This window comes from Microcaecilia unicolor, chromosome 1 (genome assembly GCF_901765095.1).
Source record: "Microcaecilia unicolor chromosome 1, aMicUni1.1, whole genome shotgun sequence".
In the NCBI taxonomy this organism is placed as follows: Eukaryota; Metazoa; Chordata; class Amphibia; order Gymnophiona; family Siphonopidae; genus Microcaecilia; species Microcaecilia unicolor.
Genome location: NC_044031.1, coordinates 665756075 through 665828163, shown reverse-complemented (window position 1 = coordinate 665828163; position 72089 = coordinate 665756075). Strand labels below are relative to the sequence as shown.

General features: G+C 43.7%; 1 protein-coding gene across 1 annotated transcript; it reads left to right on the top strand.

Moving 5' to 3' along the window:
* The first annotated feature begins 24815 nt into the window (after nucleotides 1-24815).
* STOML1 (stomatin like 1) lies at nucleotides 24816-51306 on the top strand. The gene is made up of 7 exons (XM_030187098.1): nucleotides 24816-25289; nucleotides 26974-27083; nucleotides 33242-33391; nucleotides 38572-38775; nucleotides 41424-41661; nucleotides 43674-43880; nucleotides 49855-51306. The coding sequence occupies exons 1-7, from the start codon at nucleotides 25130-25132 to the stop codon at nucleotides 50052-50054; spliced, it is 1269 nt and encodes a 422-aa protein (XP_030042958.1). The 5' UTR covers nucleotides 24816-25129; the 3' UTR covers nucleotides 50055-51306.
* The last annotated feature ends 20783 nt before the right edge of the window (nucleotides 51307-72089 follow it).

The window sequence follows — 72089 nt, the reverse complement described above, 5'->3', positions numbered from 1 at the left end:
GCGACACACAGATAACCTATTTTGTATCCATCCCTTCCTTAGAGTTATAGACAGAAAGATAGACACTGACCGCTTTGTATAATTGCTTTACAACATTCCATTGATTGGAAAGCACAAAAAAAAAACAGCCTGTGCCACCTAGTTTATAGCTACAATCCAGCTGTTAATGTTGTGTATCCTTTTACGATGTCTTTACAGTGATTGCTCCTGTGTACCCGACAGCTGGTGCAGACACATAGCACCAATTAATGGAAAAAGTTCTTAGCGGCAGGGTCACTGAGCAGCACTGTTTTAATTAAATGGGAAAAGTGAACAGAATGGAAGACTCTCATGTACATAGAAAATATGATCACAGTAGCTATCTATGTGTCCCTCTGTATGCCATTGCTCGTACTGTGATTCATCAAGAATAAAGCATCTCAAAGATTTTTCCCAGCTCTTTGTGAAAAACACTAAACGCTGATAGAGGATCCTCTGTGGCATGAAAGGAAAAGGGTTCCTGACTCATTTCAGGCCACAAATTGTCCATCAGGGAGATTTCTGGCAGCAGGTATGGTCTGGGGGTTGGTCGGAGAAGATATGGAATATGAGAATGGAATATGCATCTCTGGGAAAGTCCCTTGGTTTTCCTATTCCAGTTTACCCTAGTGGAATTAGGTTCTTATAACCAGGGCCGGTCTTAGCAAGTGCGGGGCCCTGTGCAGACCAATTTGATGGGGCCCCATCTTATCCCTGCCCCCACCCTAGCTCCACCCCATTGATAAGATTATTCCATTTTTAGAAATTTTTTTTATTTATGAAATTTCAAATAAAGACAAATGAAGCTAAACTTGTACAAAAAAACTGATTGAAATAATAAGCACAACGCTATCATGAAACCTCCCCTCCCCAGAAATTATTCAGTTCAAGTCCACTACAATTAGTAGTTCCAATTCTCATAACAAAGGAGAATAAAGGAAAAATATTAAGAAAAGATCCAGTACTTTCAAATTCCCCTATTACAAGGGGTGCAAGGGAATAGGACACAAAAGGGAAACAGTGAACATGGAGAGGAAAAGAGAGATGGGTGATACTGGACATAGAGGGATAGGGTAGGGAGAGATGCTGGAGGGAGGTGAAGAGGGGAGAGTCACTGGATGTGGAGAGTAGAAGGGAGATACCTGGCGAAGCAGTGGAGAAATTAAGTGACTAACAATAGGGGAAACACTGGGGAGGCAGGATGAGTGAGAGCGGAAGGATGTATGAAGTTAGGGGAGCACTGCAGCAAGGATGACTAAGGCTGACTAATACAGGCTACTGGGGAGATGAGAGGCTTGGACATAAATATTGGGAAAGGGAAAGGATAACAGGATCTGGAGTGGGAGAACAGCACTAAGGGAGGAAAAGATGGATGGGGATGTGTGGCAGCACTAGTGAGAGAATGAATGATACTGGGAGGGTGGAGGGTGACTGAGGTGTAGTGTGGAGTACAGGTGAGAGTGAGACTTGGGGTGAACCCTGGGGAAGGATGAGGCATATGGGACCACTTAGGCGAGGATGAGTAAGGCTCAGAAGGAAGAATTAATAAAATGAAGGTGCATTGAAGAAGTGAGGTAAAAGATGATTAAAAGGATATCTATGGGTAAAGGTGGGCAGGGACTGAAAGGGGAAGAAGGGGACTACTGTGGCTCACCGTCACTGGACGCAAGGGTCCCAGGCAAAACCTTTGACAAAATGGTGGACATAGCTGAAACATTTCAAACCACCACAGAGACAGACAGTACTTTAATTTTAAAAAGTTCTTCCTAATTTAGAAAAAAGTTATCATCATACCTGGCTTGCTGCCTGCCTGCCTGCCTGCCTGTCTGTTGCTTAGTTTGCTCGCCTCGCTCGGCTCCACAAGTCTGCACGGCCGCGCTCTCGCTCGCACCACAGTCAGTGATGAAGGCTCACCACCTCGGACCAGGCTCCAGCTTTTCCCGCTCAGTGACTCCCGCCCTCGCAGAAACAGGAAATACCTCATCAGAAGGCGGGACACTGAGTGGGAAGTGAAAAGCTACTACTACTACTACTACTATTTAGCATTTCTATAGCGCTACAAGGCGTACGCAGCGCTGCACAAACATAGAAGAAAGACAGTCCCTGCTCAAAGAGCTTACAATCTAATAGACAAAAAGCTGGAGCCTGGAGGTGAGCCGTCGCGCTGCAACTTTCTGTCGCCATTGGGGGCAGGGCCGTCGCTGCCTCCTGGCTCGCTGCAAGCCTGCAAAGCTACTGTCGCCGCCTCGCCGGGGTCTGGGGATTCGGGAGCTGACGGCGGGCTCAGCGGGCCCAAGCCGGGGGTGGGCGCCACGCCGGTGGTGGCGGAAGCAGAGCGGCTGAGCCGTGGGATCATCATGAATGATGCGGATGGTCGTCTGAGGCGAGCGGAGGCAGAGTTGAGGCGCACTGCGCGGGGCCCCCCTTAGGCGCAGGGCCCTATGCGGCCGCCTTGGTCGCCTCTGCCTAAGACCGGCCCTGCTTATAACACTTATTCCAGTATTCAGTCAGTATGGCACAGGCTTAAATCAGGGATGTAGCCAGACACCCAATTTTGAGCAGGCCTGACACCAAAAACAAGAACCCACCTGACATCTCTCCCTCCTCCCTCCCCCAGGTGATCAAGAGTCTCTTAACTCCATTCCACCATCACCCCCCCCCCCCCCCCGATAGCTTTTAAGTCCTTTAGTTCTTTGCCAGTAGCAGTCAGCAACTCATACCTGCTGCTCATGCCGGCCCCAAGCCTTCCTTCTGACACAACATCTTGGTCCTGCTGTGAACAGGAAGTTGCATCAGAGGGAGGGCTCAGGGCCAGCACAAGCAGCAGGTATGAGTCACTGCTCACTGCCAGTGAAGACCTGAAGGATTTAAAAGGTACTGGACATTGGGGGAATGAAGTTGAGAATTCTAATTGCTTGGAAGGGAGAGATGCTGGAGTCTTCAGCTGGCAGGGCTTGGGAATCCCCACCAGCCACATCATAGCTGTGCCATTACTGGGTGGGTCTGAGTTGAAAGCAGGGCCGCCGAGAGACTGGGCCGGGCCTGGGGCAAGGCTGCCCCCGGGGCTCCACCGTCCCCTTGAGGCTGCCGTGCTGCAGTCCCCAGTCTCCACCCGCCCACCCCCGGCCCCGTCGACAGCCCCCCTCCATCCGCCACCAGGCCAGGCCCCCTGCATTCAAATCACAGCGCCTCACCTCCATGTGAAAGCGCAGCAGTGGCAGATCGCCTCCCTTTGGGCCTTCTCGGGATACAGGGAGGGAAGGCCCAAAGGGAGGCGATCTGCCACTGCTGCGCTTTCACTCGGAGATGAGGCACTGTGATTTGAATGCAAGGGACCCGGCCCGGTGGTGGACAGTTGACGGAGCCGAGGGCGGGCGGGTGATACCGGGGACTGCAGCGCTGGGCCCCCCTTGGAGGCCCGGGCTTGGGGAATTTTGTCCCCCCTGCCCCCCCTCTCGGCGGCCCTGGTTCAAAGTGGGTGGGCTTGAGCACACCTGAGCCCACCCGTTGCTACACCACTATAAGCACTGTGCTTAATTTAATCTGTATATCCAGCTTCGCTAACCATGTACTGAAGATAGTGGTACTGAATATATGAATCAGCACCATCCATTTCATTTAAACCTACCTTTCAGGAGACCTGAACAAATCCCTTGAGATTTAAACACTGCAGTCAGTGTTGTCTTCATATGGCTCCAGAAAAAGGAGGACGGATTGAGCCAGCAATGGAAGTAAAACCCTCATAGTGTTTAAAATTATACCCAGATATTCAGCACCGGGCAGTACCTGGATACCAGCTCTGAATACCTGGGTATTAAGCAGTCCCTGGAAATTGTCTGGGTGCTGCTGATATTCCTTGCAGTTACCTGGGTAAGTATCTGGACACGTTAAGACATCTATTTTGTTGTCCTAACTTGTGTGGATGGTTATCCAGATACAGCAGTGCCGGATTTAGGCATAAGCTAAACAGGCTACAGCTTAGGGCCTCACAATCCTGCAGAGTCTCACAAAATTTCAGATTTCTTTTTTTTTGGCTTTTAGAATTTATGTGGCTTTTTATGTGTACTGTATTTTTTTTTGTGTACTGTAGTTTTTAAAATCTTGTGTAGTAAATTTTTATGTGTAGTTTTAAAATGGCTTTATACGTAATTAATTTAAGTAATATTTTTTGAGGTGACCCAAGGTCCTGTTTTGGTACGTACCTTTGTGAGACGTTCTGGTGTAAATTTTTAACAAGGGGCCTCAAGCTTTATATAGTTTAAGGCCTCACCAAGTCTACATCCGGTTCTGAGATACAGTCATTGAATATTGGCAATATCCAAATAACATCTCCCCCCCCCCCCCCAGACTGCCCCTGCAGTATCCCAATGACGCCACTGAAAATCAGTGACCAGGACATATTCAGGTACGAGCTGCTCCTACCCAGATAAGTCCCACTGAATACTGGGTCCAAACTAGGTGCTAACATTTATGCAGTCACTGCCAACATACCATCTACACGATATTCTGCAAATACCTGCGTAACTTACTAAAGGGTCATTTTACCAAGCTGCAGCAAGCACTAATGTGTGTTTAGAAACATAGAAAAATGTAGGCAGATAAAGACTATATGGCCTATCTAGTCTTCACATCCATGTCATCTACTCTCCCTATCATTCCCTTAGAGATCCTTTGTACTTGTCTCAAGCTCTCTTGAATTCAGATACTTTTCTTGTCTCCACCACTTCCACCAGGAGGCTATTCCACAAATTTACTACCCTTTCTGTGAAGAAGTATTTCCTCAGGTTACTCCTGAGTCTGTCACCTCTCACCTTCATCCTATCTTGTTCCAGAGCTTTCTTTCAATTGAAAGAGACTGACCTTCTGTGCATTTATGCTGCATAGGTATTTAAATGTCTCTCCTATCTCCCTTCTCCCACCTTTCTTGTAAAGTATATATATTGAGATTTTTAAGTCTGTCCCCATATGCTTTATGATGAAAACCACTAACCATTTTAGTAGCTGCCCTCTGGACTGGCTCCATCCTGTTTATATCGTTTTGAAGGTGCAGTCTCCAGAATTGTACATAACATAATATTCTAAATGAGGTCTCACCTGAGTCTTATACAGGGGCATCATTACCTCCTTTTATCCTACTGGCTATTCCTCTCCCTATGCACCCAAGAATCCTTCTAGCTTTCGCTGTCACCTCTTCTACCTGTTTACCGCAGGCATGCTGAGGTGTCCTGTGGTAATAGTAACATAGTAGATGACGGCAGAAAAAGACCTGCACAGTCCATCCAGTCTGCCCAACAAGACAAACATATGTGTAAACCTTACCTTGATTTGTACCTGCCTTATTCAGGGCACAAACCGTACAAGTCTGCGCAGCAGTACTTCCCGCCTCCCAACCACCAGTTCCGCCTCCCATCACCGGCTCTGGCACAGACCGTATAAGTCTGCCCTCCACTATCCTCGCCTCCCAACCACCAACCCCTCTTCCCCCCACCTGCTCCGCCACCCAATTTCGGCTAAGTTTCTGAGGATCCCATGCATGTTTGAATTCCGTTACCGTTTTCATCTCCACCACCTCCCGCGGGAGGGCATTCTAAGCATCCACCACCCACTCTGTGAAAAAATACTTCCTGACATCTTTCCTGAGGCTGCCCCCCTTCAACCTCATTTCATGTCCTCTCATTCTACCGCCTTCCCATCTCCGGAAAAGATTTGTTTGCGGATTAATACCTTTCAAATATTTGAATGTCTGTATCATATCACCCCTGTTCCTCCTTTCCTCCAGGGTATACATGTTCAGGTCAGTAAGTCTCTCCTCATACGTCTTGGAATGCAAATCCCGTACCATTCTCGTAGCTTTTCTTTGCACCACTTCCATTTTTTTAACATCCTTCGCAAGGTACGGCCTACAAAACTGAACACAATACTCCAGGTGGGGCCTCTCCAACGACTTGTACAGGGGCATCAACACTTCCTTTCTTCTGCTGATCACACCTTTCTCTGTACAGCCTAGCAACCTTCTCGCTACAGCCACCGCCTTGTCACACTGTTTCGTCGCCTTCAGATCCTCGGATACTATCACACCAAGATCCCTCTCCTCCTCAGTACCTATCAGACTCTCACCGCCTAACAAATAAGTCACTCTTGGGTTTCTACTCCCTAAGTGCATCACTTTGCATTTCTTCGCATTGAATTTTAATTGCCAAACCTTAGACCATTCTTCTAGCTTCCTCAGATCCTTTTTCATGCTTTCCACTCCCTCCTGGGTGTCCACTCTGTTGCAAATCTTAGTATCATCCGTAAATAGGCAAACTTTACCTTCTAACCCTACAGCAATGTCACTCACAAATATATTGAACAGAATCGGCTCCAGCACCGATCCCTGAGGCACTCCACTACTCACCTTTCCCTCCTCCGAGCGAACTCCATTTACCACCACCCTCTGTCGTCTGTCCGTCAACCAGTTCCTAATCCAGTTCACCACTTCGGGACCTATCTTCAGCCCATCGAGTTTATTTAAGAGCCTCCTGTGGGGAACCGTGTGAAAAGCTTTGCTAAAATCTATCCTGATGTACACACACTATCCACATGCTAAAAAATAAATTTGGGTGAAGACTGTGTTTGTCTGTGTTAATCGGTTAGCGCAGCCACATTGCCGCATGCTAAATAGTGCGTGAGCCCTTACCACCTACAAAATGGGTGGTGGTAAAGGCCCATGCGCTAACGGCAACAGTAGCATGTGGTCATTAATGCCAAAAATAGAAAATCGGTCACTTTTTGTCGCAGCTTTGTAAAAGGGTCCCATGGAAGGGCATAATCGAACGGGGCGCCCAAGTTTTCCTGAGGGCGATCTCGCAGGACGTCCCGGCGAAGGGGCGGGGAAACCCGTATTATCGAAACAAGATGGGCGGCCATCTTTTGTTTTGATAATACGGTCGGGGATGCCCAAATCTCCACATTTAGGTCGGCCTTAGAGATGGTCATTCCCAATTTTCGCCGATAATGGAACCCGAGGACGTCCATCTCAGAAACAACCAAATCCAAGCCCTTTGGTCATGGGAGGAGCCAGCATTTGTAGTGCACTGGTCCCCCTCACATGCTAGGACACCAACCGGGCACCCTAGGGGGCACTGCAGTGGACTTTAGAAAAAGCTCCCAGGTGCATAGCTCCCTTACTTTGTGTGCTGAGCCCCCCAACCCCCCCCCCCCCAAACCCACTCCCCACAACTGTACACCACTACCGTAGTCCTGAGGGATGAAGGGGAGCACCTAGATGTGGGTACAGTGGGCTTCTGGTGGGTTTTGGAGGGCTCACATTTACCACCACAAGAACACAAGTGTAACAGGTAGGGGGGATGGGCCTGGGTCCGCCTGCCTGAAGTGCACTGCAGTACCCACTAAAACTGCTCCAGGGACCTGCATACTGCTGTCATGGAGCTGGGTATGATATTTGAGGCTGGCATAGTGGCTGGAAAAAATATTTTAACATTTTTTTTAGGGTGGGAGGGGGTTAATGACCACTGGGGGAGTAGGGGGAGGTCATCCCTGATTCCCTCCAGTGGTCATCTGGTCATTTACGGCACATTTTTGTGGCTTGGTTGTAAATAAAAAAGGACCAAGTAAAGTCAGCCAAGTGTTCGTCAGGGATTCCCTTCTTTTTTCCTTTATCGGCCGAGGACGCCCATGTGTTAAGCACGCCCCAGTCCCGCCTTCTCTATACTTCCAACACTCCCCCGGGAACTTTGGTCATCCCCGCAATGGAAAGCAGTTGAGGGCGCCCAAAATCGGCTTTCAATTATGCCGATTTGAGCAACCCTGGGAGAAGGACGCCCATCTCCCGATTTGTGTCGAACGATGGGCGCCCTTCTCTTTCGAAAATGAGCCCAATAGTTTGTATTTTCAAGGAGGGGGGACATGGGTGGGACATAGGCAGGGCTCCCTATTATGCACTAACTTTCAGAATAGTTTAAATTACGCATGTCCCTGCTGCCTTTAGGCACCCTGATACTAGGTTCTGCTAGTTTTTTTTTATATCAGAACCCAGGCACCAAGGTTCCATAATAGAACAGGCTCCTACTGCCTGACCTCGCTGCGCTTAAATGGAGGCACCCAGTTATGGGATTGCTCCCTGACCGGTTCAATGCTATTTAACCAACCAGGAACAGCTCCTGGCCGGATAAATAGCACTTAATCAGCTATCCATGAATATTCAGAGGGAGATAGCCGGTCATCTCCTGCTGAATATTCCCAACCAGCGATTAGCAGATAACCGGCTATATTGTGCATTGGCTATCCGTGAATATTGAGCGTATTGATGGCCAAGTGCCAACATAGCAGGTCTATCTGTTCAAATGTCCTGGCTAGTGCTGAATATTGACTTGGCTAGTTAAGTTTGAACCGGACAAAAATAAACCGGATATTCAATGTTGGTCACTGTAAACGGCCCGGCACTGAATATCCGGGCTCAGCACCGATTACGGGAGACAGCCCAGCTAACTCCTACAGCCTGAATATCAGCCCCTGAATGTATATATTATTGATTTGCCACCTGAACATAGTAATATAACATAGTAGATGACGGCAGAAAAAGACCTGCACGGTCCATCCAGTCAGCCCAACAAGATAAACTCATATGTGCTACTTTTTGTGTATACCTTACCTTGATTTATATCTGCCATTTTTAGGGCACAGACCATAGAAGTCTTGCCCAGCACTAGCCCCGCCTCCAGTGGTGTGCTGGTAAATTTTTAACAACAGGCTCTCTCCCTGGTCCACCTCTGCGCCCCCCCCCCCCCACCTCTATGCCCCCCCCCCCCCCCATCCACCTCTGTGCCCCCGCCAAAAAAAAACACATTTGCAGAGCTGGCTATACCCGGGGAGGGAGCGTGCTTTCAAACAATCCTTATATCCAAATTTACCTTCTTTTAATGTAAAAAACAATCCTTTATCCTCCATCTTTTAAGACACTGCTTACCTGCTGGATAGTGATGGCACAAGGAAAGCAAGTGAAGACTAACTCAAAATAACCTGGCTGTTCCTTAGATGGGCACTAGTATTACGATATTGAAGATGCGACCATACGATGACTCTGCGGTTATGCTCCACTAATAAGTTAAAAGATTAACTGGATTTCTTGAAATAATTATATAAACTTAGGATGCAGGACTAGGGACACACACATACAGGTATTTAGCCAATATCATAATTCTTCATGTACAGCCACAAAACAAACTTTTAGGGTGGATAGTGTTCACAATGAGCTCCTTTTATTATCGACCAGATAGAGACAAGAGTTTTCAGTTTTGACACTGTATAATTTATCACAAGAACAAAATATAAGAAAACCAATGGGCTGCTTTAGGGGCTTATGGCCTATTTATGTTTAAACAAAAGAAATCTGCAAGAAACAAAATATTTTTATTTTGACTAATAAAACCACTTGCCCCTGAAACATGTTCAAAACAGAATAATCAATTTGTGTATATAAAAGGTAAACTTCTACAAAACAGATTAAGATCTGATTCCATGAGCCCCAATGAAAGGAGAGTTTAATTCTACTTCCATTTAATTTCAATATATTCCATCATCATCTTTATAACACAAGGCTTCCCAAGGTAGATTACAACAACAGTTAAGATGAACCCATCAGGAAACAGGATATCCTCACTGAAATTTGGCCATCTGTATTGTATACAGACAGTGTATTTATTATTATTTTTTTTTTTTAGTGTAGAAAAATGAGCACAAAATACAAAGTTTAAGATTGCTATTTCTACCAGCTATAATAATTTTTTAAAGATGTTTTAGTGATATTCAATTGTTATTTCATGATATTTATATTATATGGAAAGCTTTCAAATAAAAAATCTGTCCAATAAGTTAAAAAAAAAAAAAAACTTTTGTCCTCCACCTTTTAAGGCACTGCCTATCCAATTGAAACAGCTTTAGACTTGTTACAGATGGACCAAGAATTAAAAAAAAGAAAAACGAGAATGTGGATGCAGCAGATGTAGGTTTGATTGCTTTGTTTGGTTCACTAGAGGTCAGCTGTGGGGGGGAGTGAAAACAAAGGTTAAACAAATTGGTTTCCTTTCTTACCCTGGAGTAGATCGGCTGCCTCCTTGGTCCGGACAGTGTCCTTTGCCTGCCTGCAAGTAAGTAACGATCCGGTCGAACTGCGGCGGGGGATGGGGGGGGGGTGAGGTTGAAGGAGGGGAGGCAGGGAGAGGGAGCAGATACGGAGGGAAGAAACAAAGTTCAATGCATGGGGCAGTGGGAAGGGCAGCAGCAGGGGAGAGAGAATCAGGAACTGGGAGGGACGATGCACACGAACCTCTTGCCTGCAGTGCAGCACGAGGAGGCAGGGTTGCCACACACCACGCATGCACCAATATCAGGTGACAGCTGGTGTGTTTGGGCATGCGTGCCTCCAGCTTCCTGCTGCAATTTGTGGGGAAAAAAAACCCCATTCAAGTCGCAGCTGAGAGCAGAACAACCGGCTCTCTAAATTGTTCAAAAATTAACAACCGGCTCTGCAGAACCGGGAGAGCCGGCTCCAGCACACCACTGCCCGCCTCCCACCACTGGCTCTGCCACCCAATCTCGGCTAAGCTTCTGAGGATCCATTCCTTCTGAACAGGATTCCTTTATGTTTATCCCATGCATTTTTGAATTCCGTTACCGTTTTCATCACCAGCTCCCGTGGGAGGGCATTCCAAGTATCCACCACTCTCTCCGTGAAAAAATACTTCCTGACATTTTTCTTGAGTCTGCCCCCCTTCAATCTCATTTCATGTCCTCTCATTCTACCTGATGAGAAAGGTTGTTTTTTTTAATACGAAGAATAGAGGATGTAGCTGAAGCTCTAAAATTATACTGCTGCACATGCATAGGGTAATTTTATAAGAGGGGTTTTACCCAATAGTGTTTACACATAAACCAGCTGATATTCAGCCAGTAGTGATCTGCAATTTTTTTTAATATGTGGGCACCGGATAATTCCTGGCATTGCCTCTGACCTGCCCCTAACCCGGTCTCTAGTTAAACAGATAATATTGGGCCATTTATGGGCCGTTTTACTAAAGCTTAGCTTGTGCTAATGGACACTAATTCACTAAGGGGCCATTTTACAAAGTGGTGGTAAGCAGTGACGTTCCTAGGGTGGCTGACACCTGGGGCGGATCACCGATGCGCCCCCCCCCCCCCCCGGGTGCAGCGCGACCCCCCCACCCCGGCGAAAGGACACCCCCCTCCCCCCTGGCAAAAGGACACCCCCCCCACGGGTGCATTTTTACCTGCTGGGGGGGTGCCGCGCGCCTGTCGGCTTCGCTCGTTCCATGCGCCCTCTGCCCCGGAACAGGAGTAACCTGTTCTGGGGCAGAGGGAGCACGGAACGAGCGGAGCCGACAGGCGCGCGGCACCCCCCCAGCGGCATGCACCCAGGGCGGACCGCCCCCACCGTCCCCCCTTGGTACGCCACTGGTGGTAAGCCTAACGAGGGATTACTGTGCGCCAATTTGGAGATACCACAGGCCCAACGTGGACACCAGCAGTATTTCCAGCCCCAGCATGCACCATTTCCCATGCTGGGGGAAATAGAGGCTCAATTTTATTTTTACATGGCGGTTACCTGGCGGTAATCGAGCAGCACCATGTGCTACCCGGTTACTGCCAGGTTAAAACAAGAGCCCTTACCCTCACCTCAATGGTTGGCAGTAAGTGCTCCCCCCACATGGCCATGTATTTTTGCAGCCTTTTTACTCGCTGCAGTAAAAAAAGACCTCAACACGTGGCAAAAGCAGCCACTGCTGCTACTGCAGGACCCTTTTTACCACAACCCTTTTTACCACAACCCTTTTTACCACAGCTTGGTAAAAAAAAAGGCCTCTAAATGCAGTGCATCAGGCCATGTGGCACTTAGCGCACACATGCAGGGGAATTCTATGAATGGCGCTTAAAATTGTGTGCCCAAATTTGGACACACGCTCAATTTGCACGTACAATTTAAGAGGTGGCCGGTTCAAATCCCACTGCTGCTCCTTGTGATCTTGGGCAAGTCACTTAACCCTCCATTGCCTCAGGTACAAACTTAGATTGTGAGCCCTCCTAGGACAGAGAAATATCCAGTGTACCTGAATGTAACTCACCTTGAGCTACTACTGAAAAAGGTGTAAGCAAAATCTAAATAAAAATCTAAATAAATAAATAAGTGCCAGTAATTGGGCACTAACAATTAATTATTGGCACTAATTGGCAACAATGTGGATTTATGCGTGCATCTTGCTAAGCGCTATTCTATAAAGTGCGCGTAAATTCTTTAGCACACAACTGAAAGTGGGTGTGGCCATGGGAGGGGCGTGGATGGGTCAGGGGCGTTCACTAGAGATGCACAGGCTATTACAGAATTCAGGGTTCAGTTGGTGTAAATCCTTGCACCTAAAAATTGGGCGTGGATCCAGGTCTATGCAGTGCCACCGAGAGGAAGGGGGAAGACTCCCCCAGGGCCAGCCTCCAAGGGAGGTCCAGCACCAGGGTCTGTCTCTGTTCTGCTCCTGATGGGACCCAGATGATTGCGTCCTGACAGGAGCAGGAGAGAGAAAACTCCGGCACCGGGCCCCCCTAGAGGCTGGGGAGGAGCAGACACAGGGCTTTGGGACCTCTAGTTTGGCTGGCATGGGTCGCATTCACGACATGAAGGGAAAAGCAGTCGCAGGGTAGGCAATGCAGCGGAGAACAGCGCTGGAGGAAGGTATGTGAAGTTGCGGCGGTGGGGCAAAATGTGCCCCCCACACTTAGGGCTCCGGACCCCCCCCCCCCCCCCCCCCCCCCCCCCCCCCGCCCCCAATTTTTGTGGTCTGGCTACATGGCGGTCCTGGTGGGGAGCGGCGGCCCTACCCTGGGCCTGGCTTAGTCTCTCGGCAGTCCTGGGTCTATATGCTATTCTATGTGCACTAAGCTTTAGTAAAAGACCCCTAAGTGAGTTGAACAGCCCATTATTATCCATGTAACTTCTCAGACCTCGACAGCCAGTGCATATGTCCCTTGAATATATGGCTATTGCTCCTTTTCCTTTTCACCCTTTAGGAATCATTATACAGGCCAGATGCCAGGAATGTGCTGATGAGTTACACACCACTGAGGGTTGCAAGACTGTTTCTCAAATACATTTGTTTACAATGGTTTTAATAAAATTACCCCGCAGGCTATATGCATAAATGTATGTGCCATGACAAAAAGGCACATACTTTTACATGACCTGTATGTTGGCATGTGCTGGGCAGATTTGGCTAGAGTCATAACTTACATAGGTAATTCACACCTGCTCCCAAATAAGCATAAATGTACGCAGCTGAAGTCTAGGTGTAATTTCTGCTGGTATATCCCCAGTGCCCCAGATTGAAAGGATTTATGCTCCTAACTTTGACAGTTATGCTCATATATTGCTGTCTCTGAAAATTTACTAGAGCTGAAGGCATAAATCTGTTTTCAAAAGGGTCCAATATTTAGCCAGTGGCCCTGTTGACCACCGCTGGTGCTACTCCTGGAAATTCAATGCCAGGCCATGTCCAAGTTTCGGCTTTAAATTTCTGGGTTTGCAGAGCCAGCTAAAACATAGCCAGTTAAGTGCGATATTCAGTACTTAACCAGATTGGGGCACAGCATAAAGGTAGGACTGACTTTTATGAGGTCCCCTTGGCCGGTTAAGTGCTGAATATCGGCACTTAATTGGCCAAGTGCTGACTCCGCCCCAAAACTAAAGTTCTGCTGAAAATGACCAGTTAGCCCCAAACAGGCAATGTAACTGGCCAGGAGCCGTTTCTGGCTAGTTAAATCACTTCGAAAGTCAACCCCAAATGTCACTAAACTCTTAAATTTAGAAAAGTGTTGCAATACTGGGACAGACCAAAGGTCAATCAAGCCCAGTAACCTAAATTTTCAGAAAGCACTAAAGACAGACCTGTTCAGAAGAGCATACCCCACCGACCCAACATAAAAATACCTGGTCACTTGTGACATAATGTAACCAAAAACCATAACGGACATTACCTGACTCTTCTTTCCTCTTTCCCTCTCTAAGTTCCCCCCAACTGTACCTACCATACATGTACCTCATTCCACCACAATACCACTTTGTATTCATTCATACCATGTATTTGTTCAGACCGTAATCTGCTAATGCCGTTAACGGTTATATGTAAGCCACATTGAGCCTGAAAAAGGTGGGAAAATATGGGATACAAATGTGGAGGAGTGGCCTAGTGGTTAGGGTGGTGGACTTTGGTCCTGAGGAACTGAGTTCAATTCCTGGCACAGGCAGCTCCTTGTGACTCTGGGCAAGTCACTTAACCCTCCATTGCCCCATGTAAGCTGCATTGAGCCTGCCATGAGTGGGAAAGTGTGGGGTACAAATGTAAATAAAATAATAAGAATAATAACCTGTTTCTAACTGTGGCCAATCCAGGTCACAAGTACCTGGCAAAATCCCAGAACAATAAAATAGATTTTATAATGCTTATCCTAGGAATAAGCAGTGTATTTTCCCAAGTCCTTCCTAATCGTGTCTTATGGACTTTTCTTTTAGGAAATTATCCAAACCTTTAAACCCTGCTAAGCTAACTGCTTTACACATTCTGTCGCATAAAATTCCAGAGTTTAATTACTCATTAAGTGAAGAAATATTTTCTCCAATTTGTTTTCAATGTACTACTTAGCAGTTTCATTGCGTGCCCACTAGTCCTGGTATTTTTGGAAAGAGTAGACAAGTGATTCACGTCTACCCGCTCCACTCCACTCATTATTTTATAGACCTCTATCATGTTTCCCCTCAAATGTCTCTTTTTCATGCTGAAGAGCCCTAGCTGCTTTAGCTTTTCCTCATAGGGAGGCCATCCCATCCCTTTTATCATTTTCGTCGCCCTTCTCTGTACCTTTTCTAATTCAGCTATAGCTTATTTGAGATGCGGTCGCACAATGGAGTGGTAAAAGTATAAAAGGTTTGTGGTAACAAGAGCAGATTTAGCACAGGGAAAAATATTTAGGAGCTTAGCACTGGTTTTTAGCACCAGGATTATAAATTAGGCACATAAACCTTGACAAATAAGTAGCAGGCCTAAATTTATAAGCATAATTTGTAAGCTCCTAAATTAAGGTGATTTATCAGCTGAAAAGTTATGTTCCTAAATTTGGCTGATAATAAAGCACAAATTCAGAAGCCCTAATTTACACAACAGGGCCAGCTCAAGGGACTGTAGTGCCGTGAACCAACATTGCCATCAGTGTCTCCACACCCACGATCCAGTATTTTTCTCTCTCCACTCCCTCCCCCCTACCCCCCCCCCCCCCCCCAACAATCCGGTAACTCCTCTTTTTTCTCAAATCTCCCTTCTCCCCATGTACCTTCACATTCTACAGCACTGGCTACAACATCAGCAGCAATCCAACTTAGGGTTACCATATTTCCCATGAGAAATATAGAGGACACAAAATAAAATTCAGCCCCACTCCTGCCCCCCCCCACCCCTGCGCCACACAGACACCTTGACCACTCCCCCCCCCCCCCCCCCCCCCCACAAGAAAGCCATATTCTAGTGGCAGTGAATATATATGTTTTTTTAATCACCAGAGTCAGAATTTACAAAAACCTGATACTGATGTGACTGAATATTGACTCATACAGTGGGGGAAATAAGTATTTGATCCCTTGCTGATTTTGTAAGTGTGCCCACTGACAAAGACATGAGCAGCCCATAATTGAAGGGTAGGTTATTGGTAACAGTGAGAGATAGCACATCACAAATTAAATCCGGAAAATCACATTGTGGAAAGTATATGAATTTATTTGCATTCTGCAGAGGGAAATAAGTATTTGATCCCCCACCAACCAGTAAGAGATCTGGCCCCTACAGACCAGGTAGATGCTCCAAATCAACTCGTTACCTGCATGACAGACAGCTGTCGGCAATGGTCACCTGTATGAAAGACACCTGTCCACAGACTCAGTGAATCAGTCAGACTCTAACCTCTACAAAATGGCCAAGAGCAAGGAGCTGTCTAAGGATGTCAGGGACAAGATCATACACCTGCACAAGGCTGGAATGGGCTACAAAACCATCAGTAAGACGCTGGGCGAGAAGGAGACAACTGTTGGTGCCATAGTAAGAAAATGGAAGAAGTACAAAATGACTGTCAATCGACAAAGATCTGGGGCTCCACGCAAAATCTCACCTCGTGGGGTATCCTTGATCATGAGGAAGGTTAGAAATCAGCCTACAACTACAAGGGGGGAACTTGTCAATGATCTCAAGGCAGCTGGGACCACTGTCACCACGAAAACCATTGGTAACACATTACGACATAACGGATTGCAATCCTGCAGTGCCCGCAAGGTCCCCCTGCTCCGGAAGGCACATGTGACGGCCCGTCTGAAGTTTGCCAGTGAACACCTGGATGATGCCGAGAGTGATTGGGAGAAGGTGCTGTGGTCAGATGAGACAAAAATTGAGCTCTTTGGCATGAACTCAACTCGCCGTGTTTGGAGGAAGAGAAATGCTGCCTATGACCCAAAGAACACCGTCCCCACTGTCAAGCATGGAGGTGGAAATGTTATGTTTTGGGGGTGTTTCTCTGCTAAGGGCACAGGACTACTTCACCGCATCAATGGGAGAATGGATGGGGCCATGTACCGTACAATTCTGAGTGACAACCTCCTTCCCTCCGCCAGGGCCTTAAAAATGGGTCGTGGCTGGGTCTTCCAGCACGACAATGACCCAAAACATACAGCCAAGGCAACAAAGGAGTGGCTCAGGAAGAAGCACATTAGGGTCATGGAGTGGCCTAGCCAGTCACCAGACCTTAATCCCATTGAAAACTTATGGAGGGAGCTGAAGCTGCGAGTTGCCAAGCGACAGCCCAGAACTCTTAATGATTTAGAGATGATCTGCAAAGAGAAGTGGACCAAAATTCCTCCTGACATGTGTGCAAACCTCATCATCAACTACAGAAGACGTCTGACCGCTGTGCTTGCCAACAAGGGTTTTGCCACCAAGTATTAGGTCTTGTTTGCCAGAGGGATCAAATACTTATTTCCCTCTGCAGAATGCAAATAAATTCATATACTTTCCACAATGTGATTTTCCGGATTTAATTTGTGATGTGCTATCTCTCACTGTTACCAATAACCTACCCTTCAATTATGGGCTGCTCATGTCTTTGTCAGTGGGCACACTTACAAAATCAGCAAGGGATCAAATACTTATTTCCCCCACTGTAAGTGTATTACATACACAGAAGTCTGGAAAAAGAAAGAAATTAATAAAAACAGAGCTAAAGATTAAATTATTTTGTGCTCTACTTTACTTGCTGTGACAACACACTCCAGATGCACTTAGGGCCTCTATTCTGGGAATGGTGTAGCATCTTGATTATGAAAGAAATCACTGAATCTTCAGTTCCTTTCTGCTTGTCTATTGCATAAGGCAATGGTGACATCCAGTGGGCAAGGGAGTTTAGTCTGGATGCAACCACAATAATGAGGTACAATGTAGTTTTTGTTTTTTATTCCTTCTCCACACTGCTATTACCAGTGTAAGACTCCTCCACCCTCTTCCTCTAATGTGCCTTAACCTAGGTAGTCAGGTGAGAGCAAAGTGGGGAGAGGGATAGCTCGATTTCTGTTTTCCATCATTTACTCACAGGTCAGCATTTGAACTCTGCAGTCAGTGATCTATTTTTCTAAAAATGAACCTAAACACTCCTCCCTCTGAAATTCATGAATTTTCACTCTTCAAAGAGGAAGTGACATCATCTCCAAAGAAGATGGCAGGCTATCTAGGGGCTCTGGCATAGGACAGTGTAATTACAGAGATGCCAAGGGTGGCCCATCCCAGTGCTGGAGATTGAAGGCCAAATGAGTGAGATTTTTCTCGCGGGCCTCAGCCATGTCTCAAACTAGTTCTGGCAGATCATGCACATTCCAAAAACTGACATATTCCAATCAATAAATAGAAAATAAAATTCTTTTTTTTCTACCTTTGTTGTCTGGTCATTTAATTTTCCTCATCATGGTGGTCCTAGTCTCTGGTTTCTGCTTTCCTCTGTCTTCTCTTAACTCTCTTGCCAGGGCCTCTTGGTCCATTTGGCATTTCTTCTGTCTACATGCCCACTATCCATCTTCCCTCTGTGTTGTTATCACTCTAGTATTTCTTATGTCCCTGTTTCTATCCTCCCACCATGTTAAGTATTCCTCTTCTCTGTTTCTGTAGTCTTGGCCTATCAGTATCACCCTTCTGTGTCCCCATCCTCCCTCATAAGTCATTATCCCTGTGTGTCCCTATCCCCCCACCCACCTGTCCAACATCTTTTCCCCCTTCCTTATGCCTTCCTCCCCAGGAATTCAGGAAAGGTCCCTCTCTTTCCTTCCCCCACTCCTCATGTGTCCACTATCTATTTCTCTTCCTCCTTCCCTCACAGATTCCAGACATATTTAATTTCCTTCTCTTTCTGTCTTCTACCCCCTTCCTGTATTTCCCTCCCCTTTCCTGCAGGTCCTGCATCCTCTAGCTCTCCCTCTCTTTCATGGTATCATAGCAGGTCTCATTCCCTTCCTTCCCTCCTTCTTCCTTCTCCCTTCTCATGGTCTGGCATCTCTCTTCTCCCCTCTCCACCTCACCTCACCCCACCCCACCCGACAGGCAGTCTGGCATCTCTCTTCCCTTCCCTTCCCTTCCATACCCCTGAGCTGCAAAGTAATGAGCAGCAGTGATCCCCCAGCTCTGCAGTGCTGCCTGCACCGGCTCTGCGCCACAGTTTAAAATGGTGGCTGTGATCTCTCGCAAGAGTTTGAGGCCACCATTTTAAACTGTGGAGCGGAGCCGGCGCGGGCAGCAGCAGCTGGGGATTACTGCCACGTGATTAGATGCCAAAGTCACCTCCTCGAGTCTCAATTCATGAGAGGAGGGTGCTTTGGTGTTTTGAGCTGGAGTCGGGAGCCCAATGCGGGTGTCACACACAAAATGCATGTGACTTGGTATGTCTGTAATTATCCCATGCAGTTGTGAATCCTGACCAATTCAAAGCAGCTGGTGTGTACAATAGTGCCCCTGAAGCAGAATAGTACCCCTCCAACCATATGCATCTTCTTCTCTCTCCTCCATCTATATTCAGCATTTTCCCTCTCCCCCCTACATCCATGTCCAGCATTTCTCCTCTCTCCCCTCCATCCAGGTGCATCTCCTCCTGTCTTCCCTCCCCTCCATGTCCAGCATTTCTCCTCTCCCCTCCACCCATCCATGTGCATCTCCTTCCTGTCTTCCCTCTCCTCCATCCATGTCCAGCATTTCTCCTGCCCTCCCCTCCATCTATGTTCAGCAACTCTCCTCTCTCCCCTGCCCTCTTCTCCATTCATATCCAGCAATTTTCCTCTCTCCTCTCCCCTCTATGACCAGCGATTTCTCCTCTCTCCCCTACCCTCCCATCCATGTCCAGCGATTCTCCTCTGCCCTACCCTCAAATCCATGCCAAGCGGTGCTCCTTTGCTCTCCCCTCCTATCCATGCCAAGCGATGCTCCTTTGCTCTCCCCTCCCATCCATGCCAAGCGATGCTCCTTTGCTCTCCCCTCCCATCCATGTCAAGCGATGCTCCTTTGTTCTCCCCTCCCATCCATGTCCAGTGACTCACCCCAACCCCCACTTGTCCCCCTTTTCAGCCCACGGGTTCCAGTTCTAACCCCAGCCCCACCTGCGCGCCCTCTTCTCCCACAACAGCTCTCCTTTCCTTGCTGCCGCCCTGTGTTTAAAACTTTTATTTTACCTCAAGTCGCGGCGGCGGCAGTGAAAGCAACAGGCTAGCCTCCATCCTTCCTTTCCCTCTCAGTGTCCTGCCCTCGTGGAAAGAGGAAATTATATCAGAGAAGGGCATGACATTGAGAGAGAAAGGAAGGCTGGAGGCAAGCCTGCTGCTTTCACTGCCACCGTCGCAACTTGAGGTAAAATAAAAATTTTAAACGCAGGGCAGGAGGAAGGACTGGAGGGCTGCTGTCGGGAAGCTGAGGGCGGGTAGGTGAGGACCGAGAGCTGCCTGCAGCTGGGGCTGGAACTGTGCTGCTGCCGTGCAGGTCCTGTGACTGAACTGGGAAACCCAGACAAATAATGAAAAGTAGGAAACCCATCCAGACACCCAACGGTGCCCTCAAAAAGAGGACATGTCCGGGGAAACCCGGACATATGGTAACCCTAGACATAGCAGATTTAGGAGGTCTTTTACAAAGGTGTGCTAGTGTTTTTAGTGGGCACTAAAAGTATAGACACCCATAATATTCCTATGGGTGTCCGTCCATACATTTAGTACACACTAAGTTTTACAGACATGCCAAGTCACACGCATTTTGCTTGTGACACCTGCATTGGGCCCCCAACTCCAGCTCACATGCCAAAGCCCCCTCCTCTCATGCACTGAGACTCGAAGAGGAGACTTTGGTGTCTGGTCAAGCGGCAGCGATCCCCAGCCGCTGCTGTCTGCGCCAGCTCCACTCCACAGTTTAAAATGGTGGCCGCAAACTCTTGTGAAATTACCGTGAGAGATCACAGCCGCAATTTTAACTGTGGAGCGGAGCCGGTGCAGGCAGCACTGCAGTGGCTGGGGATCGCTGCTGCTCAATACTTTGCAGCTCAGCAAGCAGCGGCAAGGAAGGTAGGAAGGACAAATCGGAGGGACACACTGGTCATGAGGAGGGTAGAAGGAGAGATCGGGGGACATGCTGGACATGGAGGAAGGTGGGAATGAAGATAGAGGGACACACTGGGCAAGGAGGAAAGTGGGAAAAGGAGATCAGGGTGACACTCTGGATATACGGAGGAAGGTGGGACTGGAGGAGAGATTGGATGATCCAGTCCTGGGTGTACCCAAGTGCATGCTGGGACTTGTAGTCTTGCTTTTCATAGGGAATGCAATGGGAAAATCATAACTACATGTCCTTGCATGCAAAGGAATAAACCCAGGACTGGATACAGTAGGCAGCCTTAGATTAAGTGCCACTGAATATGTCCAGTTAGCCCCAGACATTTGATTTAAATGGCCAGAAACCTCTTATGGGCATTTGAATCATTTTAAATATTGGGCCCTAAGTTTAAAGAATTAGGGGGATGCTGCAGTCATGCCATGCAGTGAAACAGAGGTATTATGATATTTCTTTGTTTTATTCTCTTTTCCTTCATAATAATTCCTAACATTCTGTTTGCTTTTTTGGCTGCCACTGCACACTGAGCAGAAGATTTCAATGTGTGGTCGATGATGACACCTAAATATTTTTTCCTGGGAGGTGTGACTCCTAATGGAACCTTGCATGATATAGCTATAACTTGGGTTACTCTGCCTGCAAATAAATTAATTTAAAATCTGAACCATCAGTTGTATGTTTTAATGCTTGCATACAGGGCATGGATAGAAGATTCTGCGTATTTCTGGCAAAGGGAATTCTGAATTCTAGACAAAGAACATCTGTGCTTTTTAATTAAAACCAGGAAAGCCACTATCTTATCACATTGTATGTCCAGAAAACATTCTTTATTCTATCTACCATTATTTTCTCACATTTTGTGGCCTTGAGCAGGCCAGCTCCTTGAACAAGACTGACTCCCTTCTTGGGACCAGAGCTATTTCTGCCTATTTTTGCAATACTTTTGGTTAACTAATTAACCCTTGCTTTACCTATGAAAACTGACCTTAAAATCACATTAAATCCAAACATGCCCAGCGCCTTCAATACTCATAATAATATGTAACATCTTCCCTTATATCCTTTCAAAAGCACTGCATACATACAACCAGTTTTTTCTTCATTTTTTTATTAGGATCTCAGTGCAGCGCGATTCATTTGTCTGGTCTTCAAATCATTAAATGGTTTAGCTTCAGTTTTTAAAAAAATATGATTTACTCTATCATTCTTCATCACAGTTGACTTTAAAACTAAAGAACAATATTCTTTTCCTTCTGATTCATCATCCTGTGTTTAAAAGAAACTACAAAAGATCTTAATCATATCAGGCTGCTCTTTAATGGAAATCTCTTCAAATTGATTTAAGACTTGAGAACTCATGCTTTATTTCATAAAAATCTTAAAACTGTTCTGTTTAATGAATACTTACTTGTTAATTTAAAGATTGTTTATTTTTCAGCTATTTTAAGCTTTTTGTTGTGCATTTTTATTTTATTATGCACCTGTCTTTATTGTGAACTGCTTTGGACTCTTTATGGGAAGTTAGCAGTCTAGAAGTGTCAGATTAGAATAGAAAGAGCCCTATTAGGAGGTGTGGACTGAAGAACAAAAGAACTCATAGAGCTAAATATCCTTATGCAGACACTCAGGGCTGGATCTAGTATGAATGGTGCCCTGTGCGGGGGGAGGGGCACCACCTCAGACAGAAGCATACCCCCATTGGTTGTGCCCCCCCCCCCCCAGATTGAGAGAGAGGGTTAGGTTCATTGGAGGCCATGGCACACTTCAGTTTTGCATGCACTCAAGACAAAGCAAATGGGTTGAATTGGAAGAGGGTTGTTGTGTGGTGAATCCAGCTTGAATATGCAGGAGGTTCCTGGTGGTGCCCCTTGTCATGCGCTGTGTGTCATCCCAGGTGGCTGTCATCATTGCCTTATCCTAGAGCTGGCCCTGAAGACACTGTGCTGTAGCAGGATCCATAATCCTTACCACATAGACAGACCTCACTAAGTAATCACAAATTAGAAATTAGTATTAAGCTTCAGTTAAGTGTGAGCATCAGATGGGCTACACAAATAAATTTAAGGACTGTTTTGAGGGCAGAGCTAGGACTAGTGATGCTAGGAGGCTGGCTGGCACTCAGCAGGTTTCTTACAGTCCATAAAGCAGTCTGCCTAGTTATGCTTGCTTTGAACTATGAAGGGTTTATTGAGAACTTGGATACTTCAACAGGGGAATCACGTCTTCCAATTATTTACATCGCCTAGTATATTCCAGTAAAATCTATAAAGATATTTTGTAAAAGAGACTCTCACAAGTTCTGTATATTCTTCTTCCTAATTCTCCTTCTCTTAAGGTAAAAGTATACCTTTTTAGTCCAGCTGGAGTTTGTAGTATCTGTTCTTCCATAACTCCTGTTCTGCTTCTCCCAGCAATGGTGGAAGGCAGGGTGCCGTACCTGATACTCCCACTCAACAGTTGTGCAGGCTCTGAGGCAGGTTCCAACTCCTGGCTGTTTTGGATCCTAGACTGTCCTGGTCATAAGACCTCTCCCTAGTAGATCAAAAGATACTGCAGCTTAGAGGTTAAAAGTTTAGTCCCTTTGCATAGATGCTGGGGTCTGGCCAAAGGCTCTCCCAAACCTTGGTCCCTTTGTGCTAAGGTACTTTGACCAGGGACCAGAATCCAAAGACAAACCTCTCACTCTTCAAAGCTATTTAACTGGCCAGACATGGCCGCTGACCGGTTAAATGGCATATCGGCACCTAACCGCAAATAGATGGTTAGGCGGGGATATTCAGTGCTTAACTACCTATATTTAGCACTACTCTATTTAGCAGTTAGAATAAGTTGCATAAATAACAGGCCTATCTTTAACTGTTAAAACGTTAACCGGTTAGCGTTGAATATCAGCTTAATCAGTTAACTTTTTAGCTGTTAAAAATATCTGGATATTCAATGCCGGTTGCCGGAAATGGCCTGGCATTGAATTTCAGGATTTAACACCAGCGGCGGACTACAAAAGCTCAGCTTATCGTCGGCTGAACATCAGGCCCAAAGATCTTTCCCCTGGACTGAATATTTATGTGAACCCAGTTTTCACTCCAAGAGATCTATCCTCCCTCCCTGCAAGGTTGCCGAGAGACAGAGCCGGGCCTTGGGCAAAGCTGCTGCTGCTGCCGTCCCCCCCCCCCCCCCCAAATTGGGCTACAAACAGCACCCCTGCCCCCTTACTTTCCTGCGTGTGCTCCTCCCTTGGTCTGTCACTCTCCTGTTCCTGTGTGTCAGGGGGCCCCCGACACATAGGAGCAGGAGAGAGATAGAATGAGGGAGCAGAACCTTCTGCCTGCCTCCAGAAGCCTTGCCAATGCCGGGCCTCCCTTGGAGGCTGGGCCCAGGGAATCTCCCCGTCGGCAGCACTGCCTGTCTGTCAGGAAGGAAGACAGAACCTCTGTTCTGGAAACTGCTGAGGGTTAGAAAAGGGTCAGAACTGCTTTATTCTGGCAGAGCACAGAAGGTTCTGGTACTGCTTAAGGGCTGTCCCTAAATGGCCTCTACATTAGAAACAAAAGGAGAACTGGAAAGCCAAGAAGCCAGACTTTGTATAAGTGCAATACCAGAGAAGTAGACAGACATGCATTTCCTTCTGTGCTGTGTGAAAAATCAAAAATAGAAAAAATGTGCTTTCTCAAAGAGAAAAGCAAAGACTTCTGGGGAAATTCTGGGCCAGAACATTTTAGCCCCTCTTCTGAGGCTTCAAATGAGACTAGTGGCTCATGCATGTCCAGGTTCCAGTCCTACAAACCATCTTGTAAGACCTGGTGTAGATTATCCATTTAAGGATCCAAGGTCTCTCTCTCTCTCTCTCTCACGCTTTCTTTCTCTTACTTTTCCTACATATTCTTGGTCTCTTGTGTCTTTTTCTTTCTGTCTCATCTCACCCTCTTCTTTGTATCTTCCCCCACTTTTCTTTCTCGCTCCCTGCTATGATCTTCCAACAGCTAGAGGGAGCAGTTTCCCAGTTCTTTAGTTATTTGCCATGCAAGGTGCTTCTCTTTTTCTCCTGGTCCCCCCGTCGCCCTTACTGATCTGTTCCCAGTACACCAGGAAGCTGAGGACGTGAGAAGCAGCTTTTGTAGTGAGGGATACTATAAAAGTGCTTGGAGATTGGGCTTTATTATCTTTATTGTGTGATACAGTGAGATAGAAATGACACTCCATATCCTCTACATTGTAATACAGTGAAATAGAAAGGAAGGAGGTGCAGGAGCTCTCTTGTTCACATGGAGATCAGAGTAATTGGGATTATTGACAGGGTTTGCCTCCGATGGGCAAGTGCAGGCTGATTGCAGTGTGCCACACAGGGAAACGCTTATTTTAAGTGTGTGGCTGTCCAGCTGTTGAACATGTTTAACCGGTCAGGCTATCAAGCCCTTCCTATGGGGGATTTTGATCGATTCCCCTGTGGCACCAGCCTCTATGGGTCTCAGAAGAGTTTCTGCAATGTTGGTTCTGTAAAAAATGACCTTGATCACTTCACAGTAACAGCTGGCCAGTATTTTCCTGGTAAGTTTAAATATTCAAACGTCATATGGTTTATTATATGGGTAACAACTGTACCTGGACTAGGTTACTGAGAGATCTGTGTGACAAACAGCCATAAACACAGCTCAGACTGGCTAAAATAATAACTGCAGATCCCAGATCTGTGGGTTTTAAGATCTCAAAGGTGATCTGTGGGTTTTAAGATCTCAAAGGTTATCTGTGGCATATGCATTAGTTGTGATTTATATATCTCCAAACTGTCACTGGCTTTCTCAGAATTACTTAAGTAGATACTTTCTGTCTGTAAATTGCGAGTCTCTTAATATTTCTCTTGGAAAGTTGATTTGTGGAACAATTAAAATAATCTTCATAAAATCATCTTTATTAGGATAAAGCAGTGACTCTCAAGACAAGTCACTGGGACACATCCAGCCAGTCTGGTTTTTCAAGATATCTGCAATCAAGGAGACAGATTAGTATACAATGGAGGCAGTACATTACTAATTTATTTCATATTAAATTATTGTGGACATTCCTAAAACCAAACTGGCTGTATGTGTTTTGTTAAAGATATTGAGAATGACTAGGATATAGGAATTGTGCACTGGATCTTGTCTATGTCAGTGAGTGTGTTAGTATATATCTCATATGCCAGGCCTTGACAATTTTTCTTTGGCTTTAGGAGCAGTGGCTCAGACTTCCCTCGACCCCCACTGTTTCCATTTAATATGAGTGGGAAAGGAGGGGGAAGTCTCTGAAGTCTACTACAGCTTCTTTAGAGCCTTATATACAAGGGTCTTTTCCCTTCTCATGTCCAAGGGAGAAGAAGGCTTAGTAAATCAGGCCCATGAAGCCCTGCAGGCCACTGGCAGAAACAGAGAGCCAGCAGCCCCCATCCCCACTCCCTACCCAGTCTCACCCTGTCATTACATAGAGTTGCTCTCTCACTCTTCCCCATCTACCTTGTTGTCACCCAGTCTAGCTCACTCTCTCTCCCCACCTCTGTTGTCTCCAGCCTGTTACTCCCACCAGTCTTCCTCTCCATCCCACCATCTCCATTCTCTCTTAAATTAGTCAACTCCAAGCTCCTGCTGCCCACTCCCTGACCAGACCAGCTCACCCTCACCATCCAGCAAGCCAACATCAGCCATCCCTTAGCCCCTGTTCCTGTCTCATCAAGCCAGTCAGCCTCCCCCCAACCCTATTCCAACCCTATCACAGCCAGTCAGCCTTTATTCCTGCAAGACAGCCTCATACTTCTCCTCTAGCTCCCCTACTAATCACGCTGCAATCTGTGGAGCAAGAACATCTCCTCTCTGTCACCACTGCCACTGGAACAGGAACTTCTCCCTACATCACTTGGCTCTGAGTGAGTCTGAGCCACATGGTGCGTGTCCTCTGTGTAGTTTCATCCCTAGCTTGATGGCCATATAAAGTGCTGGTCACCTTACTGCGGCAGGGAAGTGATCACACAAACTGCAAATATTTAATTGATTTGAGCAAGGTTTTAAGTAGGCAGTGCTCTACGTCTTACTGTTGGATATTGCAAATTTCATCACTATTTTATAGTTCTTGTATATTCATGTCTGTTAGCCTGCTGTAAAAACTCTATTTCTTTTCTCTCTATTTCTGTCACTTTCTGCTCTCAGCTGCTTGCATCTGCCAGCCTGCTCCTCATTTAACCCTTAATTTTCTGTTCCTTCAGGAGATAAGTCTCAAAGCTGTTTATCATGGATCTGCCACGGAGTTGTCACAGTGTTGGCCACCATACTGCTGTTCCTCACTTTTCCTATCTCTGGATGGTTTTCCATAAAAGTAAGATATGGCCCTTAAGCCTCAAAAGCGTACAATATTTAAATTGTAATTTATTTACAAGTTTATATTCTAGCAAAAAAAGGTGCTTAGTGTTAGTATTTGTACAGCTATGGAAACACAAATGATTTTTGCTTTAATGTTGCTTTCACCTTCCCCCCCCCCCCCCCCCCCCCCCCCCAAAAGTCTGTGGACAGCAGTGTTTAATTGTGGCCACGTGGGGTCAGCAACTGCATGGATGAGCTTAGCAGATATGCAGATCAATAAGAAATGAGGAAGAAGTTTAACCCAGCTTGCCTGGGAGCATAGCCTGCATTTAGTAACACAGTAAACGGTAACCGAATAAAGACCATCTAGTCTGCTCAGTTGTTTTGTCACAAGTGCCATCTACAGTGTTGAGCCATCTCTTAAGATTTCTCCTTATCCAAGACAGTCTTTTTTTTATCTTCCTCTTTGATACTTCAAGAGCATACAAGAACCTTATTTAGTTCTCTTCAGCATTCACCATTCCTGATGTCGCTGATGTTGTTGTTGCCTAAACATCTGACCTTCTTGTTCCCCTGCATAGCCTACCAGACAGACCTAGATACATGAGCACTTGCATTTCTGCTAGAATTTCTGCTTATAGAACTTGTGCTAGAGTGACCCAGCTATGACCCCCTAAAGTGTTGATCCTCAGGCTTTCCTTGAATGAATAAATTTGATACCTAGAGGGAGGGGCAGTAAGCTTTGTGCATCCCTTTGTACGCAACTTCAGGTGCTTCCGGGCATGGCTGCTTGGAGGAAGCACTTCCCAAAGATCTTGCTCTTTTTAGGATATTTTGTAAGTTCATGACGATATAAATTTGTTCCTAGAAATTTAATAATGTTAGTTCAAGCGAATGTGGTAAAATGGTTCTGTTGCTTACTGATTTGTGCTTTATTACTGGGCCCTCAAACCGTGGCTTTAGAAGCTCACTATAGTATCCCCAGTCCTGACCTCTCATCGAGTCAGAGCTAACTGAAATAGTCATAGATTTTACTAACAGCCAGTGCAGGCTTGAACCTCGGACAATATTATTCACTGTGTATCAGAACCACACTACTCTCAGGCTAAGGCGAGACTTAAGCCATATCTGGATTTTAAAAAGGTTTGAACACAATCCTGGAGGAAAAGTCCATAGGCTGCTATTGAGACAGACATGAGAAGTAACTGCTTGCCCTGGGATTTGTAGTATGGAGTGTTGGCACGATTTAGTTTTCTGCCAGGTACTTGTGACCTGGCTTGGCCACTGTTTGGAAAACAGAATACTGGGCTAGATGGACCATCGGTCTGACCCAGTATGGCTACTCTTGTGTTCTTATGTCACTTAGTTAATGTGCAAATCCGTTTCATTAACTGCTACATAGATGCTAGATCTGTTGTTAACAAGGTGGGATAAATAAAAGACTGGATTAAAGAAGAACAATTTGGATTTCTTCTGATCTCTGAGGCTTGGCTGCATTTGAAGGTGGATCCTGTCGTCAATGATTTATGTCCTTTTGGTTATAGTATATTTCCTGTTGCCAGAAATAAAAAACGAGGTGGTGGTATAGCAATAATATATAAATCATTCTTCAAACTAAAGCCAATTTCTGAATCACTCTCCCTGAAGCTTGAAATTGTTGCATATGACATCAGTGATGACATCTTTGTCTGGTTTTACTCTATTGTCCGCCAGGTAACTGGAGTAATGTAGAAAATAATATCTTTGAATTCATTTTTAATGCTTGTGTCCTTTCCGACAATGTTCTCTTGCTAAGAGATGTCAGTTTTCTGGTTAAACCTAGTGATTCCCATACTACGAATTTATCTCCCTTCTTAAATCATTTGCAATTTTCCCTTTGTGCTGGTAATCTCTCCCATATTAAGGGTCACCAGTTAGACCTTTTAGCTTATAGATTTACTGATCCTGTAAATTTTGGCATTTCAGAGCCATCTTGGACCCCTACTCCGTGGTCTGATTACAGTTAGCTGACTCTAACACTTTATTAGAATGCAATTGTTATTGCTGGTAGGTCGGCAAATAAATTAAACACCTTTGTAACAAAATTAATGCAACTGAATTCTGGTCTCGTATGCCATGTGATCAATTACTGTCAGCTTCTTCTTCGGATTTCTTAGAATATTGGGACACCACCTGTAGGAAGGTTTTGGACCTAATACGCCTGAGAAAACCAAAACTGAGACCTAGGGCCTTGTTTACTAAGGTGTGTTAGTGTTTGTAGCGCGCTAACTATGTAGGCGCCTATAGGGATATTGTAGGCATGTAAATGGTTAATGCGCGTACATGGCTAACACATGTTAGCAACGTTAACGCGCCTACAATGCTGCTTAGTAAACAGGGCCCCTAGTAAGAAATTATCTCCATGGTTCACAGAGGAGCTTTTGGAGGCAAAAAGGAATTGTAGGTGGCACAAAAGAGCTTGGTCAAAGTCCAGAACTGCCGAAAATTGGTCCATCTGGAAAACATTGTCTAAGGAATATAAACATAAAATCAAGATAGCCAAAACTTCTTACTTTGCAAAGCAGATAGATGGACCCTCGATAAGTATTAGGAAGCTTTATTTCTTGGTTAATTCATTGTTACATACTCAAATTGTATCAGCCATTACCGAATTCATCCCATCTGCAATTGAACTTGCAAATTACTTTGCACAGAAAATTGGTAAAATCCGTGCTGAGCTAAATCGTCCTAGCTCTATCTTGAATGATTATTTTGGTTTACCTATTAATTCCTTAGGGGTCCTTTTACTAAGCCACATAGGCGCCTATGCGTGTCCAACGTTCGTACATTTTGAACTACTGCCCAGCTATCGCATGGCCTAGGTGGTAATTTCATTTTTTATGTGCATCTACTAGGCGCGTCAGAAAATATTTTTTATTTTCCGGCGCGTGGCGCTAACCGGGCAGTAATCAGCATTGTACATGTATTGACCATTACCACCTGTTAACATGTGAGACCTTACTGCTAAGTGAATGGGTGTCAGTAAGGTCTCGGACCCAAAATGGATGCGCACCAATTTTTATTTTGCCGCACTTCCATTTCCAGCAAAAAAAAAAAGGCCTTTTTTTTTTTTTACAGGCGCACTGAAAAATGGATCTGCGCATGTCCAAAATACATGCCTACACTAGCGCAGGCCATTTTTCGTCACACCTTAGTAAAAGGACCCCTTAGAGTGCTCTCCTGCAGATAGGGTGTGGTCATTCTTTTCATTGCCAAAGATTCTGTACATTTTTTTTTCTTTTTTTCACATTGTTTATTGGATCTATGCCCAAGTTATTTACTGAGGACTGCTCTAGATTTATTTATTTGTTGTCTCCCATCAATTCTGTCCTGTATGCTATCTCAGGGTTTTTTCCCTAAAGGTAAAGTCAGTATAATTCTTACTCCTATTCCGAAGAACCCCTCGGCTAGCAGGAGTGAAGTTTCCAGTTATAGACCAGTGGCCTCCATACCGTTGTTAGTAAAGGTGATGAAAGGTTTGGTGTCATCTCAACTCATGGAACACCTTCACTTACTCTCTACTCTACATAGCTCTCAATCTTGGTTCAGACCTGCATATAGTACAGAAACTGTATTAACCACCTTGATAGCCAACTTTAGGAAAGAACTGAGCCTAGGTAGGAAATTTTTAATTTTGCAGTTTGATATGTCTAGTGCTTTTGATACAGATGACCACTGCATTTTACTGAGTTTGATGGATCATTTTGGTATCTGCGGTACAGCTTTGCAGTGGTTCAATGGATTTCTAAAATCTTGACATTATCAAGTAATCAGACTGGTGTTTTGTCTCCGTCTTAGCCCTCTGTTTGTGACTTTCCTCAGGTCTCCCCTCTTTCTCCTATTCTGTTCAATTTAATGATGGCCCCCACTAGGTAGCTAGAAATTCTGTGGTTTTAAGGCCTTTATATATACCATGACATTACCATTTTTATTCCATTTGTGGATAATTTAGTAGAAATATTGGCTACCATCAAATCTGGCTTGGATCTGATGGAATCCTGGGCCATTAATTTCAAACTTAAACTTTACAAAGATAAAACCAAATTCCTAATTCTGACTAACTCCTATCATCCTGTGGTCAGTAAGAACTTCATTATACCCATTAGCTACCACTAAGAAAATTCTGGGTATAACTATTGACCAGTATCTGGCCTTTGAACCTCAGGTTTCTAAGATGGTTTCCAGTGTTTTCAATACATTGTGAAGTGATTACACCTTTCTTTTCAAATTCTGTCTTTCGATCTTTGGTCCAAACATTAGTACTTTCCAGATTTGATTATTATAATGCTGTTTACTCAGGTTTGAAGTACTCCTTAGTCAAGAAATTAAAGTTGGCGTAGAATGTATGTGGAGCTCCCCGCTATTCCAAAGCAACTCTTCTCCTGGTTAAATTACACTGGCTTCCAATAAATTCTCGGATTACCTTTATGCGTTGTGTACTTGTTTATCAAATGTTGTATGGTCTGTTGCCTAGTTACATGCAAAACCCAATAGATTTGCCTTCAAGAAATGCTTTGCCTTCATCTAGGGACTCTCTGCTTCATTATCCAAGTTGTAAGAAAGTTCATTATAAATCTATTCATACTGCAGTCTTTACCTACCAAGCTACAAAGTTGTTGAGTTCTCTGCCAAACCCACTAAGATATGTCACTGATTACCTATTATTTTGTAAGCTTGTAATCCCTTACCTATGTTAGTGATTGTTAGTTCCTGGGCATGTTAGGTATCTTACCTTGGTTGTTGTATAGAAGCGATGTTTATGGATTGTACACTAGAATGCTCAAATTACTTGTATTATTGGAAATGTTTCCTGTTAGCCGCATTGAGCCTGAACTTGTTTGGGATAATGTGGGATGTAAATGTCACAAACAAATAAATAAGCTACGGTGAGTCCTTGAAATGGTGACTTTTGGTCCTCTCCCTAGCTGACAGGAAAGTATAGCATAGAGGTGGGGCTACTTCAGTCGTATGGGGCTGGGGTGGTGGCCCCCATTCACCCTATTCCCTAACCCCTAAGGAAGGTTCAGCCGATTCTGTCCCACATGATAGCATTGTTAAGTGCTGTTGGCAACGTGCCTATTCCCAGAAATACAGAGTATTTGTGAAAGAACAGTTTAAGAAATGTAATGAGTTAGCAGTAAAGTGTTCTGAGATGAAGATGCTGCCATGGTCTATATGTGCATTTGAACACACTGGATCTGCAATACCCCTGCATGAGGTTGCTAAGATTGTAAGCTCTGTCGAGCAGGGACTGTCTCTTCATTTTCAAATGTACAGCTCTGCGTACATCTAGTAGCGCTTTAGAAATGATAAGTAGTAGTAGTACTAAAGAAAATAAGGTTAACTTAAATTAGCTCCTCCTTGTACTGAAATCATTTAAAGGTTTGAGTGGAGCTGTTCTCAGACTGTCTGCACTGATTTCACTTCATGGAGCTGGAGGGAGAGATAGGGAGACTGGAATGGTTCCCTCTTTGCATTGCATGACTGGGCTACTCTGCGGTTCCAGGAAGTTGGCATGTAGCTGACAGTAATGCTGTGGTGAGCCTACAGCAGGATTGACCTGGAAAGGAAAGAGAAGGAATAACGCACAGGGCGGTGGATCAGGAGAGCACAGAAGAATGTGTTTTAAGGTGTGTCTATGCCCTTGATGCTCAGTGGAACCTTAGGCAAGTCACTTTATCTCTTTGTGTTTTCAGGCCCCAGTTAAAAACAAGCTGTCGATCTTCATCTGGCTTCAGGGCTGGTGTTAAACGTGCTGGGACCCCAAAATTCAACAGCAGGCTGCATCTTCTTCAGCTTTGTGCAAGCTTTGGACTATCTGTAGCATGGGGGCCCAGGGCAAGTGCCCTGTTTGCACCCCCCTCCCAATGCCAACCCTTTCTGGCTTTTCCATCACCAAACGTTATTAAAATTTATTTCAAACCAATGTTCCTCGGTGATAGCCACGCACAGTATTTGTATATGTGTCCAGTAGCTTTAAAATGACTCGCTACCTTCTGTTTTATAACCTGTGTTTGTATACCTGTTAATGCTTCTGCACATGGCCTTGTAAACACAAGGGATGTACAAATAATAGAAACAGAGAAGGCATGGGAAACTTTTTGAAAGTATTCTGCCTTTGCTTTTGCTCCACAGATAATCCCGAACTACGAGAAGGTTGTGGTGTTTCGCCTGGGCAGGATTAAGCACCCCAAGGGGCCCGGGGTGGTTCTGCTGCTGCCATTCATTGATCAGTGGCAACGGGTTGACCTCAGAATCAGAGCATTCAACGTGCCTCCCTGTAAGGTGAGATGGACTGCCAGTAGTCCAAAATGGTCAGCTCTTCTCTTTTTTTCCTGACTCTTCACTTTTACCTCTGTGTGACAGTTTTGACAACGTTCAAGGTCATAATCCTATGCCTGAGAAGTCATAGGACAGGGGTGGGCAATCACAGTCCTTGAGGGCCACAATCCATTTGGGTTTCCAAGATTTTCATAATGAATACGCATGAGATTGCTATACATGTATTGCTCCTATTGTATGGAAATCTTGAAAACCTAAATGGATTGTAGCCATTGGTGATCGTGGTTGCCCACCATTGTCATAGGGAGAAGCTGTCAGTTCTGGTTGAGAGAGAGAGGATAATCACTACACTGGGTAGTTGATCCGCACTGAGGGAATGAGGTTACCACAGAAGCAATCGGAACTGGGCCCGTTTTATAGGGCCAAACATCAATGATACCAGTGAGTTAAAACTAGTTCCAGTGGTCAAGATGTCTGTGGTAACTATGGGCCCTCTCTGGAAAGCCCTGCTTTGACAGCAGTCTTTAACACAGAAGTTATGGTTTAATATTTATTTTATTTAATAACTTGTATACTGCACAATCCAATCATTCTAGACAGTTAACAAAAAAATATATTCACTTAAATTAAACAAACCACATAAAACTACACATCAGAAAGACCATACTTACAAACATTAGTATATGTAAACTTTTCAGCCTATACAATACCTCAGTATATCCAGTTCTGTCCTTTTAATTGAACACTTCCACCTCTCCATATACCTGTATAAAAAGGTAGGTCTTCAGCTCTCTGTTAAATTGTTTTACATACTGGATTTTTCTCAACCTCAATCTAAGCCCATTTGGTCTTATCACATGGTACGATGGTACATCTTGTATGAAATGATCAGCAGATCTCAAAGATCTAGAGGGTTGATATAGATGTAACTTAGCAGGGAAAGAGATATAGATATAACGTAGCAGGTAAAGGGGATGGGATTTGATATACCGTCTTTCTGTAGTTGCAATCAAATGGTTAAGCCACATTGAACCTGCCATATGGTGGAAAAGTGTGAGATACAAATGCAATAAATAAAGAAATAAAATATAATTTGGAAAAGTACTTTTTAGACTATATTAATCCTCATGGAGTACAATAAATTTGAAAAGGAAAAAGCCACAGCTCCCTCGCCTCCACCCATATTGTAAATCTTTCAGGTTGAAAAGGACTTTATCAGGGTCAATTATCTTCATAGGCATAAAAGAAAACCCTTTTTAAAAGGAATAGTTAAAACTCAAGCTCAGTTTCAACTGGATCCACCCAGTAAATATGACAAAATCTGAAAATATTCAAAGACAAGATGCACTTTTGCTTCTGTGAATCAAGTCATATTGACTGTGGCCAGAGTTTTGCTATTTCAGCTGTCTCAAGGTGAGAACAGACAATCAGCATATTTCAGCACAAACCATCTTCATGTCACTTGATCTTTTCTCTTATACTCCATAAGGTTAGTCAGACAAATGATATACCAGCAGATAGACTTTGGAATGAATTTTCATCTGTTTCCTCTACTATGATTGGAAGAATTTGGGGAAGGGCAGCTAAGAGAGAAGGTTCCTTGGATATTTGTCCATCATTTTATTTAAATGCAGGTCCTTCTCAAAATACTGCATTTATAAATAATGTGCTGTTGGAGGGCATTTATCCTAATGAAATTGCTTCCGTTGCTCTCACTCCCATTCCTATAAAAATTAGAAGGGGATCTCACTCAGGTTGATAACTTCGACCTGTAGCGAGTATTCCCTGGATAGCAAAGCTATTAGAGTTTGTGGTGAATCACCAATTTTTACTCTTCTTAGAAGAATCTATGTATTTGCATTCTTCTCAGATTGGGTTCCACCCAATGCATATTACTGAAACAGTGCTAACAGTGCTTACAACAGAAATAAAGCGATACTTGGCTCTGGGCAAGGAAGCAGTTCTTTTACAGTTTGATATCTCGTCAGCATTTACTACTACTACTACTTGACATTTCTAAAGCGCTACTAGGGTTATGCAGCGCTGTACAATTTAACATAGAAATTTGATGCTGTAAATCACAATCGCTGCCTCCCTTTGGCGGTGCTATCCATTGCAGGGCAAGAAATCAAAATGATGTCCACGCTGAATTCAGTGTGGTCATGATTTTGTTCCCTTGCACTGTCTTGCCCTGCAATGGAGAGCGCTGCCGAAGAGAGGCAGTGACAGACAAAGGAAATTATTACAATGAGAACAGAAATGGATATTCTGCCTGAAAACCTTAGAACCATCTGGTTTGAACACTCGTATAGAACGGTGTTACCTCTTTTGAATACATCGAGGATTTAATTGACCCCTGAGTGTTCCTGAATTGTGATTGGATTGAGGTGATCTTGGCATCTGACGTCAGGATATAAAGAAGAGGAGCTATGCTTGTAGATTTTTGAGAGCCATGGTTGAGCAGAAAATGCGCGATTAAGAAGTATGAACTGTTTTGTTTTAGATTTTGTTTGGGATCAGAGTTATGCAAGTGAATCTGGGAGACTGCTCTATATCAGATCATTGTGCAAAGATAAGTACATTTTAAAAGAAAATTTGAAAAAAATTAAAGTAGTAGTATATTTTTATTGCACGATGGACATTGAGTGATTTTTAAGGAAGGATTTTGTGCCAATGATGAAAGTTTCTGCTCTGAAGGTATCACATGACTTGGGGCTCTTTGAGGCTTTTTTCTTTTTTCCATTAAATACTGCATATACCATTTGAAGCAGTACCACCAGTCAATAAGATATATTGGCCATTAGAAACATCTCCACATGTAAGTAGTAGCATTTACACGTTTATATCACATACACATGTATATATCGATTTCAGAAAGTTACTGATTTGGATTTATGTGATGATCTTAAGGTTGCTAAACAGGTACTAAAGGTGATGGCGAAAGCTAGAAGGATGCTTGAGTGCATAGGGAAAGGGAGGTGGTGATGCCCCTGTATAAGACTGGTGAGACCTCATTTAGAATATTTTGCTCAATTCTGAGGACCACACTTCCAAAAAGACATAAACAGGATAGAGTCGGTCCAGAGGGTGGCTACTAAAATGGTCAGCAGTCTTCGTCATAAAGTGTACGTGGACAGACTTAAAGATCTCGATATGTATACTTTGGAAGAAAGGCAGGAGAGGGGATATGATAGGACATTTAAATACTTATTCGGCAAAAATGCAAAGGAGGCGAGCCTGCTTCAATTGAAAGGAAGCTTTGGAACAAGGGGACATAGGATGAAGGTGAAAGGGGATAGACTTAGAAGTAACCTGAAGAAAATAGCTTTTCACGGAAAGAATGGTGAATTCGTGGAACAGCCTCCCGGTGGAAGTGGTGGAGATGAAAACAATATCTGAATTCAAGAGAGCTTGGGAGAAGTACATAGGATCTCTGAGGGAGTGATAGGGAGAACAGTTTGCATGGATTGGCAGACTGGATATGCTAAATGACCTTTATCTGCCTTCATTTTTCTGTTTCTTTTTACACGTGGAGATCACACAAAATAGAGATTTCAAATGATTGTTGTTTGGGAGTGACTTGGGCAGGAGTAAAAACTGTACAAGTATTTACCATTTTATTGAGGGAATACACTTATATGGAGAAAAAGGTACCTGTTGGGGTTGATACCAGCTCAAGGGCATGTATAGGATTTTAAAAAGTGCTCTATTCAGGGAAGGCCACAGCTTTAACTTGTTTTCATTTTGAAGGTGGGTATAAACAATGAGGGATTATACAGAATGACTCCCTCAACCCTCTATTCTCTTGTTGTTTATACCCACCTCCAAAATGAAAACAAGTATTCAGTTGGTAGCACTTACATGAGGTTTGTATAATGGAGCAGCTAGATGTGGACATTACAAAATCACCACTTCCACATGTAATTGGTCACAGTTCTGTTTGTTAACTGTCAAGTTTGTGCCATTTATTCTCTCATTTTTCAGCTTGTATCTTTGTGAAATGGTTGCTCCCACTGCATGTGCAGGCAAATATGTATGCGCTCTTGTAGGTATTTTTAAAAGTTTCTACGATGGCAGACCCTTTTCTAAACTACAACAGGAATTGAACACTTCACGACAAGGACATTTAAATTCCATTCTCTATATTCTATGTAAAATAGGGGGTTTTATCCACCAAGGAAGCAGCAGTGAGGAAAGAATGAGGTTTAGTTGGTGGCTCCGGTGGTGGTGATGAAGATTAAGGTGCAGACATTTAGCTGCAAAGAAGAAGGAGCCAAGGATGATATGACCTGGTCTGGAAGGAGGGTGTTAACAGCTTGTAGCAATGAAAACAACTGAAGTACTGGGGCTGTGTAACAGGGATATTGACTTACCACAGTCTGAGCATATTACGATGTATTTGAAGCATTTACGGTGGCTGCCTGTTGTTTATCATGTAAAGTTTAAACAACGAGGGATTATACAGAATGATTCCCTCAACCCTCTATTCCAGGATTACCAGGATTGTTCTTTTTATTTGAAAAATGTTGTTAAATGGTATGTGCCATTGTGCCCCTTGTGACCTGCAACGGCTTGTGATCTTGCTGTGCCCCCTCTACAACGCTTGCACTTGGAACTGATGAAGAATGGGACTTGCTCAATCTCAGGGCCACTTGAATGGAACAAATTGCCTATAAAACTAAAAAAAAAAAAGAGTCCCAATTGGTTGCATTTAAGCGACAGTTAAGGGGCCATTTATTGTGTCTGGCTTGCTATGTACCTACCTGCTGAATGAGGATGCTTTTTTGATTTGTCTAGTTGCTTTTGGACTGTTGACCTCTGTTGATTATGGTTTATTTTTGTAGATATTATGTATGTTTATTGTTTTCTGCTTTGGACAAGGGCAGATTATAAATAATAATTCTAAATCTGAATGTGGGAGGCCAAAGGTAGGTGTGTTGGTGCCTCAGTTTGGCCATTGCACATACTATATATAGTAAAGAGATTTTATCTAGGGTCAATTCTTCAGCTGCTATTATTCCAGAAGCTTTACAGATTACCTTGGCACTTCCAGAAGTGTAATGCACCATGCAATACTCTTGGAGGAATACTGTTAGGCTCTGCTGCCGTACTCAGGAAGGATTCTGGTCAGAACTCTTGGTGTGCTTCTCAGAGATAATCTCTCTGCTCATGTCTTTCTGCAGGTGACAACCAAGGATGGAGCAATGATCTCGGTTGGTGCTGATATCCAATTCCACATCTCGAACCCGGTTCTGTCTGTCATGGCTGTGCAGAATTTAAACACAGCCACCCGGATGACAGCCCAGAACCTGATGGTTGGAACCTTGAGCAAGAAGCATCTGAAGGAGATTCAGATGGAGAAGCTGCGCATTTTAGACCACCTGCTGGTGAGCCTTCCTCTTACTTATTACTTTGTCAATATTCTTTCCCAGCCTTGAATTACACTTTCTTTCCTTCTTCCAATCCAGCATGCTCTGTATTCTGTGATATGTTGACTATTGCTTCTGGAGAAGTGAGACCCCAATATTCTTATTCAGAACCCCTGTCAGCTATTACTACACCATTAGACCCAACACAGAACAATATGACATCAAAACACAGATAGAATACACTTCTTTGACAGCTCTAGTGCTGTGAGTTATAACACTAATTCACAAGTCATTCTTCTGCTTCTCCCTTTGTGCTTTTCATTTCTCTGGTTTGGGGGTAGGGGGCACAGTTGTGAGAGATATATTACTACTTGACCCCTGAAATTCTCTTAGGACACTTTAGTGGACTCATAGCCCCAAGGACAGTCTAGCATGGTGTCTTGTAATTACTATGCTCCCTTCTACAGCCCATCCTTCTTCCTTCTGTGCAGGATGCATTTGCGTGGTAGGATTAGACAAAAAGTTTCCTTTCTTCTTGTCACCTCCCCAGAATGTACTAGGACCAAGGCAAACTGGACAAGGCCTAGTCCTCAGCACACAGCATACTGATACCCCTGGTTCACAGTCACTATATTTCAACATAGTGAACCAATGCATCAGTCATCAGAGGCCGGCCTGCTCATTGTTAATATGTATATGAAAAGAAAAGGGAATGTGTTACAAACATATTGGTACTCCATTATAGTGTGGCATCCCTTACTGTAGCACCACATAGGATGCATTGGTGGGTGGAATGACTCATTGCATGTGTGCATAGTGTATGGGTGTCTTTGGGGAGAATTATTGAGAGATAGAGAGAAAATTTAAGATCGGAAAGCGGAGAGGGAGTTACATGGAAGAGGGAAAGTATTCTGTAAAGAGCAGAGTGATTGAAAGTAGCATGGCAGAAGACTGCAGATCATGACCAATTGGCCTATCCAGTCCTCCCAGTTACTCTTGTCTATAGTGCTAAGGATATATCTCAGCCACCACCCATAAAAACTTGACCAATTGTAGGGTATGCAATGCTTAGAAAATGTCTCTGAACCCAAGTACAATAATGAGAATGAATATCTTACCATGATACTCTTTTATGCATAAAAAAGATGTACATGAAACAATTCTGTGTTTCTTGAGATGCAATGTAGAAAGCAGAGCTGTGGAGTCAATACACTAAACATTCAAGTCTGACGCCTCTATTTTTCCGACTCTGATTAGGCTTTAATTTTTTTCTTCTGGATCTAAAGTACTGCTAAATATAACTTTAGATTCAGGACAAAGAGATAAGTATAAAATTAATTTACCATATATTATAATGGGTTTTTTTATTTTGAAGCTGGCGTCAGAGTTGGTACATTTTTGCTGACTCCGACTCCACAGCCCTGAAAGTAGAGATAATTCTAAGACTGATTAGGATTCAGTGAGTGAAATAGTAATTGAACCCGTAGTTTCCTTAGCACAAGTAATTGGTTGAGTAAAATTAGGTGTTTAAATAATTAGGTAATAAGTAATCCATCCTACAGAGTAAATGCATAGCTGAGCCTGGATGTCCTGTCCTGTATAAAAGTCCAAAAGGTTCTGAGTTGGGTTGAATTAACTTTTACAGAGAAGATCAATCATGCTGTTGTCCAAATAAATTTTAGAGGACCTATGACAAAGACTAGTTGACACTCATTTGGCAAGACAGGTCTACAAGACCATTTCTAAACGTGAGGCTCCATTGTTCCATACAGTTGAAAAACTTGAAGACTACAATAATCCTACCCAAGAGCAGTTGTCCTGTCAAGAGCGTCCTGAGAGTAAAGCAGAAGTGAGCTGTTTACGCTAGGATGTCTTCAAATGTTGCAGAGTTGAAACAGTTCTGCATAGAAAAATGGGCCAAAGTAAGAATTAGACTGACAGTGTGGGAAACTTTGACTCGACGTTATTGTCATTCAAAGGAGTGCTAGCAGATATTAAATGAAGGGTTCAAACATTTTCACACAGGGATATATATTGAATCTTTTTGCTAGAATAAATAATCAAAATCTATCTTTTGTTCTGAGTTATTTATTTGATGGTATTATCTTTCTCTCTTATCAAAGTTTAGATCAGATCCTGATAATCTTTTCAGTAAAATTGTACTAAATTAGACAATCCTAGGGGGTTCAGAAACTATCTCAACACTGTAGTTCCCTGTTGTCTTCCTCTGTGGTTCTCTACTACCCTAAGTAGATAGATATATAAGTTCCCATACCTAATCCAACACCCAGTGCCCTCTGCTGTTTAACACCAACTTTTGTAAACAGCTACTAGAACTCATGCTGTCCAAACATCTGACTGCTTAGTGATCTCAGCAGATAGTACCTGACTATCACTATCCCACTGATGTCAGCTTGGTTGGTTTAAGAGGAGTTGTAGCCTGATTGGTTCCAGCTCAGCTACCATATAATCTGTGTGGGTGAGCGTGGAAAGAAGATACAGATCACAAGATGAGAGGCATTAGCAACAGCAAAGTAGAAGGTGCATGTTCATTAGCAGAATGTATGCTTTCCTACTGTTTTTTGCATCCTCCTGCCTTCTCTGCTGTTGTCCAAGACTTGTCCATTATGGATTTAGCACTGCTACTGTCAACTTACATTTTTCAGGTTGACCTCAATGAAAATACCAAGTTCTGGGGCCTAGAAGTAGATCGAGTTGAGTTGATTTTTGAGGCAGTGCTGAAGCCACCTGAAGACTTTGTCCCTGGGCCTCTGATTGTACCACCTACTGTTCCAGGATTGGAAGGGCTGGTTGGCCCCATTCAGCAACTTGCAATGCACTTCCTTAACAACAGTCTGGCAGTAGCCAATCAAAGCTCAGAGCAAAATGAAAAGCCTGATGCTGGTGAGTGTTGTGCAAACTTGTGGGGTGTTTTTCTTTCATTTTTGATAAGCATTATAATTTGGGGCTCATTTTCAAAAGAGAAAAATGTGTTAAAAGTGGCATAAAGCAGCATTTGGACATTTTTCTTACAAAAATATCCAAATCAGTATTTTTGAAACCCATTTTCCAGATGTTTTTCTCCTGCAGTGTGTCCAGATCTCAGGGGGATGATTTAGGCATTCCTAAGACCTGGACGTTTTTCAGTCATAATGGAACAAAACAAAAATGTCCAGGACTGAAACTAAGATGTTTTGAGCTAGACCTGTTTTTAGAACAAATAAGCCAAGTAAAGTGCCCTAATTGACCAGGCTCTCCAAAAAAAAAAAAAAAAACCTGGCACACCCAGAGCATTGCTGCTATTCCCTTACCGTGCTCAGATGGAAGAAAACCCTGGGACCCCCCCCCCCCCCCCCCCAAATGACACACTCGCCCCTTTTGTCTGCCCTAAGCCCCCCCCCCATGGTACACTCTTCCTTTTACTCTGCCCCCAATCCCCCACTGCACACTCACCTTTTCTTTGCCACTTCTGATTTTTAGCCATGGGAACGGCATGCGATGAAACTACAGTGTAGTAAATTTAAAACAAATATTAAACATTACCTGTATCGCATTGCGTTTAGCTTGATATCAACATACATCCAACTGAAGACTCCTGAGGAAGGCCCTTGCGGGCCAAAACATGACTCGTTTCAAGTCTTGGATACTTAATAATGGTGATAGTTCGGACATCGTCTGCTGCCCTTCCTACTCTCTGAACTTACATTTCCCTCATTAGCAGGACGAGTCACAAGCTCTGGTTGTTATTGGCATTATTCACAGTTTTACCACTGTACCATTGTTTTTAGAATCCATCTACATTTCTTACTGAAAGTCATCTCTGACTTCAGTAACATAACAAAATGAGCATAGGACAGTTCCACACCTTCGTCTGCAGTTGTATACTGCTACTTATGCTACTAATTCTCATCTCCCTTTTAAATGCATGGTTGATTGCATATATTATGTGAGTGTGGGCCAAAGTCGTAGCCGGTGTCTGCTCCTCTGCCATCATTGTACCATTATGCCTGTCATACTCTTTCAGACCATGGTTGGCCTCAATAGAAGCAAGCCCTACATATAAGGAACATCTAAAAGCTATGCAGAGATAAGTTAACCCTTTGCATGATGGTGATAGGGCAGCTACACTATGTTGAATTCCAACCAAATTGATTTTGGTGTCTAAACTGAAAATTTGTACAAATGTGTCAGTTGAGGCTGATGACCACATCCATACTTTTGATACCTGATTCGGAAATATATAAAAGTGCTTTTAATGCAACTGATGGTCACAGCCCTAGTCAATCTCTGCTTCTTTACAATTATTGGCATCTTCAAGGCAGACAGTGGTAGTCAGTAATATAAAGTCTTCTAAAGTGTATTTGCCTGACTTGCTTCAACTTACCACAGCAACAGTATCCAGGTTGCAAAGAGTACTAATCAACATTTGGAATATCACATCCTCTTGCATTCTCAGCTTGGGAGTAACCTGTTTGTGGCTAATTGGATCCTACTTGTCCATGGAGAAAGTGAAGTTACTTACCTGTATGACGGGGTCTCTATGGACAGGACTATAAATTAGCCACACAATCCTTTCCACCTTCTCCCTACAGTTGAAGCAAGATACTGTTTTCCAGCTATACAAAAGAGTGATGAGGAGAAGTGACTGGCATACACTTTCCAGGCTTTCCTGGGCTCTAGAAGAGAAAAACTGTGCTGATGCCATCATGTGGTGATGTTACCTATGTGTGGCTGATTTATCCTGCTGTTCATGGAGAGCCCATATTATAGGTAAGCAGCTTTGTTCTCCATGGTTTGCTCAGGATCCATTACCTGACAAGTTGCAAGATGCTGTAGTACTCCTGGGCTTCCAGTGTTGCCATGCCGCTAGTCTTTATCATTGGTTTTCAAATTACTTCTCTGCCATTGTATTGCAGGTGAAAATGTTGAGCTGTTGAATGAGCTGGACCCTCCTTCAGTGGTACCTGTCTCCTGCAAGGCTGACCTTAGTGCAGATGAGATGATCTCCGCCGTGGAGCTCTTCCTGTCTGAGTCCTTGGTTAGTCACGTGGGTGCTTGCTACCAGTTCAACATTATTTGCCCTGAGGGAGAGCGGAAAACCTACTTCCTGGATCTCACAACAGGTATGGCAATGTTTTCTTATTCTGAAAAGCAGTTGCATCTCCTGCTTGCTGCAAAATTAACATATTCCAGGAGACAGATCTTGCAAACATAAGAGTATCCATACTGGGTCAGAGCAGTGGTCCATCTAGCCCAGTATCCTGTTTCCAACAGTGGCCAAGCAAGGTCACAAGTACCTGGCAGAAACCCAAATCATGGCAACATTCCATGCTACAAATTCCAGAGCAAGCAGTTGTTTCCCCATGTCTGTCTCAATAGCAGACTGTGGACTTTTCCTCCAGGAACTTGTCCAACCCTTTTTTAAATCCAGATACGCTAACCACTGTTACCACATGTTCCAGAGCTTAACTATTCGTTGAGTGAAAAAATATTTCCTCCTATTTGTTTTAAAAGTATTTCCATGTAACTTTCTTGAGTGTCCCCTAGTCTTTGTACTTTTGGAACAAGTAAAAGATTGATTTACTTCTATTCGTTCTACACCACTCAGGATTTTGTAGACCTCAATCATATCTCCCCTCATCCATATCTTTTCCAAGCTGAAGAGCTCTAACCTTTTTAGCCTTTCCTCATATGAGAGGAGTTCCATCCTATCATTTTGGTTGCTCTTCTTTGAACGTTTTCTAATTCCACTAATTTGAGATACGGTAAAGGTGAGGTGCAAGATCTGCTGGCAGATTTTTCTGATCTAAACCCACAAATGTTGTTACTTTTAAGTTGAGATGAAGAAGATAACCAACGGGTCCTCTTCTTCCTGCTTTTCTCTTGTATCATACCTTATAGCTGAAATTAGATGCTTCGAAAATGACTCTTGGTTTAGCAGCAGGTAGGAGGTGCTGTTATTCATCTATCCCATAAATTTATTCCTGTTTTTCTTTTCCATCTCACTGTTCCTTTCTTGTTCTTTATTTCAATTTCCTTACCTATTTCCAGTTATTCTCTCCCTCTTTTTCAGATTAAAGAATCTTTCTTGGCATGACAGTTGTACTTGTTTTGTCAGATAGTACATACAGTCTCCACAGGTCAAGCAAGCCCCAGGGGAGCAAAAAAGTTCTCAAATGCTCTCTGTCTGATCAGGCATAGGGTATCTTAGAATTAGAATTATGTAGGGAAGGATGAAGGGTAAGGTTAAAGTCCCCTCCTTCAGCAATAGTCTTCTCTCCCCATAATTGAGTAACACTGTATTCAGGTTATCAAAAAACAAACTATGGTCAGCATTGGGTGCATAAACATTAAGAAGCATATATAGCTGTCCACTGAGTTGCACCTTAACCAGTATCCAGAACCAACTCTCTGATATACCAAGGAAAATGGTTAGACAGGACTATAAGAACTCCCTTAACCTTTTGCTGCATCTTGCTAGACGCGCACAAAATAGTAGGGAATTCCCTGTGCGATAGAAGCTTTTCATGTGTGGGCAACAAGTGTGTTTCTTGCACAAATCCCATCCCTGCATTCAATTATGTCAGCTCCTTAAAAAGGAGTCAACGCTTACACAGGGTATTCAGATCCATAACATTTAAGGATACATAGACCAAATTCACCATAGCCATAATTCAGGAAAGCATATATCCAGTCCCCATCTCCCAAACCACCCTCCCTCATACAAATGCACAGCAACCAGATAAGCATCAAAATCAAAGAAACAGAACAGTATGATAACCTTTATAGACCACCCCAACCCCATCCCACCTCTCCCCATTCCCCATAACCAAACTGTAACACTCCGGCTATCAAACAGAGATGCCAAGGTGTCACGAAGAGGATGAAACTGTCATCACATCATTGTATTAACCAACAGTTTAAAGAGAATTGCGTGATCCATCACTCCTGGTGTCAAATCAGAAACTGTCTCATAAATTACTTCTCATAGCTGTCTCTCAGGTGGTTCTATGCTCTGGGAGCATCTTCTCTGAAAGTTGTCTCTTCAGCCACCCTTGACCACTGTGCCATTTAGGATGCTCCGGTAATAGCAAAGTCTGGCATCCCTTAGTGCGAGGTTTCAAGCAACCTTCCGGGGCAAGCACTGCCTGTGCTTCCACCACAATTTAAATTTGGAACAACTTGCCCTCCTGGTACTAGGATAATGCAAAGGGGTTCTGCCAGCAGTATCAGATCCCTTTTTCCCAAAGGTATTGCATCAGCAGGCGCATTTCTCTCAGACGCTTCAAAGTTATCATGGAAAGGTCCTGATAGATAGTAATGGGAAAGGTGTCCCACTCAAATGTCCCAGCTGTGTGCACTTTGGTAAGGTCCCTTTCTTTTAATTTAAAGTCATAAAACACGCTATAATGTCCTTCGGCTGATTAGACCGGGCACGGCCCAGAGCACGGTGAGCTCTCTCCAGTTGATTACTGCGTGATCCATCAGCTGTTTCAATAGATAACAGCTGACTTATGATTTTTTTTGTACCACTTCCTCAGAATTCAAGTACTCTGGATCTTTCAGGATCCAAAGCGCTGGTTCCTCCGGTGGCTTCAATTCTCCAAGTCCTCAAGTTTATCTAAAATATGTGTTGTCGCAGCCTTGTCCTCCTACATTTTCCTATCCCAGTCTGGAGCACCTTGATGTACTCATCAAAACGCGTTTCTGCCTCCTCAGCCCGTTTTCCAAGATCAATAAGCTTCCATCTTAGTTCCATACTTAGCACTGAAAATTCAGTGTGCATTAATTTAAGATCCTTTTTGATTCCCCTCAACGAAGTGCAGTGTGCCGCGCTACTTTCTTAGGCAGCCATTCACTGGGCTGACGTCACTTCCTTCAGCATTGGCTTTAATCGATATAGTAAATGCAACTGATGGAAAGATGCACGTATCACATTTCCAATCTGATCTTGCATTGTGAGATGGGCATCCAGCAGCACCCCTAACAACCTCATTTCACTTCTAACAGGCACCTCAAATCCACCTACTTGTACTGTCTGCTGCCATCTCTCATCCAATACTCTTCCCACAACCATGATTTCAGTTTTCTCCAAATTCAAGGTAAGCTTGTTCACAGCGATCCAGTCACCTGTACAATTCATATATATTGATATCTGACTCGACAGATCTAACCCCCACAAGACTTTTGGGTAAAAAAAACCTGAACATTGTCAGCATAAAGATGGTGGTCAAACACCCGACACAATGGGGCCATGTAGTACTAAATGAAAGAGCAGAAAGAGCCGTTCCATCCCTCTTTGAACTACAATAGGTTCTGAGATCTTTCCCCCACTACGAACCTGTATGACATGTCCAGACAAATAGGAGGCAAACCACTCATAAACTTTACCAACCACTCCTAGCTGTTTCAACCTAAGCAATAACATAGTGACATCTACTGAATTAAACTTGGAGGAAACGTCCAGGGATATCAGTAGTGCAGTCCGTGCCCTATATGATAACCCTAAAGCGGTTATATGGGCAATTGGTGTCTCCTTCCTAGAAAATTCTGACTAGAGATACATCCAACCTAGGATTGGGTGCTCCTGTCCCAGAGACACTGGTCTGCTCAGGAGACTGAACTTCACAGCAAGCTCCTAGAGCTGTGGGCAATATGGAACACTATAAAGACTTTCAGAGATCAGCTGTTGAACCAAATAGTTCTAATCCAAACAGATAATTAAGCTACCATGAACTACATCAACAAGCGGGGGGAGGGGTTACAGGATTCTGCCCCTTGTGTCAGGAAGCAGTTGGAATGTGCAGTGGGCCTCCAGCCATGGCATGGTACTCAGGGCCACATACCTGATGGGCAAAGACAAAAGTCCAGCGGACAGGTTGAGCCAGGTGATGCAACCGCATGAGTAGTCTGTCAGTATGAGCATTATCTGGAAGATCTTCTGAGAGTGGGGATCCCTTTGGTGGATCTTTTTGCCACTCATCTCAACAACAAAGTCTTTCAGTACTGCTCCTGACTCAGTTTGCATGACAGACTAGTATCAGATGCCTTTCTTCTAGATTAGGGGAAAGGTTTTCTGTATGCATATCCTCCCATCCTTCTGGTCGGGAACACTCTGCAGAAACTCAAGCAGTATACTGTGATCCTCATCGCGCCTTACTGGCCAAGACCTGGAGTTTTCCTCCGAAGAACCTTGGGGATTTGAGTGTTCTCCGACCTTTATCACACAGAATGAGGGATCTCTTCTGCATCCCAACCTCCTATCCTAAGTCCTCATGGCTTGGATATTGAGAGTGTAGAATTTGAATCCCTTCAACTGCTTGAGGGTGTTTCAAGGTCCTGCTGGCTTCCAGAAAAGATTCCACTAATACCTTCTGCATCTAAAAACAACTCTGTAAGGGTTCACTTCAGTGCAATCAGCGCTTACCATCACCATGTAGAGGGTAAACCCATCTCTGTACAGCCTCTAGTTATTTGTTTTATGCGAGATTTGCTTCTGACAAAGTCCCCCCATCAAACCTCTGACTGTATCATGGGACCTTAACGTCATCCTTACTCACCTGTTCAGAGCTCCTTTTGAGCCATTTGACTTTTGCTGTCTGAAGTACCTGACCTAAAAGGTCTTTATTTTTGTTGACAGTCAATTCAGCTCACAGGGTCAGTGAGCTTCAGGCCCTAGTAGCTGATCCACCTTACCCAAAATTTCTTCTTAATAGTATAGTTCTCCACATACGTCCTGGTGAAAGCACACTGCACACCTGGGACTGCAGGTGAGCCTTAGCCTTCTATCTGGTGTGGACTAAAGCCCATAAACAGTCCACCCAGCTTTTTCTTTCTTTTGACCCAGACAGGATGGGGGCAGCCATAGGTAAACACACCTTATCCAATGTGCTAGCAGATTTCATCTCCTTCAGTTATGCTCAAGCTGGGCTGACTCTGGTGGGTCATGTCACAGCTCACAATGTCAAAAGCCATGGTGGCGTCAATAGCTTGAGATCAGCCTCCATTGAGGAGATTTGTGTAACCTTAGCTACATCTGGGTATATCCAAAGTTTCTGCCCATGAAACAAGTCCTGAGAGTGACTAAAATATTGCTTCACAATTGAATTTACATCTTGCTCAAAAATCATAGGCACTAATAATGTAGATGTCGCGGTTGAGTCAGTAATAGATTCTTCAAGAATAACTGAAATATTATTCAAATCCAAAGGTTGAGCAGATACTTGGTCTACAACGACCTCACCCTGAATATTTTTTGTAGGAACTAGCAGTTCTGCAGAACTTATTTTGGTTTATTGAATCCAACTCCACCAGTAGGCCCATTCATTTCTGTTCTAGGCATACCGTCACATTTGGCTTTTTTATGTTGTTAAAAGTTATTGGTTCTGGTTGGTCTTGCCTTTGTAAGTTCTTATTGACTGTTGCTTGTTGTTTTCCCATGAGCCTGGTAGCTAGGGCTTCCCATATGTGAGTACATACTATCCTGCTTGTCCTCAGAGAAAGCAAAGATTCTCACCTGTAGCAGGTGCTCTTAGAGGACAGCTGTTCTCACATTCCCTCCCACCTCCCCTAGGACTTGAATTCTTTATGCTTTTTAGCCAACTGTGGGTCCTGTGTGAGTCAGGCAGCTGGGAAGGCACATGTGCACGTGCTGTAGGGCCTGCCAAAAGTTTCTAGAATTGAATGTTGGATTTTCTCCTTATTGGTGCTCTGTGGATGGCATCACCCACGTGTGAGAACATATGTCCTGCTGTCCTCGGAGAACACTTGCTACAGGTGAGTAACTTTACATTCAGGTATAAATACTACTATCTCAAGCTGCATTAGTCAATTTATATAATAATGAGGTGTTTTGCATGTGTTTGCATCTAATTATTATGTATCCTGCAATAAATTAAACTAATGTGCATTGCATAAAATAATTGATTTTATTGCCATGTAACACGCATTAAGGATCTGTTTTCCCTGGTTTTCAGTCTTTCACCAAAATATTTATCTAAAAGCTGAATTTGGCACCTTTGGTGGCACTGAGTCATATCTCCTGCTTATTAGCTCATCTCCTGCTATTCTTTGTATGTGTTTGTGTGTCCTTTGCAGGCAAAGGAAAGGCTGGCTATGGAGAACCTGAACACAAACCTGATGTAATCCTGGAAATGGCAGAAGCTGACCTTCAGGCTATGGTTTGCGGTGACCTCCGACCTTTGGGAGCATACATGAGCGGAAGACTGCTTGTGCATGGAGACTTAAGGACCACCTTGAAAATAGAGGAGGTCTTCAAGGCAATGACGCGACGATGATACACCTCTTACATCAAATTCTTTGAGTCCTTTCCAAGCCATGACACGAGGCAAGAATGGAAACTGCAGAGGGGAACCAGGAACAAGTTCCATTCTTCAAAGGGGCACCCTCAAACCAATTCTAGCTAGTGTTGCCAACGGACCTTCTCATGCTCAGTGTCATAGATTTGAGGTCTTGCCCAATTTTCTAACAAGTCTAAGTACCCCATTGTGCCGAAAGATTGTTTTGCGGTAAAGGTTATAAACTCAGCAAGATCATGAGTACAAAAGAAGCAAGAGGACACTTTATACATGGTGTTCCTAATGGTTGAGCAAAAAATGATTTTATATAGATAACAATGTTCAATTAAAGATGTTTTTAGGTTTGGTACAGAATTAATCTTAAGAAGGTGCTATGTATGTACCATCTCTGTCCAGCACTTGATAGTATTTTGGGGAGAAATCACTAACACAGAAGGCTCTAGAAAAACCTAGGACTGGTTGTCGTTCTCATGCAGACTTAGAAACTCAGCTGGCAGCACTTCTGAACAGGAAAATATATTTATTGACTTTTTTAATTTATTCAAAACAATTGATATATCACACTATCTACAAATCTAGGCAGTACACAATAAAGCATACATAATATTAACTAAAAACATCTAACGTCATCATAAATACAATGAAAATTCAGAAACACAACGGCAATATTGTATGCACAGAAAGCTAAAACCCCTTCAAAAAAGTAAATCCTATGTTATATATAGCAAATATAGGGCCCAGTTTATTAAGCAGCAGTGTAGGTGCGTTAAACATGTACATGCCTACAATATCCCAATAGGCACCTATAGGCCTGCTAAAAACATTAACACACCTTAGTAAACAGGGCCCATAGAAAGTTATAACAATATAAGAAAATCCAGGCTGGGTCAAACCCAAGTCCATTGAGATAATCATTGTGTCTTTAACAGTGGCAACCTAGGTTACAAGTTGCTGGTGAATCCCAAAAGTAGATCTATTTTATTTATTTTATACATATATGTTTGTTCTGCTGTGTAGAGTCTCTTTCCTATTTTATGAGGGTGTTCCCTTCTATGATATGTTGTGATGTCTGCTTTATTTTTATTTTGTATACCCCTTTGATCTGTTAGCTGGAAAAAATGGTTTTATAAATTTATAATAAACATTCATTTCCAGGGATGAGCAGAGGCTCTCAATTCCATCTGGTGCATAATTTTGATGATCCAGGTCTTGTTCAAACCTCTTGAAACTCTGCATACATGTTTACATTTTTGTCATGACTGATAGCATTTGATAGGGTTTTTCATTTAATTGGTAACCATATGATGTTCTTCAGATAAAATGATTAAAAAGTAATTGGTTCACTGTTTTGCAGAAGCACACTACCGTAGGAGGCAATTCTGTTACTTGGCGCCCTGTATTGGTTGCCACACCGGGGGTGTGCTGAGCCCCAAGTCTGTATATCTGTGCACACACATTCTGTTATATTCCATGATCTGTTCACAACTGACATTATTCTGAAAGTGATGCACATTTTCTGGGAGACATGCCTGTGCCCCTCCCATGCTCCGCCCATATGTACATCCCATTGCAATTACATGCTAATTCACGTAAGCACTATTTTATAGAAATGGCTTTCAGACTGGTCCTTAGGGGCCACCTGGCCTGTTGTTTTCAGGATATCCATAATGAATATGCATTATATACCACCTGCTGAGCTCTCTCTCTATATTGAGGTTACACAATAACTATTTTGCCACAATATGCATGAGAGAAATTTGCATACCAAGAAGGCAGTGCAAGCAAATCTATCTCATATGTTTTCCATTAATCTCTTTACTTAAATCAGTATCGTCATGCAGAGAGGCTCTGGAAAAGGTCTAAATCTGTCACAGAAATGTAGGGCTGTCCATCATGAATTTAACCTTCACCTTAGGAGGGCAAAAAAGTCTTATATTTCCGAGAGACTTTTGAAATCACCCAATCCCTCAAGAGACCTCTTTTCAATCTATCAACAAATGCTGTCCCCATCAACCTTTACTGTATCTTACCCTATTCCCTCTGCGGATTGATTGAGTCTCCTCTCAGTCCCTTTCCACCTCTACCAATTTCTCCATCAGAGATGGTTCTTCCTCTACCCCGATCTGGCTTCTCTGGACGACTTTCCAGCCACAATCCCTCCAGTCTCTGAAAGCCATAATGTCCTCAATGAGGACTACCTTCTGTCAAGCTGATCCAATTCCTGCATCCTGGTTTAAAAAAAAAAACCCTGCTTTAGATTTGCTTCCTACATTTCTGTTACTGATTAATTTAAGCCTGCCTACTGGCCAGTTCCCAGACCTTTGGAAATTAGCTATTGTTCGTCCCAGTCTGAAGAAAGCTATGTTAGATCCTGCAATAGCTAGTCATTATCGGCCTATCTCCAACCTTACCTTTATGTCCAAAGTCCTTGAGAAAGTAATTATTAGGTTTGGGGCAGAAGCATTCTGACAAGGTACTATGTATGTACTGTCTCTGTCCAGCACTTGATGCTGATTTCTCCCAAAAATACCAAAATAGCACTTTTTATATGTGCAAGGGAGCAGCTGTACATTCGAGCATTGATAAATAGCGATGTCTCTGCTAGTGGTAGAACTGGAGATGGCTGGAGCAGAGCTACAGGCAACAGAAAAGGAAATGAACGACCAAAACCTAAAACTGATCATTCTAATCTTTTACATCTCTTCCCTCTTCTTTTTCCTCTCCTTTCCACCTCTGTTTTCTTCCTCTTGCTACCTGTCCTGCTGACTTCTCTGTTCTCCCTGCCCAAGCCACCTTTCCTCCTCTTCCGCCTTCTCTAATCTCACTTGCAACTCTCTTATCTGTCTTCTTTACTCTCCCCATCTATTCAGTGCTCTTCTCCCCCCCCCCCCCCCACCCCCTCAATTTTTAATCTAATCTAATCTTGGTATTTCTATTCTGCTTTACCGAAAAGAGGCTCCAGGCAGATTTCATCAAGAAGAAAAGAAACAATGAGGTAAACCCTTGTTGAAACAAAACATTTCCTTAATAAAAAAAGAAATTATACATTTTTATTCTGTAACATGAAACATCTGCCAAGAAGAGAGTAACAAGAAAACCTTTAATTGTGCTCCTAAAAGCGTTATAACAATTTATATTATAAATATGGCATGGTAATTAGTTCCAAAATGCAGGGTTCCTGCGTTTTTTGCCTAGTAATTGATTTTTGACAGGCTGATTTAGTTAGAATACACAATCTAACTTCCTGGTCAGAAGGTAATACTGTAGCAGAAAAATAGAAATTATGCCTCAGAGATATTCTGGATCTAAACCATATAAAATCTTAAAAAGAAGTAACAATTTAAAATGTATCCTCACCTTTATGGCAACCAGTACATCAGCAATTCAAAGCAAAGAAGAGAGCACTTGTCACTGAAAATCAGTTCAGCTGTCTCCAATCATAAAGGACAATCTAAACCTCTCAAACCATACCACCCCCCCCCCCCAAAAAAAATAAAAAAAACCACCCCCACCTTCACCTCTCCCTCCCCTCCAGTCCCAAGCCAACGCTCCTCCTCTCCCATTCCTCCCCCCTCCCTACCCCTGGAATATTAACATTAAAAGTAAGACCAGAGGTGCAAATGTCCTTTTAAGAACTCAGCAACTTCTACCAGACAGTACTTATGTATTCCTTAGAAACTGAATGTCAGAGGCCAGATCTCGAAATTGCCCCATTTGTTATATATAGACCGGAGAGCCTGGTGTCGGTGCGGGGCAAAATGGTACATACTATACTATCTATAAACAACAAAATTACAGAGCATATACAAAAGCAAGGATTAATGAGACAAAGCCAATAGATTTAGTCAAGAGAAATCTCGCCTCACCAGTCAACTATATTTCTTTGAAGGTGAGAATAAACGTGGATAAAGGTGAGCTGGTCAATATTGAGTATCCGGATTTTCAAAAGGCATTTGACAAAGTACCTAATGAGGAAGTTAGAAAGTCATGGGATAGGAGGTAATGAACTATTGTGGAGTAAAAACTGGTAAAAAGATTGGAGGAGTGGCCTAGTGATTAGGGTGGTGGACTTTGGTCCTGGGGAACTGAGTTCAATTCCCAGCACAGGCAGCTCCTTGTGACTCTGGGCAAGTCACTTAACCCTCCATTGCTCCATGTAAGCCGCATTGAGCCTGCCATGAGTGGGAAAGTGCGGGGTACAAATGTAATAAAAAAAAAACGGAGCAGAGTTAATTGGTCAGTATTTTCAATGGAAAAGAGTACATAGTGGGGTTACCCAGTGGTCTGTGTTTAGAGTGCTACTTTTAAACATATTTATAAATGATGTAGAGATGGGAATAACTAGTGAGGTAATTACATTTGCTGATGACACAAAGTTATTCAAAGTTGTTCAATCACAAGAGGATCATGAAAAATGGGAAGAGGACCTTATGAGATTGAAAAAATTTAGAGAAAATATTTTTCACTCAATGTGTAATTAAACTCTGGAATTTGTTGCCAAAGAATGTAGTAAAAGCAGTTAGCTTATCAGTGTTTAAAAAAGGTTTGGATAGCTTCTTAAAAGAAAAGTTCATAAACCAATATTAAGATGGACTTGGGGGAAATCTACTGCCTATTTAGCATAAAATATATTGTACTGTTTTGGGATCTTGCCAGGTGCTTGTAACCTGGATTGGCCACTGTTGGAAATAGGATGCTGGAATTGATGGACCTTCGGTATGTCCCAGTATGGCAACACTTATGTTTGTATGTGACTGGGCATCCAAATGGCAGATGACTTTTAATGTGAGCAAGTGCAAAGTGAGTCATGTGGGAAAGAGGAACCCAAAAAATAGCTACATGATGCAAGGATCCACATTAGGAATCACCGCCCAAGAAAAGGATCTAGGTGTATATTAGTGAATAGAAGAAAGCTAGAAACAGAATTGTAAGACTAAAGGATGTTGTGAACTACTATGTAGAGAGGTGATGAGGTAAAAGCAGACTTGCTTAAGAAATACTTCTGTCTTTATGGAAGAAAATCCTGGAGAAGGACTTCAGTCATTGATAAAAATACATTTGAGAATGAAGTAGATATTGCACTGTTCATGGAAGAAAGTGTTTATGAGCTTGAAAAACTGAACATAGACAAAGCCATGGGGCCAGTTGAGATCCATCCCAGAATTTTGACGGTGTTCACAGAGGTTCTGGCTGGTACTCTTAAAGATTTGTTTAACAGGTCCTTGGATATGGGAGTGGTTCTGTGGGACTAGAGAAGAGCAGATATGGTCTCTCGTCACAAAAATGGAGACAGGGAAGACTTGGGAAACTGTAGGCCTAAGGTTAAGTAGGTGCTGCTCAAGGAAAGGATAATAAATTTCCTGGAATCCAGTGGGTTACAAAATCCAAGACAACATGGTTTTAACAAAGGAAAGTTTTTCCAAACAAATCTTTTTATTTTTTCTTTGGCTGGATGACCAGAGAATTAAATTGTGGATGTGTTAGATGTAGTCTACTTGGATTTCAGTGAAGCCTTTGACACAGTTTCGCATAGGAGACTCTTGAATAAACTTGGTAGCTAAAGTTAGAACTCAAAGTGGACTGGATTGGAAATGGATTGACAGATAAAGAGTGGTGATAAATAGAATTTATTCAGGGGCTAGAAAGGTAAGTAGTGGAGTGCTTCAAGGATTTGTACTGGGGCTGTTTCTATTCAATATATTTGTGAGCAACATTCCTGAATGATTAGAAGGGAACGTTTGCCTTTTTGTGGATGACCCCAAGATTTGACACAGAGTAGACATCCTTGAGGGAGTGAACAACATGAGAAGAGATCTACAAAAATGAGAAGAATGGTCTAATGCTTGGCAGTTAAAATGTAATGCAAAGAAGTGCAAAGTAATGCATGTGGTGTAGAAATCTAAAAGAGCAGTATGCACTAGGGAGTGAGAGACTGATGTGCATGGATCAGGAGAGGGACCTTGGGGTGATTGTCTGAGGATCTCAAGGCTGCAAAACAATGTGTTGATGCTTCTGTACAAGTTTATCTTTTATTGGTTTACTATATCACCTCTAGTTGTAGATAAATCAAAGTGGTTTCAAATCATTGGTGAGGCCTCATTTGGAGCATTGTGTTCAGTTTGGGAGGCCATCCAGCTTATAATCGAAAGACAAAAACGCCTATATTGCGACCTAAATCGGGAGATAGGCGTTTATCTCCCAAAAATGAATAACGCGGTATAATCGAAAGCCGAACTTGGACGTTTTCAACTGCACTCCATCGCAGAAGCGTACAAAGTTGTCGGAGGCGTGGTGAAGGCGGGACTGGGGCGTGGTTATCACCCGAACAGAGATGGGCGCCTTTCGCCGATAATGGAAAAAAAGTATGCGTTTGTAGCTAGAATTTAGGGCACTTTTCCTGGACCCTGTTTTTTCACGAATAAGGCCCCAAAAAGTGCCCTAAATGACCAGATTACCAACAGAGGGAATCAGGGATGACCTCCCCTGACTCCCCCAGTGGTCACTAACCCCCTCCCACCACAAAAAATGATGTTTCACAACTTTTTATTTTCACCCTCAAATGTCATACCCACCTCCCTGGCAGCAGTATGCAGGTCCCTGGAGCAGTTGTTAGGGGGTGCAGTGGACTTCAGGCAGGTGGACCCAGGCCCAACCCCCCTACCTGTTACAATTGTGCTGCTTAATGCTTAGTTGTCCAACCCCCCCAAACCCACTGTACCCACATGTAGGTGCCCCCCTTCACCCCTTAGGGCTATAGTAATGGTGTAGACTTGTGGGCAGTGGGTTTTAAGGGGGATTTGGGGAGCTCAACACACAAGGGAAGGGTGCTATGCACCTGGGAGCTCTTTTACCTTTTTTTTTGTTTTTGTACAAGTGCCCCCTAGGGTGCCCGGTTGGTGTCCTGGCATGTAAGGGGGACCAGTGCACTACGACTCCTGGCCCCTCCCACGAACAAATGCCTTGGATTTATTCGTTTTTGAGATGGGCGCTTTCATTTTCCATTATCACTGAAAAACAAAAACGCCCAGCTCACAAATTGTCGAATAAAACATGGACGTCTTTTTTTTTTTTTCGAAAATACGGTTCGGTCCGCCCCTTCACGGACCCGTTCTCGGAGATAAACGCCCATGGAGATAGACGTTTTCGTTCGATTATGCCCCTCCATATCTCTCCAAGGAAATAAAAAGAAGAGGTTCAGAGGAAAGTGACAAAAAGGTACAGGGTTTGCATCAAAAGATGTATGAGAAGAGACTGGAAGACCTTAATATGTATACCTTATTCCCTTTTCTGTATCTGGCAACATGCTGTAATATTTCCCAGGCCCTCACTTTACAGTGTTTCAGTATGGCAGAGGGAAGGGCCTAGAGTGGTCAGAGGCAGTAATTGAATTAAAGCAGAAAAAAGTATTTGTAGATGATGCCTATACTTCCATAGAGTCTTCCCTCCCTCCCTCTCTTTCTCACACACAAACCATATGCTCTCAGCCAAGTGAACCCCTCTCCCCATTAACTCATACACATCCTACCTGCCCTCAGCCAGTCTACCCCCTCTCTCACATATTCCACCTGTCCTTAGCCAGACTATCCCCTCTATATCTCTCAAACATCCTACCAACCCTCAGCCAATCTCTTCCACTCCCCATCACTTCCTACCAGCCTTCAGCCAGTCTCTCTCAGAGAGCTTGTTGACTTTGCTGTCTAATGAGACTAGAAGATACAGGATCAACAGGCTCCTTGTGGACCTCAACACATATCAGATACTTCAAAATTTTCTAAAACCCCATCTGATGTTAAGACAAACAAAGTTTTGATGTGATCTCAGTAAGGCTAACACACAATCCATCCACTGCAAAACAATTTGCACAAACCTGTGCAAAAACACAGTTGGAACTTCACTAACTCCCAGGATTCAAAAGTGTGTAAAAAGGCGGTGCTGTAAATATTACACTGGGCCCTAAAACACGAATACACCACCTAGTGAGAAAACAAAATAAATAGGACTGCTATAACATCTCTGGACAGAAACTACATGCTAACAGAATACTGCACCAAAGTCACACCTGCAAAGCATAGAAGACCCCCGACAAATCTAAAACAGATCAGTAATAGAGATATGAAGGCATAAAACTGAACTGGAAACCTCAACAAATCAGACTCTCCATGCACAGCAATACTAGTGAAATAGAAACTGAAATACAAAATATCAGAGATATGCACTTTTAAAAGCTGACATTCCAGTTAATAAATTCAGATTAAAATACTTTTTTCCTACCTTTAGTTGTTTGTACATTTTATTGTTTTATTTGATTTAGACCCAGGATATCTCCATTGCATTTCTCTGTATATTTCTCCTTTCTTTGCAAGGTCTCCAGTCCTTTGAACATTTGTTCTCTCTCTCTACATCCACCACCTGTCTTCCTTCTGAGTTCGTATCTTTCCTGTCAAGCATCCCCCTTCTGTGTCCTCATCTCCATCTCCCCACGTACTCAGCATCTGTTTTCTGTGTCCCTTGGGATCAGCATCATCCCTCTGCAGTTTGCCCTCTCTCGCTCTCTACCCCCTTTTTGCAGTTTGCCCTCATGTGCCTTGATCACTATTGGTAGTGGTAGCTTTGGGGCCTTGTCTAAGTCGTGCTGTCGGAGACAGGATGCTGAGCTTGATGGACCTTTGGTCTGTCCCAGTATGGCAATACTTATATATTTATGGAATAGGAGGCTGGGAAAGCTAGTGGATGAGAGATGAAAATATAAAGTTGATAGATGAAAAGTGAAAAGAAGTAGAGTGAGATATAAGTACATAAGTACATACTGGGAAAAGACCAAGGGTCCATCAAGCCTAGCATCCTGTCTCCGACAGCGGCCAATCCAGGCTTCAAGAACCAGGCAAACCCCCCCCCCCCCCCCCAAAAAAAAATGTCTTAATAATGTTCAATGGACTTTTCCCTCAGGAATCTGTCCAAACCCCCTAAATTCCGTAAGGCCAACTGCTGTCACTACATTCTCCGGCAATGAGTTCCAGAGTCTAACTACACGCTGAGTAAAGAAAAACTTTCTCCTATTTGTTTTAAATCTACCATATTCTAGCTTCATCTTGTGTCCCCTGGTTTTGTTGTTGTTTGAAAGTGTAAACAAACGCTTCACATCTGTCCATTCTAATCCGCTCATTATCTTGTAGACTTCTATCATATCACCCTTCAGCTGCCTTTTCTCCAAGCTGAAGAGCCCTAACCTTCTCAGCCTTTCCTCATAGGGAAGTCATTCCATTCCCTTTATCATTTTCGTCGCCTTTCTCTGCACCTTCTCTAATTCCTTTATATCTTTTTTGGTTATCAATAGAAATCAAACAAAATAAAACATGGAAAAGAAAGTAAGATGAAACCTTTTTATTGGACATAACTTAATACATTTTTTTGATTAACTTTCGAAGGTTGCCCTTCTTCGTCAAATCGGAAATCCGATCTGACGAAGAAGGGCAACCTTCGAAAGCTAATCAAAAAATGTATTAAGTTATGTCCAATAAAAAAGGTATCATCTTATTTTCTTTTCCATGTTTTATTTTGTTTGATTTCTATTGATAACCTTTAAGAGTGGACTAACACGGCTACCACACCTATCTTTTTTGGTGAAATCTAAGTGAACAGAGAGGCAGAAAAGAAAAACAAGGGAGCTTTAAGGGAAAAATCAATATGTCAGAGATACTGTAGGTGTAGTGAGGAAATGGAACAAATGGACAGTGGCCGCTGGAAACAGAATTAGCAAACTACAGACAGGAAAGCAGAAAAGAGAAACTGGGCAGAACTTAATGGGAAAAAACCCCATCTAGACAACAAAGGTAGACAAAAATATTTAATGTTAAATTTATTAACTGAAATATGTTAGTTTTGGGAAAAGTACATTGCAGGTGTTTATATATTATGAGGAAATGCATTTATGTTTTCATTTCTCCAGTATTGCAGTACATGCTGACTTTGTCTTCGTATTTTTAATTTGTGATCCTTTGCTCTGTTATAAGGACCTTCATCAGAGGGAAATTAAATGTCTCCAGTTTATGCAGAATATAACTGTGAAGTTAATCTCTGGAAGGCGTAAGTTTGATCATGTTACTCCACTCTTGAGGGCAGAACACTGGCTAGCTGTTGAATTCTACATTTTTTATAAAATCCTACATTGGCCTATAAAGCTTATGTCCTTGGTCATCCACCATTCCTTGTCCATTATTTTATTCTATATTCCAACACTTGTGTACTTTGCTCCTTGCAACAAAACCTACTTGTGGTTTCTATTTTCTGCCAAATTTTCCTTGGAAGGTTTATTGTGACTGGCCATATGTAGTGGAGTTCTCTCCCTCTTTACTTCCATATAACATCCTCTTATCATGTTTTTGGAACTGCTCAAGACTTAATTTTTTTTCCAGAAATTTTTTGAGACACAGTGCCATGTGGTCTCCATCGAAAGGTATTTACTACTACTACTACTACTTAACATCAGATGGGGTTTTAGAAAAATTTGAAGTATCTGATATGTGTTGAGGTCCACAAGGAGCCTGTTGATCCTGTATCTTCCAGTCTCATTAGACAGCAAAGTCAACAAGCTCTCTGAGAGAGACTGGCTCTACTAGGGTTACGCAGCGCTGTACAGTTTAACAAAGAAGGACAGTCCCTGCTCAATGGAGCTTACAATCTAAAGGACGAAATGTCAAGTTGGGGCAGTCTAGATTTCCTGAATAGAGGTATGGTGGTTAGGTGCTGAAGGCGACATTGAAGAGGTGGGCTTTGAGCAAGGATTTGAAGATGGGCAGGGAGGGGGCCTGGCGAATGGGCTCAGGGAGTTTATTCCAAGCATGGGGTGAGGCGAGGCAGAAAGGGCAGAGCCTGGAGTTGGCGGCGGTGGTGGAGAAGGGTACTGAAAGGAGGGATTTGTCTTGAGAGCGGAGGTTACGGGTAAGAATGTAGGGGGAGATGAGGGTAGAGAGGTAGGGAGGGGCTGCAGATCGAGTGCATTTGTAGGTTAGTAGGAGAAGCTTGAACTGTATGCAGTACCTAATCGGAAGCCAGTGCAGTGACTTGAGGAGAGGGGTGATATGAGCATATCGGTCCTGGCGGAAGATAAGACGTGCAGCAGAGTTCTGAACGGACTGAAGGGGGGATAGATGGCTAAGTGGGAGGCCAGTGAGGAGTAGGTTGCAGTAGTCAAGGTGAGAGGTAATGAGAGAGTGGATGAGAGTTCGGGTGGTGTGCTCCGAGAGGAAAGGGCGAATTTTGCTAATGTTATAGAGGAAGAAGCGACAGGTCTTGGCTATCTGTTGGATTTGCACAGAGAAGGAGAGGGAGGAGTCAAAGATGACTCCGAGGTTGCGGGCAGATGAGACGGGGACGATGAGGGTGTTATCAACAGAGATAGAGAGTGGAGGGAGAGGAGAAGTGGGTTTTGGTGGGAAGACAATAAGCTCGGTCTTGGCCATGTTCAGTTTCAGGTGGCGGTTGGACATCCAGGCAGCAATATCAGATAAGCAGGCCGATACCTTGGCCTGGGTTTCCGCAGTGATGTCTGGTGTGGAGAGATAAAGCTGGGTGTCGTCGGCATAGAGATGATATTGGAAACCGTGAGATGAGATCAGGGAGCCCAGGGAAGAGGTGTAGATTGAAAAAAGAAGGGGACCAAGGACAGATCCCTGAGGAACTCCAACAGAGAGTGGGATGGGGGTGGAGGAAGAACCATGAGAATGTACTCTGAGCCAGAGCCTGAGATGTAGGATTTGCCAAATATATGACAGAACACTTTTTTCCGGCTTTCCTGCTTTTACTTATAATTCTACCTGGAATGTAAACCACTTTAACGGTTCATCTGGAAGGCAGTATATCAACCGAAAACCAAACTTGTATATACCACCTGTAATGCTTGCCTTGCAAGTTCAATAAAATATTTTTTTTTAAACCCAGCAGGACAGCAACGGTAGGGGCTGGGGCAGGCAGGGCAGGGAGTGACTCAGGCTGCAGCAGCATGAAAAGCAGAAAGATGCTAGGGCAATGGAGGAGTTTCTCTGTCCTTCAGTTTTTTTTATGAGGGATTAACAGAACCCACTGCCACTGAGAAAATCTGTTCTTGGGCATTCTGATTGGTGAACAGGAGGCAAACACTGGGTGACTGTGACCAGATCTGGTCAATCTGTGGATTTATGTGCCTAGTATTTCAGTGAGATTGTGATCATGGCCTAGATGGTCTCTTCAGGGTCATATTATTGGTCACATTATTGTTGATTTATTTTATTTAAGACCTCCTCTAATTTTACAGTAGCTGAAATGTCACCATGCACACGCAGCTTTCTAGTCAAGTAGGCTGTTAGACATATGAGGTTACCGGACAGTATTCGCTTAAGGGTGTCATCAGACATCTCCAAGATGACATCAGGCTTACAGTCTGGATTTCCCTGGCCAGCCTTCCCTTTGCCTGCAATAGACACATAAACACACAGGGTAATTCTATAAAACCGTGGTTATTTGGAGCATATTCTATAAAGGAAAGTAGGCGCCTATTTTGCTTTCTAGATTATAATCTAGCATGTGAAATACGTGTCTATATTTTAGGTGCGACAAATTACACTAGCCACAGAGTTGCTGTTAATACTCATGCTAGATTGCAAAAAAAACCACATGTAAATTGTAGCATGCTATAATTTACACGTGAAATTGTAAGCCCCATTCACCATCCACCCAGACTCTGCCCATGTGTACACCCAACTTCAATGTATACACTGTTGAATTCAGGTGCTATGTTATAGAATGTCATGTAGCCGGAATATTAGCATTTACCTGTGTACATGCACACATACATGTGTATATTCTGGTCATTTGCACATGCTCTTCTTATAGAAATTGTCTTCATGAGTGGCAATTCTATACTCTGGTGCTCAAATTTGGGTCCTCGCACATGGCTAGTGAGGTGCCATTAGCATGCGCATGTTGCACCTAACTGCTGGTGCACAGTGACAGATTTTTTTGTTGTTACATTTATACCCCAAGCTTTCCCACTCATGGCAGGCTCAATGCAGCTTACCTTGTAAAAGGGTCATTCTCAAAAGGTGCTAAGTGCGACATCTATAAAGGTGATCGTGCACGACTGCAGCTATAGAATACTAGTGTAAGTCCGCAGTTATGTGCTAGCTCAATGGCTGCTGTAAATGTTTATGTCTAACCGCTGTCAGGTGCATAAATGAATATCCTATAACCTGCGCACATAAATGCTAGGCACATTCCTGACCCACCCATGCCCCTCCAAGGTCCATGCCCCCCCCCTTGCAGTTGTGCATTATGGGCCTGATAGCGTTATTTAACCGTCCAGGAATGGCTCCTGGCTGGTTAAATAGGGCTTACCTACCTAACAGTTAATATTTAGCACAAAATAATTGGTTATCTCCACTGAATATTAGCGCTTACCCTGGATTCTATATAGTGCACCTAGAGATTGGTGCTGAAATCGGTGCAGATTCTGTAACAATGCGCATAATTTAACAAGCTAATGAGCGCCAATAACAGCACTTAACAAGCAATTATGAGCACTAATTGGCACTGATTAGAATTTAGGCGAACAACTCGCTAAGCATAATCTGTAATAATGTACACTGAACTTCTAATATGTGCAGGCAAAAAAGGGGCATGGATATGGGTGGGGAAATGGGCATTTCGTAGGTGTTCTAAAATTTATGTGCCTAGTTATAGAATATGGTCCAGTGTGCGTAAATCTATACACGCCAGGATTTATGGCACATTTTTATTGGTAAAAATGGATGTGTGTAGATTTAGGCACTGAAGTATTAACTAAGCATATGCTATAATCGGCGCCTAAACATAGCTGCCGATTATAGCATACATTTATTTGAAACTGATTTCAGTGCTGATTTTTTAGGCGCCAATCTCATACTTAGCAGCCGGCTAACTGCTAACTAGCTATGCCACGTGACTTAGCTGGTTAAGCATGAATATTCAGCGCTAATTGGCTAACTTTAGAGGTTAAAATAGGCCGCATAAATAGTAAGTCTATCTTTAACCACTAAGCACATAACCGGTTAGTGCTGAATATCGGCTTAACTGGTTAAGTTGCCGCGGACAAAACTGAAACCGGATATTCAATGCCAGACACTGTACTCTGTGCTACCTACTGCTGGCAGAAAATCGGGGGTGGGGTGTGGGTATGGATTTTGCACACTCAATTTCTAGAATATCAACTAAGGGTAGTTACACAGATAATCACAAATGAGTGCCAGTTTGCGCCAATTAACACCAATTAAAGCCAATGATTGGTTGTTAATGCCAATTAGCAGCTAATTGAACAATTCAGTTGTGTGCGTACCTGTCACTGTTCCATAACTTATGTGTGCAGCTTTGTGCAGTGAGTGTCACATTGTACGTTGAAGTTTATAGTATTAGGGGGGATAATGCGCAGCTAAGACTATCAGGTTCCAGCAGATATCCGCCTAGGCGGAGAACTCTGAAATCTCACAAAAAGAAGCAAATACAAAGGAATAGTGGGAAACTGACCATGGACTCCAGAAACGAAGAAGACAATCTTGATACTTAAGAATGTTTATTGATCAAAGACTCGACAGTACTATGTTTCGGCCATATACAGTGCAATCCGCTTAAGTGCAAGGGTCTGGGACCAAAGAAATACATGCAGTTAACCGGGGCGTGCACTTAACCATTGTGATCCAAAGAAGCTTGACATCTGATAAACATATGTACAGTACTGTTTATTATTCGTACAGTATACAGTCTCCGTTAACTGACATTAGGCTTACTTGAAGTAATCAGTCATAGTCCTCCGTACACTATTGTGTCTGTGAGTTCCATAGACTACGTGTGCCAGACGGTAAAAACTGTCATAGTACTGACATCCAGTGGCCTCCAGATAGGCCTGCATGGTGTTGAGACTCTCCAGCGCTCTTGCAAAAGTGACAGAAAGTTGTTGAATTTCATCAGCATGTGCCTTGCTGCTCATTTCATCATCTGTTTCATCACCAGCCGTTGTTGCCTGCATGTAGGCGCATATCTCGACATCAGTGCTGTCGTCAGCTGTTTGTAGATCATAATCAACAGCTACGAAGTGATGAAACTCTTCTTCAGTAACACCGGCTGGGATGTCAATAGCCTGTTCATCTGACGTGTTTGCAACAGCTGCATCTGTTTCATCCCTCTCCACATCCTTAACAAAGCTTGCTCGCTTGTAGCAGTTCACAATGGTTGCCTGTGTAACATGATTTCAGGCTTCTTTCTGCATATGTAGGGAATCCAACAGTGATAGATTATGAGCCAGTTCAACAGCACGTTTATCCTTGCCAGTCTGGTCATCCATAACGCTCATCAGACGACGTAGCACAAGAGCCCAATAATGTTTTTTTTAATTGGCTATTATGCCCTGATCCATAGGTTGGATCAGAGAGGTAGTGTTTGGTGGCAGGAAGACCACCTTGACGTTAGACAGCCTGCCATCATCACTGTGTGCAGCACAATTATCACAAAGCAACAAAATCTGATGCTTTTGTGCCCGCATTCTAGTGTCTAACTTCTTTAGCCACTGCTTCCAAATTTCCCCAGTCTTTCATGAATTTGCGTTAGCCTCGTATGACACAGGAAGTCGCTTAACATTCTTGAAGCAACGGGGCTGTTTGCTCTTTCCAATGACGAAGGGTTCCAACTTCTCACTCCCATCCATATTGCAGCAAAGGAGGATCATCAGTCGGTACTTCGACGTTTTACTTCCTGTAGTTTCGGCTTGTTTGAATGCAAGTGTTCCATCAGGAATCGCTCGCCAGTAGAGACTGTTTTCGTCAGCATTGAAAATGTCATGAGATGCAAACTCGTTCGAGATGGTAGGAAGAACTGAAACAACCCAATTTTCAGCACCAAAGTCATCACCATGCTGTTTCTTGAATTTTATGTTGTTCCTCTCCTTCCATCTTTCCAACCATCCAACAGTGGCTTTGAATTCAGTTAGTCCAAGACTTTCAGCTAACTGATTAGCTTTCTCCATAAGCAGTGGACCACTGACAGAAAACTGTCTGCTCCTGACTTGAGTAAACCACCGAAGAAGAGCATCTTATTATTACTACTATTACTACTACTAATAGTAATAATAGTAGTAATAGTACTAGTAATAAGCAGTGGACCACTGACAGAAAACTGTCTGCTCCTGACTTGAGTAAACCACCGAAGAAGAGCATCTTCTACATCCTCAGCTTTTCCCACCGGTTTACGTTTCTTGTGTGGATTTGTATTGTTTTGCCAGTCTTCCAGAAGCTAATCTTTCTGCTTCAAGATACGTGAAATTTGACTGGGATTGACACCATATTCTTTAGCAATACATGCTTGACTTTGTTTTCTAATTTTTTAAGAACTTCTATTCGTTCAGCCAGTGTTAAAGTCTTACAGTTGCGCAATGACGAAGACAACGACAACTCCTCCAGTGTACACTCTAACAACTTTCTTTCACTCATTCTGCCTGTGGCAGTTAACCAATGAGATTTCAAATTTATCGCCCCTTTGTCACGTGCCCACCGGCTTCCATATTCTGTGCGTGCGCTTATGCAGAGTCTTTTCTGCAGAGGAGCGGTCTTAAACCATGCATATAAGCGAAACTTGCACTTATCAGTGGTGCACTAAACCGAAGTTTGTCCCCATAGAAATTGATGGCGCCAAAAACGGGACCAAAGTACGGCATGCAGTTAAACAGAGCATGCGCTTATCCGACATGCACTTAAATGGACTGCACTGTATTTCAATACATTTGTAGTTTTGAATTCTTATTGTTTTTTTGAGGTTGTTTTGTTTGTTTTACAATTTATATTCGTATTTTACTAGTTACCTATCATAATAAATGTATATCTGTTTTTAGACTCCTGACGCAGGCCATAGGCTGAAACACAGTACTGTGTTGAGTATTTTATCAATAAACCTTCTTAAGAAGGATATTATCTTCTTCGTTTCTGGAGTCTGTGATCAGTTTCCCACTATTCCTTTGCATCAGCTGTGACTATAACCCACCACATTAAGGAAGGAGGCAATTTTCAGTAGGTCTCTTTCTGCCTGTAAACAACTGTTTACTTGTAGAAAAAGCTTTGGAAACTCCCCCCCCCCCCAAAAAAAAAAAAATCCAGACATTGTCTTTGTTAATTCTTTTCTGTACCTCAGACTTCTTTCCTTTTACCACTTTACTGTATGTATTATTTTGGCATTATAAGTACAAACTGGCATGTCAAGAGAGCATGAGAAGAGGGAGAGAATGACTGAAAAAGGAAAAGAAACAGAAATCAATGACATGAAAGGAACAATGAGACGAGTAAGGTCCATCATCAGAAACATCTTAATTTTGCAGCAGTAGCCACAGCTACTACTTTAGAATAACAGGCCAGCACCATACCTTCTGTGAGATCCAAAAAGAACGTTCTCTTCTGTTTTCCAGGGTACATAATTTTAAATAGATAGCACGCTCCTACTTTTTTCACAAGTTCTTCAGACAGAACACGTTTCACAGCTTTTATCACTTCTTTCTCGCTGATGTCAGCTTTGTAGGAGAAAGTCATTCCAACAGGAGGCGATGCAGGAGAAGGCGCCAACTCATTTTGAAATCTAACTTTTGAGTCTGCAATGCAGCAGCAAAGAAAAAGCAGCTTGATAACTAACTTTAGGTGCAAGCTCTTACACTAGCTTCATGGCTGATGTAAATACTTAGGTGTAACTGTTGTCACTTATAGGCCAATGATCAAAGGCAAATGTAGGCGCTAGAGGCCATTAGTGCTGGACTAGCATCCGATGATCAGAGCTGGCGAGTATGTGTAATAACGAGCTCACCAGCTCTGAACGCTAATTGCATGCAAATGCATGCTAAACAGGGGAATTAATATACCTCCTCAATGCTCAACGGGCAGTGCGCCAAACAAGGGTGCTGCTCCCGTGACAAACCCAATGCCAGCTCAGATCTGGCATTAGGGTTTACCAGGGCATTAGGGAGGAATGGGAAGACCCTACCCAGCATGAATTTGCATTCTTCCAGGCTCACCACCCACCTCTAAACACAAGGGGCTGGAGGTGTAGTTGTCCTCCAGACCCCCTATTGCCCACACAAAATCCCTCCCACCAACAATTTTAAAAAATGGGACCCCTATTAGCCCCCTACCCACCCATCCGAGGGCTGGCCTGGTGGTTGAGTGCCCCCCCAGACTCCTAACCTTCTCATACCCTCCAACCCCCCCTGTACCTTGAAACAGGAGAAGGGAATAGCACTCCCTCCCTCCTCTTGCAAGCACCACCTCGAAATATCAGTGCCCTGCCCTGCACAGTGCATCCTGGGATGCACTGGGTAGAGCTTCATTACCATATAAGGGCACCAGGCAGCGCAGGGCACCAGTATTTTGAGTCGGCACTCGCAGGAGGAGGGAGGGACTGCTACTCCATCCTCCTGTTTCAAGGTACGGGGGGGTCTGGGGGCTTGGGCGATTGAGTGTCTGGGAGGACACTAGCCCACCAGGCCAGTCCCTGAGTGGGGGGCTAGTAGGGGTCCCACTGGACCATCAGGTTTTTTAAATTATTGGTGGGAGGATGAATTTTGTGTGGGGAAGGGGATCTGGAGGTCCACCAGACCTACAGCCCCTTGTGTTTCGGGGGTCTGGAGGTTCACCAGTCCTCAGGACCCTGTGTCAGGGGGCTTAGGGCCATAGGTTTGAAAGGTCCAGGCTTTTTTTTCATTTTTTGACAGCTCGGACCTGTCAAACCTCTTTTGCGGGAGGATGGTGCCTGAGCATATGCCCAGGCACCATCCTCCCGCAGAAGTGCCCCAATGATCAGCACTAAATTTGCATGTTATTTTATCCCTAGATGCACCAGGCAGAGCAAGGCGCTACCATTTTGAGTTGGTGCTCACGAGGAGAGCTATTCTTTCCTCCTGTTTCAAGGTACAGGGAGGTTGAGGGTCTGGGAAACACTAGACCACCAGACCAACCCTCAGGTGGGTGGGTGGGGGATAATAGGGGTCCCACTGGACCACCAGATTTTTTTTATTGTTGGTGGGGGGGGGGGGGGATTTTGTGTGGGGGATAGGGGGGTCTGGAGGTCTACTGGACCTCCAGCCCCTTGTGTTCAGAGAAAGGTGGGGGGGCCTGCAATCATGCAAATGCATGCTGGACAGGGTCCCCCTTTCCTCCCAGATACCCTGGCAAACCCTAATGCCAGCTCTGAGCTGGCATAGCATTTGCCATGGGAGCAGCACCCTTGTTTGGCACGCTGCCCGCTGTACATTGGGGAGGAATATTAATTCCCCTGTTTACCATGCATTTGCATGCAACTAGTGTTCAAAGCCAGTGAGCACGTTATTACACATGTTCGCCAGCTCTGATCATCGGGCGCTGACAAACTCGGGCACTAATGACCTCTATCACCCATGTTTGCCTTTGATTATCAGCCTATCAGTGCATACTAGGCATTCCCCTGACCCACCCATGCCTCTCCCATGTCCACACTCTCTAGCAGTTGTGTGCTAAAGGAGTTATACACTAAGGTTAAAGAATACCAAGTGAAGTTGTATGTAATTGCAACTTAGTACCAATTAATTCCAATTATACGCAGTTATTAATTGTTAAAACCATTTACCCCAGATTCTATATAAGGGACCCAAACTTTGGCATCATTGCAAAATGTGTGCCCAACTAAATTGGCTAACGAGCCAATTAGTGCCACTAATTGAGTTCTAAAGGGTACTAATTTGCACCAATTTGGATTTGGGTGCACATCTTGCTACGTGCTATTTTATAAACACTATCAGGCTTATTTTCAAAAGTGATCACCGGGCATCTTCCGACATAAATCGGGAGATGGCCGGCGATCTCTCAAAAGCGGCGAAATCCATATAATAGAAAGCTGCTTTTTTTACAGCATCGCCGCTTTCCCGTCGCCGAGCCGGCGAAAGTTCAAGGGGGCGTGTTTTGGCGGCATAGCGAAGGCGGGGCATGGGCGTGACTACCAGATGGATGGCTTTCGCAGATAATGGAAAAAATAAGCGGCGTTAATCAGTATTTCGCCGGGTTTACTTGGTCCTTTTATTTTCACGACCAAGCCTCAAAAAGGTGCCCCAACTCACCAAATGACCACCAGAGGAAATGGGGAATGACCTCCCCATACTCCCCCAGTGGTCACCAACCCCCTCCCACACTAAAAAAAAATAAAAATAAAAACCTTTTTTGGCAGCCTGTATGCCAGCCTCAAATGTCATACCCAGCTCCCTGACAGCAGTATGGAAGTCCCTGGAGCAGTTTTTAATGGGTGCAGTGCACTTCAGGCAGGCAGACCCAGGCCTATCCCCCCCCTACCTGTTACACTTGTGGTTGTAAGTGTTGAGCCCTCCAAACCCCCCCAAAACCTACTGTACCCGCATGTAGGTGCCCCCCTTCACCCATAAGGGCTATGTTAGTGGTGTAGAGTTGTGAGGAGTGGGTTTTTTTGGGGGGGGGGGGATTTGTGGGACTCAGCACTCAAGGTAAGGGAGCTATGCACCTGGGAGCTATTTGTATATATATTTTTTTTAATTTTTAGAAGTGCTCCCTAGGGTGCCCGGTTGGTGTCTTGGCATGTCAGGGGGACCAGTGCACTACAAATGCTGGCTCCTCCCACGACCAAATGCCTTGGATTTCACCGGGTTTGAGATCGCCAGAATTTTTTTTCCATTATCACTGAAAAACAAAACTGGCCATCTCAAACCCGGCGAACTCTGGCATTTGGCCGGGCTAAACCGTATTATCAAAAAAAAAGATGGCCGGCCAACTTTTTTGATAATACTGTTCCGGCCAGCTGTTGCGCTGCTGCCAAAATAGATCGCCGGCGATATGTTTCGCCGGCGACGTTCGATTATGCTCCTCTATGTGCCCAAATTCCATCACGCATGACCCAGAAGGTGGCGTGGCCGTGGCAAATGCATGTGTGGATCAGGTTCATTCCGAAAATTTGTATACAGTGTTGTAAAATACCAAGGATATGCACCCAAATTGGGCACTGAGAATTATACGTGGCATTGTCATGGTGACTAAATTTTGGTCTTGGAAATCGGCACTCAATACTATTCTATAATGGGTGCTGACCTTTGAATGCCCATTACAGACTAGCCTTGAGCACCAATTTTTTTCAGCACTGATATTTAAGTGCCATTTACTGAATCTAGCCTGTAGGTGGGGATTCTATATATGGTGCCTAAAAAATCCACGTGGAAAACATTTCCACCTAAGTGCATTCTATAAGCAGCACCTAGGCGTGATATATAGAATATGCTTAGTTGACACCCTAGCGCCTAACTCTATGTGCCTCCATTTACACCAACAAAAACATGGCGTAAATCCTGGCACGTAGATTTAGGCACAGCGGGTCATACTCTATAACAATGCATGTGAATTTTGGAACGCCCATGAAATGCCCAATTCCCCACCCATAACCACGTCCCTTTTTGCCTGTATGCATTAAAATTTACGCGCTATGCATTACAGAATACGCTTTGCGATTTGCACATGTAAATTCAAATTATTATCAATTAGTGCTCATTATTGCTTGTTAAGTGCTGCTAACCACACTGATTGGCTTGTTATTAAGTTACACACGTTGCTATAGAATACACTTGGATTCTGGCATGGAATGCTAGGTGTGCTATATAGAATCTGGGGGTTAGTGCCAATTTACCAATGGAGGGCAAAAAAGGACTTTGAGAAGAAATTAGCGTTGGAAGCAAAAATACATAGTAAAAATTTTTTTAGATACATTAAAAGCAGGAAACCAGCCAAAGAGTCGGTTGGGCCGCTGGACGAAAATGGTGTTAAAGGGGCGATCAAGGAGGACAAAGCCGTAGCGGAGAAATTAAATGAATTCTTTGCTTCGGTCTTCACCGAGGAGGATTTGGGGGGGACACCGGTGCCGGAAAGAATATTTGAAGCGGGGGAGTCGGAGAAACTAAACAAATTCTCTGTAACCTTGGAGGATGTAATGGGTCAG

Coding starts and splice junctions, on each gene's coding strand:
- STOML1 (XM_030187098.1), top strand. CDS start 25,130: ATGTTTAACCGGTCAGGCTATCAAGCCCTTCCTATGGGGGATTTTGAT. Junction 25,290..26,973: donor AGCTGGCCAGTATTTTCCTG/GTAAGTTTAAAT, acceptor CTGTTCCTTCAG/GAGATAAGTCTCAAAGCTGT. Junction 41,662..43,673: donor AAATGAAAAGCCTGATGCTG/GTGAGTGTTGTG, acceptor ATTGTATTGCAG/GTGAAAATGTTGAGCTGTTG.